General features: G+C 45.2%; 1 protein-coding gene across 1 annotated transcript; it reads right to left on the reverse strand.

Moving 5' to 3' along the window:
* Nucleotides 1-13,056: 13,056 nt before the first annotated feature.
* LOC119434156 (uncharacterized) lies at nucleotides 13,057-18,117 on the reverse strand. The gene is made up of 4 exons (XM_037701483.2): nucleotides 18,065-18,117; nucleotides 17,005-17,044; nucleotides 16,340-16,380; nucleotides 13,057-15,688 (listed from the first exon to the last, which is right to left on the reverse strand). The coding sequence occupies exons 2-4, from the start codon at nucleotides 17,018-17,020 to the stop codon at nucleotides 15,308-15,310; spliced, it is 438 nt and encodes a 145-aa protein (XP_037557411.1). The 5' UTR covers nucleotides 17,021-17,044; nucleotides 18,065-18,117; the 3' UTR covers nucleotides 13,057-15,307.
* Nucleotides 18,118-72,089: the final 53,972 nt, after the last annotated feature.

Consider the following 72,089-nt stretch of genomic DNA (forward strand, 5'->3'; position numbering starts at 1 on the left):
AAGCCGGCCGTAAGTCCGTAACGCGTCGGAAAAAGTGTGGGCCGATGCTTTCGGTAGTGCAGAAAGAGTCCAAGTGCAATGGCACATACCCCTGTGAACTAGCGAAGCTGAGCCTGGTTAAGTCTAGGTAAGCATGGTTGGGACTACTTAAGCTTAGTCAGTCCTACATAGCCAATCAATAGCTTATCGATAATCGATCAATAATCAATAAATTCCGGGAAATGCTGGGGATGACTTGCTAGTGCTTAGCCTATCCCAAATACGCGGCCAATACCTTGCGATAGCCAATCGATAACCAATCAATAGCTAATCCATGATGAACAAATAATCAATTAAGTCCGGGAAATGCAGGGGATGACCTGGTAGTGCTTAGCCTAGCCCAAATACGTGGTCATTACCTTGCAATAGTCAATCCATAGCCAATCAATAGCTAATCGATAATCGATCAATGATCAATGAATTCAGGAAAATGCTGGGGATGACATGGTAGTGCTTAGCCTAGCTCAAAAGCCAGGACTAGCTAGGTGCCCATCAGCTCCGCTTTCTCTTTAGCATTGCAGCTCCAGTGCAAGCTACGCTAATTTTTTTTTGCATCTTGTAGAAAAGGAGGATGTAATATCGCTCCTCACTCGTTTAGGTTGCAACTCGTGCCGAATAGTTTAGCGTCGAACATTCGTAGGTTACTGTGTTACCACCCATTGGGCGGCATGTGCTCACTAGTGAGTGCGCTCATTTCTAATACGTGAGCCACTGAGTGGGCGTGAATGTGAATCTCGGGGAACTTAAGTGAATGGGGGAGGGGGGGGGGGGTGGACGTCAGTGCTAGTGAATACCCGAAAAAAAGAATTGATTAGTTCCGCTACAGCAAAACCTTACATGGTGATTCGACATTTTATTCAAGGTTTGTCATGCAAGGAGACAAGCAGGAAATACACATAACAGTACTGAAGCTATAGTCGGGCAGATTTCGCAATTAAGAGTCATTGACGACTGTTCTTAAGTGGTGCCTCATTTTCTGATGCTTTTCCACTGTGCCACAGTGGTCACATGACCAGCAATTTTGCACATTGCCCCCTTCGGCTATCTGTTGAGCTTAACCGCAGTGTACCAGCGTAACTGAGTGGGCATCGTTTTCCAAAATCATATTTCAAAAGGTCGCCTGACTTTCAACAACTTTTAGTTAGCAACGTCGAGAGGGTGCGCCCTTTTATTAGCATGCGTTTTTAAGGCACCTACTCGTAACGTCTTTGCTGCGTTATTGGCATAATTTTGGTAAGGATAAGACACCGCTTAAACGCAACAGGAAAACGCTATAACGTATCAGAAAAGCAGTGTGTTACATTGTACGTTGCGGTTAAGTTCAACAGATGGCCGCAGGGTCAATGTCAAAAATTTCTGGGTATGGTCCACTAACCAGGAAGCAGCCCTACTCATATAGTATGTAACCCTGTCAGATTTAGAAGACGGCATTTAGCACGTTTTTGTATTTATGATTGACCTTTGACCAAAGATTCGAACTAGTAAGTCCGCTACTATAGGTAAAGGGTAAGGCTGCTACTTCGAAGTGTTCTCTGCACCATGCTAAGGTCAATAATCTGCACCTGTGTTTCAGCTGTATAAACTGATATGATAGAGCGCATTCTAATGACAAACAAGCACTCAATTATGGAGGATTTGCCGAAGGGACAAATATATTGAACAGTTGTCGTGAGCGAGTGGTACTATGTCAGTGCACAAATGAATACACAGTGCAGTTTGGTGTCAGGCAGGAAATTACTAGTAAATCAACCACATTATAGAATTTAATGTCTCAACTCCACATACAGTTACGAGACACGCTGTAGGGCGTGCCTCCGTTCATCTAGACCACTTGGTGTTCTTTACCATGCACCTAAAAAAAAAGTACACAGATGCATTGCTCTAGGAACGCTGCCGCCGCGACCGGGAATCAAGCTACTGCTGAAGCAACACGGTAGGTCTTGAGGTAAGATATGATGATGCTGATTGATTATATTTATTAACATACCCTATGACTCGGCGCGGCCACAAATATTCACATTGCCTGTTTCATCTAACCAGGTTTTACTACATCTATAGCAGTCTATCCTTTTGCCTATCTCTTTCTTCATCAAACATATATCTCTGTATTGTACATTTACCCATGCCTGTATACGACTCCAGTTCAATTAATCTTTTGCTTATCTCGGCTGCTGACCAGTTAATGATTCTATTGGCTTTGAATCCCAGTGCTTCTGAAAGGCGGACGTTCCCTAAACTCTAAGGAAAATTGCACCCTCGATGGTGAATTGGACCCTTTCTGCACCCTTAATGTCTTGAAAATAAATTTTTAAATAAAAAATTTTCAAAATAGTTAAATTCGTTAGCAGAACACCTTTACTGCACCCTTTTATTAATTTCAGGGGGCTGAAAGGGTGGTTTGTGCAAAACACACACCTTGCAGAATTCAAGATTGCTCGGGCACTTCAACATTTCAAGCAAGTAAAAAGCCATAAGTGTGTATTTTCCAGCGGCTTACGTCAAGTCGTTGTTTGAGCACGTCATATGGTCACAGTAGGCTATGGATGTCAACCTGCAATTTCATGTACTTACATGGTGTCTCCGTTGGTAAAGTGGAAAGACTTATCTTTTTCTTTTGTTTCCAACCCTGCCTTTCGGTTTTTACCACTGGCTTCGTTTAGGTTTTTTCACCTCGGTGTTGTTTTATAGATCAGCTGCCAATCGTCAGCAAATCTTAGAGCGTCAGCTAATCATAGTCCTTCAGGTACATTTTTTTTCTGGTGTGCATTAGGGCCGACTCAATATTATGATCATTAAGTCTTGCACTGTTTCATGCAGTATCGCTTAGAATATACGGTTTTTATTATAAACGGTTTTAGATATTATTCATAATATCTAAATTAACAGTTATTAACAAACGGTTTATAAACGCGGTCTTTATTTTCTTAGCTGTATTTTTTATATACGTTTCGGAAAACACTTCGGGATTACTTGCGAGGAATCCTTGCGAGGATTACTTACGCACACCAGTACGTCACTGTGACGCCACGGATTTCAAAGTATTTTTCGTATTTAGGCGCGTTGGCTCAGCAAAAGTTCCCGAAACTCACCGCGTTCAATCTGTGCCTCCTTTAGAACACGGTGTAGTCTATCTTTGCCCCTAAAGTATTAACTAGGCCCTACAAGACGCCGTTAAAATCCCTGACATCACATGGAGCTGATGCGGGAATTTCAAGGAGGCGTCGCCATCCGTCTTTTGTTATTGAGCTTTTTCTGGCTTCCCAAGCGTCTTATCGCAGTAAGAGTGGTGTTTTCATTAATGTGGAAGGGTAATTTACTGATACAGAAGAAATCATTTTTCTCTTTAGTGTCCCTTTAAGAAAGCACCGGTTTGCTTGGCGTAGTCCCTTGTCATGTCTTCGGAGAGCAAGCCACCACTACAGTCGCCGCACAACGGGTTCGCCCTAGGAGCCCTGCACAAGTGCAGACAGCGTTCCTGTGGTATGGCCGCTGAAAATGCGCAACCTCAATTTCAGCGTAGTCTTTTGGTGGTTGTATTCGTATATGTAAGTGTAATTGGGAATGAGGTGGCTGATAGTTACAGCTCGCTTTACTTTAAAACTTCGGGGAAAAAACATTTATGCAGATCCAACGCGCAGGTTGAAATCTATGTGAAGCGAAGCTTTCGGGGAAAGGGTAATGAAATGATATAAATATTCCCATTTTATTCCCGCGTCTTGGGCCTAAAGCAAGCTGGCGCCTGCATGTGGTCTCGCGATGTGGTCACGCAATGTGACAAATCTTATACAGGTTTGTCTTTCTTCATTCTTCTTAATTATTTGTAAGTATACCGGCCACTTCATAGACAGTCCCCCGTTGTGGGTATGTGCCATATAATTGAAATCATAATCACCATCAGCACGCGGCGATCATCTCGAAGCTGATTGTTGGCCCTGGCCCGATATGTACCACGTGCTTCTTGGTCAACCCCCGTGGTGGGTATATGCCATATAGTGTGAAAATCGTCATCATAATCAACACGCGGACACGTTTCCTGGCCGATCCCCCGTTGTGGGTATATGCCATAGTATGGCAGTCATAACCATCAGCGTTCGGCGATCATCGCAAAGGGCTGGTTGTTGTTGGCACGAGAGGAGTGTACGTAAGTAAAAAAAGAATATGTTCTGGTCAAATGGTTCGAGCATCGAGCAGCTGCACTGAGGGGGCCGAGGTTCGAGTCCCGACGTGGGACGCGTTTTTTTTTTTTCTTTTTTTTTTTAAGTTGAGTGCGAGTCTACTTGGCGAGAACTCGACCAGTGACCGACCGACCCACGCGAAGCCATGGAATGGTAGACAAGGAAAGCTTCGCTTAAAAAATAAAAAAAGAGAGAAAAAAATGCACTTAAAAAGGCGCTTATACAGCCTTAATAACTCATACAGCAAGCCGTCATTAGCCGTTTTAAATCCCTGTGGTTTACTATGCACACTAGCCCTGTATGACCAAAGGTACATGCAGTAGTGAAGCTACTCTGCGCCATGCCGAAAAGGGTAAGATTACTATTATTAAACATATCAGCGTTATTCCTCACTGTGTATTCTCTCGGACTTACGGTGACACTAAATATTATATTCTGGGGCACCCTGGACTCGTGACCGAGCGTAACTGATGCTGCGAGGCTCAAGTGTAAAAGCGCGCAGCGTACTAGAGTTTAGTTGATATAGTGTTAATCGTGAAGACACTGCACATAAAGGAGAGAAGCCTCTCATCTCCTCATGAAGTCTTTGAGTGAGGCGGATTTAGCTCAAGAGTAACAATATTCAACTGTGAACGAGAAGAAAGGGAACCGAGGGGCCCGATTTTTATTATTCATATCATAAGAAGCCAACAAACAATGACACCAAGGACAACATAGGGGAAATTACTTGTACTTACTAATTGAATTAAAGAAATGATAAATTAATGGAAATGAAAACGGATGAAAAAAACTACTGTCCGCAGGTGGGGAATGAACCCACGTCTTCGCATTACGCGCGCGATGCTCTCACCATTGGGGTTCGTTCCCCAGCTGCGGACAGTTGTTTTTTTTTTTCATCCGTTTTCATTTCCATTAATTTATCATTTCTTTAATTCAATTAGTAAGTACAAGTAATTTCCCCTATGTTGTCCTTGGTGTCATTGTTTGTTGGCTTCTTATGATATGAATATATTCAGCTGTATAATTTGAGTGTGCGACAGAAAATCCCCGTGTCGCAGAAAATCCTGTGTCAGCGTCGGCGTCCCGTGAGCAAAAATTCCCGTATGTATTTAGGTATATGTATTATATATGCCATGCCATGCTATATGACATGCGGTATATGCGGGTTGTATTGCCACACCATTGTATCACTAAAGTTGCTCATACCTTGTCTTACATTTTTGACAAAGTTAATCCTCGGAATTTTGAGAATAACACCCCACAAAGAAACCTGATGAAACAAAACACCAACAGCGCATGCAGTTTATGTTAAATCTTGTCAGAGTGAAATATTAAAAGCGCAAAACAATCACAGGAATCCTGAAAACGACTTAATTTTTTTCGGCACGGCTGTGCACTAACCTCCGAGGTCGGACCACGCAAGAGCCCGCGCTGCTACCAGAAAGCTCGCTTTCGTGCATAGCGTTCGCCACCAGCGTTCCCCGGTAAACATTACGGTTACATAAGCAGCAGTTTCCGGGAAGCGTGAGAACCAGTCAGGGATCTTTGAATGATATCGCGTTCCCCTCCTAATGGCGAAGCTTAAGCGTCCTCCAATTTTGTGTACGCCGCGTGTGCGCTTTGGCTGCCAGCTTGTGTGCTCGCGCTTTTACAGCGTAAGCTGTTATGGGCTCATTCCAATAGCCGTTTCTGGTCGCGATGATGCCGCCGCCCCGTAGCCGCTATCGCGGGAAATGCGAAAAAAAAAGTACCCGCTCTCGGGATCGAACCCAGGCCCGCTGCGTGGGAGTCTATGGATACTTCACCTCTGAGCCACGCAAGCACTAGCCACCAGGCCGAATAAATATTCCCTTTATAGACCTTTTCACAAACCGACGTTTGAGCAGCGCCATTGGCCGACACGGGCGACGTCTACCGTCAGAACATGTTATGCCGCCATTTTGGACTTTGCGCCTTGCGAGAGCAGGCCGGCCGCATATCGGTTGTGTGATCTTCGCCGCGCATTATTTCGATTGTTTTCTTCCGCTTTGCTTGTCTTGTGCCGCTTGACTTGTTACATGTTTCACGTGTTCGCGTGAGCGCTCAGTGTAGTGTGCCATGGCAACAGCAAGCCCAGCCAGTGGATGTGGTGTTTCGACGTCGGTAGCGGCGGCAGCCGCCTCTGCTTCGTCGAAACCTGGCGTGCTAATCAGCGGTATATTTCATTGTTATTGCTGGGCACATGTGACCGTATCGTTGATTGAATCTGATCACCATTACGTTTCGCGGTTGAGGGTTGCCTCATTTAGCGAAAGCAGGCGCGTACGTAGCTGTCAGGCAATGCTTAGAACCAGGCGCCGGCGGCCCGACGAAGCGTGTCACTGGTTGGTAGATATGCGGTGGTTACTCCATACACTTCCGACGCAACTGAAGAGCTCAATCATGCAAAATTTATTGGATCTGGTGCGGCGCAGGGTGCTTATAACCAAATGTCAAAGCATAAGCTCGGCGATCGAGCAGCGCGGTACCTGCAGCGAACCGACGCGCGACAGTGATCACAGATGCCAGCGCAACTGATACAGCCCAGGTGCTAGATTTTTATTTTTAGTATTTATTTATTTATACATACTGTCAATCCCAATAGGGATTATAACAGGACTTGTTATAAAGATATATTTGTTTACCTAATTTTTACGTTTGTTTACGTAGCTGGAATGGCTTTTCTTTCGAATGTCTGAATTTGGAACAAGCTTCGCTCACGGTGTACATTAACGTAGATCGTGCGCGAAGTTTGTATTGAAGATATCGCGTACGGCAAGAATTCTTCGTGTGCGCTATCTCTGAAGCGAAATAAGCCAATAATGTTGCAGCGTTAGGGCCATATCTGCTCTTTTCCTTGTTTCCCTTGCACCGTCTCACTGTGCTATGTTCAAAGTAATGTCGAGTTTTAACAATTGTCGAATAAATACATATGCATATGACTGTAAACCGCTACTGACCGTGAGTGAAAAGCGCTTAGTGGTCAGCGAAGTGGTCACTGCACGCACGTAAGTAGTTCACTTGATCGACTGCGCGAATAATTTTTTTTTCGTTACTGTTATTCTTGCAAGCATGATGCTATTGTCCGCGTACCCATGCGAATACCGTTTTTTACGTTCTTACTTGCGCGGGCTCATTTAGCGCGTTTCTACGCCGCGCACAGTTAGCGCATTACGGTTCCCGACCTCTAGCAGTGGCGCTAGGCCGCGCTGATGAGGTTGACACGTTCGTTTTTGCATTCTGTTGCTGCCAAAGCACATAGACAACGCTCAAAGATGGGTGAGCTCGATGCAGCACCACACTGTTGAAGTTAATTACCTTTATGGGCAGGGCCGCGCAGGGTGCGTGTGAACGCAGAGACCATGTTTTAGTGGACACAGGGTCTGCGTACATCTTCCATAGGATACGATTTTTCCAGATCGTTGCGAAGTGTATTTACCGACTAGTTCTCGCACAGAGGGCTCCGATTTGTCTTATACCGGTGTCACACGGCCACTTTTGATAGCGATCGAGACTGTTCGACCGCGATTGGCTCCCTTTCGCAGGTTGAGCAAAGAAGCCAATCGCGACGAAGAAATTTGGCCCATATCGGGCTCGATCACGATCAAAAGTGCGCCGTGTGACCCCCGCATTAGGCACTGGAATGAAGTCGTGTTTGAAAGAATAACAAATGTAGCCTCTGCCACTGCATACGAGAAGATATTGCATCGAAGAGCTGACAATTCTCGCAACCTATTGGGAAATGTGCCGAAAAGAGTTTACCAAAATGCGTTATTTTACTGATGTGTGCATTGGTTCACATTAGACTAAAATGCCAAGTCCTCAGGTGATGCAGGAAACCGGCGAAGCGTGAACATACCACATCGCGGCAGTGGTCTCGCGGAGTGCTGTGTTGTGGACACACTTAGTCCCCAAAATCGTTATTTTCCGCTGGTTGTTTGTGCACCCATAAACTGCACAGTGCTGGCCTGTAGCCTTTTGATATATGCCATTATTTACGAGCGTAAGTCATTCGTGACAAAAATAAACGGAAACATCGAAGGAAAGCTACCACTCCGCAATGCAAGCGCAAGGCAAGCTCACAGTCCAGGCCGAACGGGCAACACTGACACATACTCTCCACGCCAGACCATCGGAAGCGCCCTCGTGAAAACGTCTATACGCGCCGTGCGCCTCTGCGCGCCAGGCGCGCAGGCGCAGACGACCCGAGCCTCCGCCAGTATGGTGGCGCCATCCAGTTAACGTGCCTGCAACCGCCGCGAGCGACGAGATGTGATTCAGACGCGATGCGATTCAGACGAGGCACGCAATCAACGCTATCCCGATGTTAGATGTGTGCCACGTATTCTGGGTACCTCTTCAGTATACGTTATGGCGTCTCCTCTCAAGGTACGAACCGCTGCTCAAGAAGCGAATCGTAGAGCTACGTGCGCGACTACAACCAGGCATCATCGGGCTCAACAGGCTGCTGTGCAGAGAGCATTACAACCGCAGCTCGCCGTCGCCGGGCGGACAGTTGAGATCGTTCTCGTCAAAATCGAGGTGAAGACACTTTGCCGCGAAGACCTTGTTGTGCGTGGTGCCGAAATTGGAGCTACTCTTGCGCCGCTCAACCAGCTTACGCTGTGACTGTGCTGCGTGTGCTGCGCAGGCCTGTAACTTTTTTTTTGTTCCACTGTTCACGTATCTTGCGCGCGCTTTAAATTGATGATACCCTCAACGACTTGGTCATAGATTCTAGCTTTAGTTAACCCTCTCAGGTCTAGCAATTGCCTGCGGGCTTCGAAAGGTTAGGCACGCCTGCAATCAGCCACTACCAACACCACCATTTCCTCCTCCTCCTCTTCCTCCAAGAACACAATCGAGCGAATGCCAACGCACGACATGCCTTTCTTCTGACACGCAAAGGCTCCATAGAGTTATCGTGCTTGTATGTCACGCCACAGCTCCATTATCGTAAGCCGGCAACCGCAGGATTCGCAGCGTAGTGTCAGAAAGTCATTCACGCTGCGGTGTCTTTGAAGGATGAAGATGCTGCCATGTGAAGTCCTTAGATACGCACAAAGGTGCGTATCTAGTATACGAACATTTAACACTGTCAACATAATTCACTGGCGTGTTTTCCTTCGCATCTCGTCCTCGTTGGTAAATCTGTGTTACCTCCCGAGCACAAAGCGGTGTTTTTTTTTTTTCTTGGGTTTTATCTTTTAGCGGGCGAGTGGGGGGAGGGGGGTGGCCAGGAAAATACACTGTATTTTGCCGCTTGTATAGTTCTATGCGCAAGTGGGTGAAACTCGCATAAGAAATTAAAAGAATAAACTGCCTATAAAAAAAGGTTAGAATTCTACCTTCATTTATACAGTTTAAGCCATTCGTTGGTATTGCAGAAATAACGCCTGCCATTATTCATGACCATTATTATATTCTGTGCAATCCCATTTCGCCCGCCTGTCCTGATTCACCCAATTGTGCTGCCTGGTTCTCTTGCTTCCCCTTTTACGTTCGACCTGTGCAGGGCAGCAGACCGGATACACTAACGTTGTTAACCTCCCTCCATTTCCCTATCTGTCTCTCTCTCTAGCCACGCGATTACACATAATTAGCTTAATAGCGCGAGGTCGCACCTGTATGACTGAATGACATGGGGGTCGCATTCCGATGGGCAGCAAAAATAAAAAAATGTGGTTGATCCCTCTTATATAGGAATCGGTATAGAACACGAAAGTGAAACGTGTCTTCACAGAAGTAGTGTAATGTTTATTGCACATTGATATATAATGTCTATTGGTGTTTTGTGGCTAAAGCGCCCTTAGGCGTTGATGCACCCACGCTGACGCCTGGTGGCACGTCTCCTCCATCACGACTACCAACGTCGATGACCATGAGCAACCGTCGTGCATATGGAAGCTGCACTACGCTGCACACGCTAGCACAACGCGAAAGACGAAGCACGTAACTGACACACTAATACAACGCGCAAGACAAAGCACGTAACTGAATCGTCACCGAGTCAAATCAGCGCGTACAGCGCGTCGTAATTGCAGCCTCCGCGATCAACTTCAGAAACATTTTCAGAGCTAATTGCGGAGGCCACGCTCCGCTGTGCTGAGTACGGTGAACGCCACCTAGGTGGCGTTGGTAGTGCTTCTTGATGCCAGCGTCCCTTCGAATGCTGGCATCGAGGCGTCGTAGCGCTGAGACCACCGAAGCGTTCACTGTCGGTGCGCGTTAGTGTCATAATGCAGTACTTCTCTTTTCTGCTCGTAGGCGGCGGCACCGCCCCGAGCAAGAGCGCGGGTACACGGAGGAGTGTTAGATATATAAGGCGCGTCTGTGTAGCTCTCTGCAAATGCGTTTGTGGCGCAATGGGTTAAACGCTCGGCGATCTATCGTCGTGGACCGAGAGGTCGTGGGTTCGATTTCCAAATTTTGCATGTTTGTGGAACTTTTTCTTCTGGTTTCTTTCTTTGTATTATGTTCTATGACGTATTTCCGTGACGGAAATACGTCAGTGAAGTCTTGGTGGACCCCGGCATAAAACACTTTCGTGTTAAAATTAAAAAAAGACCTAGTTTATTCAGATATTTTTTTAACGTTAACAGAGCTTTTAAAAGTAAACTGTGGCATATATAGCATAAATCTCCTCATTCATCTGGATTACTCGGAGAGGCGGACATTACTTGATAAATTATTAAAATTCACGAATAATAATTAACCAATCTCAATCATAATTTTTTGAATCAATTATTTTAACGCAAATATCGCAATTTACGAATTGAGCGCAGTGAGATCACAAGGCACACCGACTTGGAAAGAATATTGAAACCAGCGTCCGTTTTTAGATAAGCGCCGTTAAACTCGCGGTACAAAGACACCGTTGCTTAATTTTTTCAGCCAAACGCCTTTCTTATGCATCCAAGCTCAAAAATATCCATCTGAATTACCAACGGATTTTGTTGCACAGTTTTGGAACGCATATCTCGAAACTGGTGTTATTCACAGAATTCGTTCCAAGAGCATGACTTGCCAACTCACCGGCGACAATTCGCAAATTGCAACATGGGCCGTAAAGTAATTAATCTAAAAGGTAATTAGCAACACTCTGGTAAGTAGTCTAATGTGCATTATTTTGATTTCTCGTGAAAAAAAATGTACGATTAGCTCAAAATGTCCTGTTCAAGGAGTAGAACTCTGCTACATGGCACAGGCGATTTTTAACACTTATGTTAATTATGAAACAAAGCACCATATATAGATTTAAACCAGAACACCAGGTCGTAAAAATTGATTCGTATTTTTACTACCATGTCACTCATAGGCAAGGCCCGGCTTTGAAAACTCCAACCAGATCAACCTGTAAATTTTACATTATTTCTTTTATCCGTACCCAGGAATTTTGGAGATTGCTGTTTCAGCAATATGTTGAACTTAACATATGTAACTTTGCAGCAACGGACCAGCGTAACCTCAATCGATAGCACTTTAAAAATTATATTTCAGATGATTGATCTAACTTAAAGGAGTTTTTCGTAGCTACTTTGAGAGAGTACTTCCTTCTAATAGCGTACGAATTTATGACACTTAGTCGACACATAGTGCTGCTTTATAGCGGTGTCTCGGTCCTAACCAAAACACTGCTATAAAACAATTTGGACTAAGTGTCGTAAATGGATATGTTATTAGAAAGAAGTGCCCTCTCGACGTTGCGCTTTGAAACTCGTTGAACCTTTGCCAATTTTTTTAAATATAATATTTTTTTTAAAATCTTGCTCATTCAGCTACGCTGGTGTATTGCGGTGAAGTTCAACAGATTGCCGAAGAGGCAATGTCCAAAATTCTTGAACATCGAAGGTTGTTGACGTGAAATTAACGGTGATTTGGCGCAGCCTTTTGCAACACTTGTTTTCATTTTGAGTTCTGCTCGCCCTTCGTCATTGAGTCACATGAGAGTGCGTTCCTGTTGCCTCCGGGTTGGACCATTGGCAGGGACGGATGATAAGAAAATCGGTGGAAGAAAAATTAAAAAGTACATCCCTTAGTTTGTTTTTCTAGAAGCCCACATTTAATTGTAGCACACCGTTTTTCAGCATTTTATAGCAAACATTTCATTGTAGCAACCCGGCCTAGCTATTTTGGACGTCAGGAGAGTTTCCTAGGGCTTTAGGGATTTAAAATGTCTAACCAAGGACACGTTTGCCCCCCTTACAATGGTGAAAATGCAGTTTGAATAAATTGTCTCAAATGCCCCTTTTGATTACTTTTCGAAAAAAAAACGTGCCTTAAGGCACTGCTTGGCAATGTGAACACATAAGTGAACGCAGCGACGTGTAATGGCAGAAGACACATGTCGGTTTGAATCCAAGTTTATAAAAAAATAAAAAAAGGTTTAGTTGCGTCCAAGCTTCAAAGGACTGTGAGCATGCATATGCTTGAACTTATTGTTTTTTACGTCGCGCTGAAGTGTGACATTGCATTTTGCATTATATTGTTTTTCGTTATTTTCCTTGTCTTTTAGCAGGTGTATATTTTAGATTACTATGTTGTAAATCATAAGCATCGCTCATAGCCTTTTAGCCCATATAGAAGCAAAATACAGTTGCAAGCAGCAAGCTGGGGTTCCGAACTTCTCTACCTGATCCCCCGGTTAACCCTACATAACCTTAATAATTTTCTTAGTTACAGTCAAAGTGTTTTGGCGTCATTTAGATCTTTAAAAAATGCGGGCAAAATACTGTTAAGCACGAAAGTGTGTCAGTTATACGAGGATAAATCGAAATCTAAAGACAATTTTCAAATGACATCTTTATTTCCACACACGAAGAACTGCAGATATCCCTTTTACACACACATATATCTCCTGCACGGCAGTGCACTTTTGGTATCGTGCAATCAGCTTCTGTATGTCATCCGCGAAGAAGGTGTTTGGTTGCTCACGAAGCCACGTCTGCGCCGCTAGCTGAACCTCGTCGTCCGACCTGCACCAACGAGCACCGCCTTCAAAGGACCGAAGATACGGTAATAAGATGGCACCAGATCAGGGCTGTACGGAGGATGGGGAACGCTTACCGCCGACCGTGCGTGTCCGCCGGTTTTACTACCTCCGACCAAAGAAAGCGCACCACGTCGCGCCGTTTCTCAGTGGTGCAATCGTGGAGGGGTGCGTCCGTATACGTGTGCAATTTTTGCTCCGCGACACTCGACTAAATGGGGCAGCGATAGATACTCCTACTTCCACATGACTCGAAATATACACGTGGTGACGTCAGACACACCTAGTCTTCGTTTATTCCCTCGAAAACACAAAACTTCCTTTAGTTTTTCGATTTTTTGTTTTATTCACCCTCGCATTTTGCCATAGTCGAAGTTCTTACTCATTTCTTTAGTCGGAAATTGCCATTTCCGTTACTTTGGTCAAGTCATTTTATTATTTATCCTACCTATGGTCACAATGATGCTGATTGAATGAGACGGAAATCATAATGCGCACAAATTTATTGGCAGTGTTAAAATGCAACTTTTTCTGTATGTCAACTGTACAACAAAAAGCATGCACAGCACGAGAGAAATGGGAGAGCAACCAGTGCGTCTATATACACAGGACAAGACCCACAGCCACGATAGAAGTATAGACAAGAAACCACGTGGAGACGCGAACAACAACGATGGACAAAACCACCACAACGGCGCCACAATGAATGACGTTAGTGCACGAACAAAAATGAGAACAGCGCCACCGAGTATCCCCTGAAGCAATGACTATATGCGTGTGCGCCTGCGTTGCGTGTTGTAGGAAAATAACCCAAGCATTACATCGCATGCGAGCGCTTCAGGCAGCAGTGAAGCTTCATGAAGTTCTCCAAAATAAGTCGCGAGTATACTGGTAAGCGTGTATTATTTTGAGGGAAAGCCAATGAATTTCGCATGTCCAGCCTACAGATTGTGGCCTGCATGTAATACTCGTGGCTATAATAGGTCATTTTCACTGGGACGCTGTCGGAGCGACCCTCAATTTGCACCGGAATATCACAACTCCTGGACCGAAAGTATACTTGCTGCACGAGTTTCGGTACATGCACACTAAGCGCAATCACGTTTCCCATATCCTTCAACAAAATGTCCCCGCAGTACTAAACATGGGTAAAGTTTATACGCTGAAGTACTTGATGACATAGGTATCTAAGGCATAAGCTCTTAGGTACTCATTCTTAGCTTTCGTACATGCATCTGCACTGTAACCAAGTTCTTTCTTTTTTCTTTAGTTTTTCTCAACTGGACTAGCTGCACCACGGTGACAACTATCTGAGGCACAAGCACAAGCCCAGTTTCTCACAAAGCAAAAAAAAAAAAAAAACCACCACATTCCACTCGGACTGTAAGCGCTGTTGATCTTTAGCGTCTTTCCCCGTGATATGTAGCGGCATGCAGTTGCTGCGTGAAGCGTTGCGCACCATATCCCGTTTGCGAAAATACTCGAAGCAACAGTACGACTCGCTGCAGCGCAGGACATTTACGAATTACATGGCGGTCTCGAACAAAAATAACATGCAACATTGGTGCTGGTAGCTGGCACGAAGTTGGATGCCTTCACAAACACTTATTTTTTGCTATTAGGTTGAGCCCAGCGTCGCTCAAGAATAGCGTAGGATAAAATGTTAGGGCTTCGAGCCCCTACTGCCTCCTTAGTGGCAATAACAAAATCCTCCCACTAAAAGCTATTCAGCGAGGTATTCAGCTTAGCAAGCTTGAGCACTGATGCCTATTTAGCTCTACGCGAGACAGAAAAGCAGAGCATCTATATAAACGCTATGAATGTTGTCCCTGTTAACGGTACGAATGCCCACAGTTGCTGCCATGCAACCCAGCGCTTCTGCTTCTCCACTCTAAGTGCCCAGGCGCTCTTGAGTTGCTGCCACCCCGACTGTAGCACGCATGAGCTGGTTCAACCTAACAGCAAAGATGTAACCCCCACGAAGGCATCCCGGCAGTACAAGGCACCGCAGCATGTACAAATGCATGCACTATCCCCGGCTCGTGGCATCAAGCACTCGGCGTTTGGCGATCGGCGGTTTGCGGATTCAAGCCTTGGCTTTGTAAGACGGAATCAACTGCGCCGCCCGCTGGACGTCGTTGTCGGTGAGGAATGGCGCCGTCTCAACCCCGATGTTGTCGTTCACGTAGAAGAAGTCGGGAGCGTTCTGGCACGGGACGGCCTCCTCTGCGAAGGCGCACGTCAGGCTCAGCTGGCTGAACACGGTCTGGTTGCCGCAGAGGAAGCTGTACTGCTGCACCTCGGTGTTTCCATCGGCGTGCGTGACCACGTTGCAGACGTGGAATATCTGGCAGTTGTTGTCGACATCGGCGAAGTAGCCGTTCTTGGCCGGGCACGTGAACGACGTTCGGAACCCACCAACGAGGAATTCGGCGCCGTCCGGCAGCTCATACGCCGCTCGCTTGGACTGCAAAGGAAAATATGTGGAAAGACACAAGGCGTGGTAAATAATCTCAATAAATAACCGGCTTATAACGGAATTTCTTTTCTAGCGTATTTCAATTGTGACAGCGTGTAGGAAATTTACTGTGAGTATTTGCCAGGGCGTGAGAAGCTGGTATACTATTGCTATTCTTCTTTTGAACTTTTCCCACTGCTTGTCAGTTTTTAGTTTCGTGAAATTTAGAAAAATTGCAGCTGCGATATTTGCAAAGCAAATTTTCCCACATGCGCTAACAGCAAATGCAATGCTGTGAGCAAAGGTTACATAACTGTTGGTACTACTGATAACATAATTAGTGGAAAGACAGCTACATGAGTTTTAAGGTGATGAGCTTTGTCAGTGGGTACTTCAGGCAATGGTTCGCAATGTCGCTACCAGTGTTATCGCACTCCTGGCCTGCAATTAGTGAAACAAAATTATTTAGTATTGTCAAGAAAAGATTTTACTTCCTTATAGTTTGCAATTTATCTTTAAAATAAAATAGGCTGATAACAATAAAGATTCAAAGATGCTTCAAAAACGCGTCTAAAATGCTATGTAAGCTGCACACATACTCTTAAAGAACCTAATGCTATCATAATTTCTTGCTACTATGAAGGTTTCCGAGCCACTTACCCTTGGCAAAGCGATGGCAGCTACGGCGACAGCGGCTAGAACTGACAGAAAATTTAATTAGTAAATTTAAATACGGTTACGCATGTGCAAAGGGTTAACTTGGAAATTTTGGAATATTTGAGCAGAAAACAAACACCATGCTAACGGTAGTGCAAGTGCTTTGCAGCAGTTGTAAACCACAGTGATAAGATAATATCGGCGCAATTCTTATCGCGGATATGAACACGTGGTGCAACTTCTGGTGTAAATTTGATAAATCTTCTCGACTGAGCCTGCATGGAGATCAAATCAATATTGGCGTTTGCTTACCGCTAGAAATTTCACCGTTTGTATGCTTTCTTTCTCTTGATACTCGCCATTTTAATTAAGAAGCATAAAAGAAATAAGGCTAATGACAGACGGGAAACTCGACAAGAATTTAAGGTTAGTGCCTACAATGGAGTCAAGGTACGGAACGTATTCTCAGGTTGCTTCAATACACTTAACAGAGCATGACTAGGCGTTCTCAAATTAGACATTTCCAACACCCACCCCCCTTTTGTGACGGCTTATGCTTTCATATATACCGCGTGTGTCGAATGACAAACGATAAGCCCGTTTCAGTTCCATCACATATTTCGGGAACCCCGCCGATATGAGGCTACATAGCACAAATGTATACTTACCAATGAAAGCCTTCATTTTTTTGATGCGAAAGGACGTGTGCTGAAAATAACACCAAACAAAAGTAGATTCAGAAAACGCATATCAGAAACATGTATTTCTCATGATCACACTAAATCTTTTAAAAATTTTCTGACGATCTAGTAAAGCGTTAAACAAAGGTGCGATAATCGGAGCGAGGGCAGCGAAGAACGTTCTTGCCTCCGGTGCTTGTACGCATAGGGATTCTGCGAGTAGTGAGTATGGCGATTCCGCAGTAGTGAGTACGCTGGGGATTCTGCGGGCGCGCTCCGGACACGTGAATGCGACTTTGACCGGTGTCGCCTGCGTCAAGTGATCACGTGACTGTTTGGCCAGCAGAGAAAGTCGGATTTTCCCCTCATGTGTGAACCCAGCTTAACCAGCAAGGGTGGCTAATTATTAGAAAATTAGGAAACTTTAAAACTGTTGCGGCAGTTAATAACGTCAAAATTGGTTCCAGGTCCCGATGTTAAACGTTCGGCAAAAAAAGCTATAGCTTTCGCTGGCCACGCGGTACAGTAGGTTATCGCTTTAGCTATGCAAAATTGTCAGAAGATAAGCCGTCATAACATTTTATCTGGCGCGTTCCATTAATTAAGATGCCTCTAACTGTCGCATCCATTATGAGGATGGCGTACAACTCCACTATCCTTTCGACTCACTCTGCAAATTGCCCAGGGATATATGCTCTTTTGGTACATCGAGACACCGTAGCCAGCGAGAGGACGCTCACAGCCCTGATCCGCGGTTCCAACCGAGTGCGGCGGAATGCCGGGCACAGCCCCACGACGGGAAGAGAGTCAAACACGGAGGCTACGTGTTGGACACTCGCCCGCACGTGGAGTGCCGCTTCCTGCGCAGGAGGTGCTGCACGTGAAATCCGCAGAGAAAGCGCGCAATTATGCCAGCAGGGTCTCGAAGTGGTCTGTCGATCGCGCGCGCTACCGGCGAGACACCGAAGGGGCACGCCCGTCAGGCCGAGACCGGCGCGGGCGCACTTGCGAGGCGTTATTCCGTGGCAGGCGAGGACCGGCGACTCACCGGAGCGGATGCAACGGCCCACGGCGAGATGTCAGTTCTAAGCGGGGACGGGCCGGGCCACGCTTTTATAAGCGCCGTGGCGCCAAGCAGAGCGGAATCGGGCACAACCAGCTTTCACTCGGAAGAAGAGCCGGGGAGAGGAGCTCGGTGGGCGCGGGAGAGGGGTACACTCTTGTTTCAGCCGCGCTCGGGTCTCGGCGCGGTTTATGTTTTGCTTGTAACTCGATTACGGAATAACGGAGCCCCGTCGTAGGTCCGAGAGAAAGGACGGCGATGAGCGGAGGTCATTCACGACCTGGCTGGCCGGCCGACCGGACCTCGGAAGGCCCGCTGACCTTCTGGTAACCCCGAGGAATCCGTGTCGTGGGAGGAGGGGGCCGGGCCGAAGAAAGTGCGCACGCACGTGCAGTTCCGATATATCTGCTCTGCGAGCCAGAAAAGAAAAGAAAAAAAAGAAAAGAATGTGGATTGGTCCTTCGATGAGCACCAAATTCACCGCGGGCTTCAGCTGGAGAGTCACCCTGCGGTCGCAACTGGCGTTGCCGAGCATGAATCCAGCCCAGTAAACAAGGCCGGCTACAGAACGCGGTGAATGCGTTCATTCCGAGCCTGCTATATGTTGCACTACGAGGAGGCCGCTGAGATATAGTCCCTTTCTTTCCAAGTAGTTGAGCATGGGAAAGCATCGCTGTGCACATGATGCCCTGCATGCGGAGACTCGCGCGCAATGCTTGAGGGTGAGCACACTGCGTATCATTTAAAACCTGGCTATGTCCTTTCGGTGTACATTTATTCACCACTTACGTATTTATTTTAATGATGATGAATGCTGATGAAAAGTCTTCCCACGTGTCTGTTATCTGCCCCACACTTCATGTGCAGAAAAAGGTACATATATTGAACATCAGTCCCAGTGAACGCGTGAAACGACGGAACGTCTCCCATGTCAGAAAGATTAATACAGACTATAGCTGGGTAAGGCGACTGCAGCTATCAGTGGCCCCAGGACAAATTTCAATTTAGTTACGCACATAACGGCTTTAACCAATATACAGTAACCCGTGCAGACGATACCAAATGGGAGCGTTTCCTGGCGCACTCGAGCGCCAGTGTTTTTCACATCAGAGCGACGGAAAGGTGCTGTTCACTGCATCAACCATTTCGTTCCATACAATTGTGTCACACAATTATACGAGAGTCAGATAACGGGGTGGGAGCTGGCGTCGAACACCGTGGCGGAGGCCACAATAAAATTCCGGTAGTCCTGTGGCATTGGAGTGATAACTGTAGTGGTAACTTCACTCAGACTAAATATAGTATAGACATCCTCTTCCTGGTTTCGCCGCCAGCAGTTCTGTTGTACACCGCCGCTGTCTGCAAGATCGTCATGCCAAGGGAGGTAAAATTCCTTATTTTACGGGCATTTTTTTTAAGGCTTTGTAGTGCAAAAATAATTTTATCGCCGCTTTTTACGGGGACCATGCCTTACAACGTCATTAGCCGCTAAGGCACCGAAAGCTTGATGAATAAGAACTGGCTTCAACTGCGATGGTAAAATAACCGGAGCCATGTAAGCACATCATAAGCGTCGTGGTGCCAACAGGGAGGCTTCGGCCCCGGCTAGTTTTCATTCGGGAAGAGACGACTAGCGATGAGCTATCATCCGACATGCGAATAATTCGTGTTTGATAAAAGAAAGAGTGGCACAGAAGAAACAAGATAACATGAGGTTATTATAACAAAACGGTGTCGCAGGGAATTCTTTCCATGTGCACTGCCAGAATAATTTTAGGGGATGACTTGGTAGTACCTACAACTGTCTACTTGCAAGCATAAAGGCATTCCCAAGTCGAGACGATCTACAAAACAGCTTGATATTAGAGCTGAGCCTCCGGTGTGTTTCTTGGTTTTGATAAAATCAAAATTTGCGATGAAGTTTGAAAGAGTGGCGGTCCAGCCAAAGGTTTGTAGGCAACGATGCTTACGTTTTCGTTTTAGTGACATTTGACTACAGGTTTAGAGCGCAGGATCTGTTACTTACTTCGTGTATGATCCGTTTTTGATGTTGCTCTTGAAGACGTTGTTAAACGCCAAGGCTATTAAGCGTTGGAGTTACCGTGTTCGTACCTCCCGCACTGCATGTCAATGTGGATTTGACGATATTGCTAAACAGAAGCAAGCCAGCGGTACAGCATGTGTCGCGACTACTCTCTCGTTGTCGCCGTCGCGGGTGCCCGAACAGAAGAAATTTCATGTGGGGATGAACTGCGCTGGACACTCGTCCACGACGCTCGCCGAGCGCCCTGGTTCTCGTGCCACTGCCACCGCCGAATCGTCAGCGCTCACGCGAAGACTGATGCGCTCGGAGTCGGCTTGTTATGACGCGCGGCGACGTGACAGAACGCTGTTTCGACAGCTTGAATTGCAAGGAGGCTCGATTGTGCCGGGACCATTTCAACAGGCGTCGCTTTCCAAGAACGCTTGCATATAATACGTGACAACCAGACGACGTCTATCCTCTTTTGCAGCCATTTTTCGTATCTCCATATTTTTGTCCAAAATGTTGTGCAATCAGTGAACAAGTTATGGTTCGTCTTCCACGCGAGATTTTTTTCTTGTCTGAAGACTCACTGCGATGTATACGGCGTTGGCAGCAGTTTTCTACGCAGTACTCAGTTGAGGAAAAGCTGACTATACTGCGTTGCGAAAAGAGGAAAGTGAGTTATCAGAAATTTAATACGCGTCTGTGTCGTGCTTGAGGTCATCAGATCAAATACATTCAGCTGCGTCAGCAACCCCTTGTGGCAGACCACGTTGTACGGGGAAAGCGAAATGGTAAGGCAACAAGGCAGGCAAGTTTCGCGTCAGGCCACTCCTACGTCTTTAAAAGGGTTCTTAAAAGAGCAAAGTTATACGTATTCCAGATTTGCACACTATTTTAATGGCGTATACATTTTACGACTTTCTATGAACTTCGGCAAGAGTCCAATGCGAAGTCCGCATATGCCTGGTCTAGTGATACATGAAAATGCAGTAATTCTTACTTGAATAAATTGTCTTAGTGAAAAAGAGGAAAAAAGGAAATATTTGCTCAACAAAATAATATGAGGCCACGTCGAATAGTAAATCAATAAAGTTGGTGGCACTGCGTGATTTCGACCCGGACTTTCCTCGTTGGAAGGAAAGTACTTCGATCAGTTTGCCAAAGTGGCGACATATTTCGTATTGAAAATAGTCGGCCTTTGTAATTCATAAGACACAATCCGAAGGTTTATATCTCACGAATTATGGCGCTGGTTGCAAGTAAAAGCTTTATGCGAAGAAGAAAAAGCACCCTCATGCATTATCACGAGATAACGTAGTAACCTTTCTTAGGCGATAATGAAGTAGGAGGGAGAAGCCCAATGCCGTGAACAATTCAATAGAAAGAAAGACACAAAACCAGCTGCGGCCGTTGCAACACCTAAAAGCCATCAGCTTTATTGTGACAACGTCGTAGTCACTCGCTTATGCAAACCCAAGTGCCTGTCGACGGCAAGGCGACACCAGGCGCTTGACTTAGACTGCACTTCGTCTTCGCGCATTACACAGCCCGACTGACTACGGTGGAGCCTCTCCAACAGTGAGTCGGGTAGACAACTAATCAAACAACTACATTAGACGCATTATTGATAATTTAGCAGATTTCGTGCTAAATTTGACTTTCGAGCTTGTTTAGCATGAAGAAGTTTGGGTGTGTGCAAACAGCCTTTTTCTTTCTTTTTATTTTTGAAGTACATCCGGAATGAAAAATTTTTGGTACTGAACCTTATGGTAATTACAAAAATATCTCGAAGGATTAGAGTGGACTTAAATGGTTTTTTTTTTCTTTTTTCATTTTTTTTTTTCAGAACTCTGGGCTAGGGAAGAAAGCCAGCACTAATTTTCCAGGTACTTCAACGTATTTTTCTTTTAATAGAGATGTTATGAGGAGTTAGCTGGTCGCAATTTTCCTTCGCACTTTGTTTCTTCAAGCGTAGATATTTTTATTGCAAAGACGTTAAACAAGCACTTCCCTACACCCGCAAATGACATAATGTTATACATCATAGAGTTTCTTTTCCAGTGCTTGCGGCATTGCTGTCATAATGCTTATCTAGTGATATTTCAATAGTGCTTTTATGTATTTAACCCTATTTTAGTTGAATAATGACTCTGCACATTATTAATGAATGAAAAGTATACTCTAGAGGTTTTTAAATGTTAACAAAATAATCTAGAGAAAAAAAATGTGACCTACAGGTTGAACATACGTGAGCGTGCATACCGTGAAGCCACTTGTGTGTATCAACATAGCCATCATTTATTCACAACTGCCCCGCAATGTACTCATTCGTGCCATTGTTGATCTGTTCTGCATTTTTTTTTTGTATGTAAGCACCTGCGCCCCGTGAAAAATTATCCTCCGTAAGAGCCGTTTGGAGATTTACCATCGGCGCGCCGATCATATCGTCATTAATTCCGTTTGCTATGATGAGTTGCGGAAAACTGAACGCCTGCAATGAACCACATTGATGATCGTTGTTTCAGTATAGAAATATTTCTTGATCCATAGAGTAAATCATCAATAAAGCGATCTGCTCTAACAGTCTTAATAACCTTTTTTAATGGCAGTGATATTGTATTGCATCTATATAATAACACTTGGCATGCATCATATTGTGTGCGTGCTTTAATTATTCATTTTGCAATAATATAATAAATTGATGATTGAAATGTGTTCAATTGAACAAACTGCAGAACGTGATGTTTTCTTGGTCTTTGTTTTATTGTTATTTTGCAATATTCAGCGTTTTAGAAGTGTGCTGTACTTGCCTGAACGTTTTTCATATCGCCTCATGTTATCATTGTTTGATCATTGAATAATTTATTGTTTGGGGAGGAATCAAGTACGCAATAACTGCCAGCATTTCCTGTTTCATCTAAATAAATCACTCCCACCGTCCCATTAGTAAAGGCCCGTACGTATGTTCATGCTCATTTCCGCCTCTGCACGCTGCAATGCTATACCATTTGTTGATTACGGTTTTCATCGCAAAACTGAACCAGTCGCTTGGGTTTCAACAGATTCCCGTTACATTAAGCCAAATTGTCATGGTCGCGGTCAGCCGTTCCATTAAGAAGACGATACGAGGAATACGTCTCGTTAACGCTCGGGCGTCGTTCATTTATGCCCTCAGCAGGAAATGCTGTGAGTTGCTGTGCAGAGTTAGAGAAAGGCGTGGGAAGGTACTCCTGCATTGCTGAATGCACAGCCCCCACTCACGCAAAAGAAAAATAAAATACCTCAGTAGTAACCCACGTACCATGGGTCCAAGGCCGGTGACTCAAGAACAAATAATGAAGCCACTACCGAAAGCAGCACCGCAGGAGCGTGCGCCAAGCCCGCTAAATGTTTCATAAAATGACATGGTATCGAACCGATATTACCTCTGTACATATTTAGATACATCTATCAGCAGAATGTAGGCCTAGGGCTTTATTTTTTTAATTTTTTTTATTTGTATCATGTCCGTTATCCCCCCATAGGGCTGTCCGTTGAAACTGAACGTGCAAAGGAGTATCCGACGTTTTCCGAAGGATGCCAGTTTCTCCTGCCGCGTACACATTTTGTGAACTCAAGTCAGATGCGCTGGTACATTACGGCGAGTACACATTCTCGCGGGGGCAAAACGATAATAACGCGTGTCGTGCGGCATTTGGCCAGTGTGTCTCCAGCTCCGCGCCGCGCACGTAAGCTCGTCTATTATATATAGGTCGTCTGCCGTCCCATGTTTTCATTTGAGTCCGTGTTGCTCTTGCGCTGCAAAACGTTTCCTATTTGATGCCATTTTCTCTTCTGCTGCCTTTCTCTCGTGCAGCTCGAGACAGTTCCGAACAGCAAGAGCCAGCGTTCGTCGATAAGGAAAGTGTTACGTAAGACGGCGTCCGCGCCGCAGGACGAAGAAAGTGGGCGTCAGGGCAGACCGCCGGTGGATGCCGAGGCCCGCGCGGCGCTCGGCAGAGGCGGAGGAGGCGACCGCGCTATCAGCGGGATGAGACGCCGCGGCAATCTTGCTCGGCCCGCCGAGCACGACGGTGGCGTCGGCGCCGCCACGGCAAGGGCACATCGCGGCCCGCTCGGATAATTGGAAACTTTCTCGATGCTCGCGAACGGAACGCGATGAGCTAGCGTGGGATAACGCCGCTACCTCTTCTCAATAAGGCGCCGGGTCGCTCTGGCGCGCATTCAACGGCATGCCGAGATAAGCGATGACCGCGAGCGTGCGGGGCACTCCTGGCACGCAGAGTCGCCCGCCATGTTTCTCTCGCTCTCAGCTGCTGCTGCACGTTTGTTTTCGATTCTTTTCGTTCCTGGCCTACTATCTACGTGCTTAGCACTCACAGCGGAAGCATTCCGATTAGGTTTGCCTTTGTTTTTTTTTTAGTTTTTTTTTAGCGGAATCATGACACGGCAGAACGCACTGCTAAAAACAGGGTCCTCTAATTTTTTGGCTGATGGAGGGGGGAGGGGGGAGAAGGGCTGTCAATAAAATGATTAGTTGAAGTATACAGTAAAGTCCACACACAACATGTATGCATGTAGAAAATCAATCTAACCTAGCAAACATTAAGTGCACGCTTTTACGGTTGACTCACTGCCTTGACGAGTAGAGTTTTCAAAAAATAAATATAAGGCCTGCTTACTACCATTTTGAGGATGAGTGTTCGTATTGCCGAATTGAGTACAGTGGTCAATGAAGGCTGTCTAAAGTCCATAATGAGCGCGAACTTTGAGATATTCGTCTAGAACGTATCCACGGTTTGCTGAGCTTGTTTCAGTACTTTTTATGTTACTCATTATATTAATATTCTTTTTCTTATGAAGCAAGCACTCAGGTAACGTGCGACCTCATTTCATTTCAGATAACTCAGGAACACAATTTGGCAGTTGTATTTTGCTTTCCTGCGTGACAGCAACGCCGAAGCGCAGAACGCAATTCCTTCATGATTCTGGCGCGCATGTAGAAACAAAACGTGTTCAAAAAAAAAAAAAAAATGTTGACATAAACACTTTGCACGGACCGGCTGCGTAGACATGATATTGGTTTATCTGATTAAATGCTGCCATATACTTTCATGAAAGGCAGCAATGATATTTATCTTCCTTGGTGAAAGAAGTTTTCCTCTGTAAGATTGTGAATGGCTTTTTTTATTAAGGAAATTTAACATTATGGTGATACCATTCAAAATAAAGCCTACGATCAACAAATAGGTTTAACACTAAAGTATACCTTACAGGAACTGGTGCAGTAGATGTGTAGTTAGTCGAGCTATAACGAGATGCTTCGAGAAGTCTTATCTGCGGTCAACTGCAGTGAGTGGGCGAATATCAGCACAGAATCAACATAAAAATGAAAACAAATGATTTATATTGCTGTGCAGAAATGACAAAGCAGAAATGTTGCCTATATACGTTTGCCGCGTGTCCCAGCTCATGTGCTGGGACACGCGAAGCTAATTTAAAAAAGAACACACACGCACACACGCACACACACGCACACGCACACGCACACGCACACGCACACGCACACGCACGCACGCACGCACGCGCGCACGCACGCACGCACGCGCGCGCGCGCGGTGGGAAATTACTGTGTTCGGTCATCAGAGCTCTGGCGACTCATCGCCGTAGGTTTTAAAATTGTATCGTGCACCGTTCTTTTTTATTATAAAATTTTCTTAGAATTTTTTTTGTTCTTGCTATTTTTTAACAGCTTGGCTAACGTTAGCTGCGGCACCATATATATAGGTACGTATTATTGGTTACATCGCCCGAAGAACACCACTCCCCCCCCCCCCCCTTTTTTTTTTCCTCTGAACCCCATTGAAACCTCGCACCAACTACAAAGGTGGTTCAGTGGTGAAGGCGTTCTGCCATTGTGCCCTTGGTCATAAGTTCCAATTCCGGTGGCGGCGGTGCCCATATTTCGATGGGAGCTGTATTCGGCAAACGTTTTTCTTGGACAAACTCGCTTTTATGCACAGGGACAGGACTGGACGGTGCATACAGCACACGGAGTAATCTGGGGTGTGTGCTCAGTCCAGTCCTGCTCCTGTGCATAAGAGCGTATTTTCCCAAGATAATGTTCAATCAACTGGCCCCATATGTAGCTCTACTTGCGAAAACGCTTGTGCGCCACACACAGAATACACGGTAATTAGATCACTGGTGGTCAAAATATAGCCCGAGTTTTCCATTGAGGCGTCTCTCATAGCCTATGTGTCTTTGGGACGTTACACCCCAGCAAGCGTAATAATCATCACCAAAACTCACACTGAACAGTAAAATTTACTACGATCTCTCCCAGCCCAATACATTATATCTGATCATATTCGGTAAGTGGGTCTCGATACGATTTCCCAATTTTTACGTTTGACTCGCCATAAGCACCGAGGAGTGTGACTGGATTGGTAGTTTCTTCCTTTGGGAAAGCTTTAATACGGACAATTAAAGCTTATAATTCCACCTCCTCCTACCCAGTGTAGGGTAGCAGACTGAATTTTTTGTTCTGGTTAACCTCCCTGCTTGTAATCTTTATTTTGTCTCTCTTTCTTTCCCTCTCACTGTCGGCACAGTTCTGTCAAATTTTGCCGAGCTGGTCCATCCGTAGCTACTCTAGTTACTTTCCTGGTCTTTATTTTTTTCCCTTTATTATCGCACCCGATGAGCAGCTAGTTAACCTCTGCTCCGGCAGTTTTGTAGTTGTTGCTATCACTAAATGAAGCGAATGAGAGCATTGTGTAGCGTTTCACGTGACTTTCATTCACCTCCGAATATCATGCGGTCATCTCACTTGGTCATCAGTGACGGCTGACACAACGAGTTTGATGCGGTCTGTGGTGAAACCCAAGTCGTTTGGCCGTTTGAGTAATGGTTGGACAATTATTGCGCTGTATTTTTTCCTTTGTTCTCCTAAGCAACGTTTACCGAGTTTATTGCGCTTTATGTATATGTTATTTCTTGAGTAATGTGTATTTACTACTGTACTCTTTCTCGTTGACAGAGCAGCCAAGCAAATTAGAAGACACGAGATGCGTTGTTTAAGTAGCTGCTCTATGTATACGCTTTCTGTACAATTTCCAAGTTGCTTATTCACACAGGACTCCATGCTCAAGCATTACTCGTTGCTTTATTGTAGTTTTAAAAGGACAAAGTAATAAATTAAGACACATTTCGGACGTTCCATAACGCACCTCTATTAATCGCCTCGCGCTTCGTGTGACGGCTGCAGCCAGCACGTATTACTTCAGCATTGGTTGTTTAACGCTACTGTTTTAAAAGCATTCTTCCATTCCCTAAGAGATTCTCCGCAAAAGCACCCTAGCGAACGTAATAATTTAAAAAATTGATCATAAGATTAATAAATTTTCCGTCGGTGCCTGAGTTGATGCGCCTTCGAATTTGCCCGAAGAAATAAATATAAAGAAAGAAGGATCCCCGTGTTTATGGCCCAGCAACGCACGCCAATAGAGGGTGTCATTCGATAGCTTGAACGACGGCGCCCGACAGCAGCGGCCGCTTTGGCGGCGCGCATACACGCACAGCCCTTGACGCTGTCACCGACGCGGTCCTTGGACGGCTGAACGTCACGAGGCCTGCCGTGCAGCTCGTTCGACAGGGCCAGCAGCGCCCATCCTAGCGGTCAGTGCAGGCGTAAGCCGCGCGCTGGGCCGCGGAGTCTCCTCCTTGTCTCCCCAGCAAACAGGTACCCCACATCAACTGACCTCAGCCCGACGAAAAATCGCGGTTGCGTAGAAGTAGGCAACGCACGAACGCTGCTCCCTCCAGATATGAGATAGTATTAGGTTAGGCGACGCAAGTCGTCTATGTTCCTTGCAGCCCTCAGACAACTCTGAGTGCCCTGCTGACAGATTAGGTAGCGCCATATTGGTTGCACAGAAGCGCCCCATGTAGTAACAGACGCATCACCCGTCATCGTTGTGACAAATGCGCTGGGATTGCTCCCGCGGCAGCGCGCCAGTTGGCGCTGAGCGTAGTGAATGGAGCAGGGGCGACTGACCACGGCACGGCGAGAAAGCGCACCGCGGAGGCACCGATGGGCACACTGCGAATCGCTCTCCCCTCGACAATCGTCTCTCCGTGGGAGCAGGCGATGACCGCTTATGGTGAAGTTCCTACACATGCGGACAGCCACAGTGCCCTGAGGGGTATTTCTGCGCACTCCTGCCGCGGACACATGGTGCGAATGTGACCACGGGGGTTCATTAATTCAACCCCTGAACTGTGGCGCCTGCTCTTTCTTTCCGTCTTTTTCTTTCTTTTTTCTTTCTTTCTTTCTCTTTCTTTATTGACTGCGCCAATCTTGTCACAATAACTAACCTTCAACGAAAATGATACCAGTGATGGCCAGAGCGAACAAGGGGAAGCACTTATTACATTTGTAGACACCGCTTGGCCTTTCACTTTCTTCCAAACACTTCCACAAAACCTCACTACACGAACGTTAGTGCAAGCTGTGCACCAAATTTAACAACGTGATGAATCTTAATTTTATGCAAATCTGAAATCGTGGATATGTAATGTATATGTCTTCTTCTGAACAGTGGCGCTCAGGTGAAGCGGTGCCAGCACGCGCTCACCGCCAGGCTAACACGGCGTGAAGCAACAGCGCTAATACTGTCACCAATCAGTGTGTGCTCAAGGGCAACCACTTACGAACGGGAATTATCATCGATGCTATTGAAACAAAAGAAGAAACCAGGAACAACGAATGAAATGTGGCGTATATTTTCGAACGATGTCACTCTTGGCAATTCTATAATGCCCCTGGCGTACACCCTGCAGCTGTACTCCAGTAATCACGTATTCTGGCGCCCACTTACAACGGCGTACTTCCGCGACTCGACACATGCGTGGCCTGCGCCACATGGAGAGTTCCATGGGAAATAGCGTGCTCTCCCTCAGCTTGGGGTCCAAACAATGGGACCAGTTCTGGGTGAAATGTAGAGTCTGGCTCCCCTTCGACTCTCTAGCCACTCTTCGTAAATGATCCACACATGCAAATGGCAGCGATAGCCCCCTAAGAGGTGATAGTAAGTGCTGAATGACATCGGACTCAACATTTAAGCTTTTCATGAAAAATTTGAAAGTGCCGTCAGAACGACCTTAATATTTCAGGCTATTCATATTGAGCCCGATGCCTTTCCCTTCCTAGCGTATACAACTCTTTCCTTCTTTCAGTCTGCAGCAAAGAAAGTAATGAAGCTCGCAAAAAGAAACATTTTAAGACAAGCGCTTGAAAGATCGAGTTTAACCCGGTCTGCGCAGGGACGGTAGGTGCACGCGTTGCCAAATAGGCAGGCCAAATACGACACGAAGATAGCTGCGAAACGGACGTGAAAACGGCGCCTGTCACCAGGCTGACGCATCGACCCCACAGTACCGAGCTCCACTTCCCGCTGCTCCCAACCTAGTTGTTGAAACGAGGGCGATTGCTCACGTCATTCACAAACCATATGTATGTTGAACTTTGTTCCCCTTCAGAGAACAACGAATTAAGCGTTGCGCAAACATTTTAAAGAGGTATTCACTCCTTTCAGAGGGACATTTAAACGGGGACGACAGCGACGGTGCAGGTCTGCTTAACAGGAACTGCGCGGAGGGAAAGAAATAGACTGTGGTGACCTATGCGCAGGAAACATTTTCTAAGTTTTAGTTTAAGGTAATTTCATCGGTAATAACATTACAGCGCATCTAAACCTCTATACAAATTAATTGAAACGTTCACTTGTAAAGACGCAAGAAGGATGTTGAAAAAACTTTTTTTTTGCCCTGTTTAAATGCATACGGAGCTGTAATTGCCTCGTTAAGAATCTCAATATAAAGATGACGTTTCCCTGTTTCTTCTCTATGAAATTAAATCAAAGCAATGCAATTCTTTTATGGCGATTGTACTTTTCTGTACAGCTGCGACCTTCGGTTTTGTAGGCAGGACAAAAACAAGAAAGACAACAGTAGTAATGTCTTGCGTTGCTTCCTGCGTACTAGTCCCAACGCTGTGGGACAAACAAAACCCACAAACTCGCCCGACAGTCTTACGAAGAAAGAAATACTCTAAACTCCCCGCGAATACTAAGCAAAACTGCAGCGAGTTGCTAAGCTCTGCTCTGCAAAGTTTTCGTTACTTGCCGAGACCGGCAACTATGCGAACGCGCGACATATTCGTGCGCTCGCATTTCGTTCGTGAGCCGTGATTTCGTCCAGTGTGGCGCTCAGCGGAGGAATCTAGCGAGAGACGGATTACAATTTCCGCATGTGCTACGCTTGGCACGTGCGGACACGCAGTGCCGAAGTCTTTCCTGGAAGACGCATGACAGTCCGGATTTCGACGCTTTCGGAAGCATGCGCCCAGACGCGTTGTAGGGAAAGCGCTTTGCAGCCGGTCCGCACGCTTACGGGCAGACGACACGATGATGGCGTCACGCCAACGGGTGGCGGACGTAGCGTGGCTGACAGCCAAGTGGCGCCCGCTCATAAGCATCCCAGGCGGAATTCAGGTGCTCGCTCTTCGCCCTCTGGTTAACTACACTGATTAATGAACGCTTATGCTGCTTTTATTGCCTGCATTGTAAGCGCTTGCGCGCGTTATGATGAGCAACACGCGAAATGTCAGCGACTTCAGCGCTGTACGGCGAGCATCTTTTAAAGGTGTACTTTGTGCGGTATTTGACCGATGACTACCACAATTTAGTGCAAAACTGATGAGTCTTTCTGGATATTGCAAAGCCGTATACCGGGTGTTTCAGCGAACACTTTCAAACATTGTTAAAGGTTCGCTAAAATTCTAATTCATGAGCTGGTCTGCTCGAAGAGGCGAACATTAATTACTTGCAGAAAAAATTAAAATGCATAATCGACTAGTTAACAAGAATTCACTAATTACGTTTTTAACTAATTACCTTGTGGCCCATATTGCAATTCGCAAATTCTAGCCGTGGAGTTCGCAAGGCGGATTCACTTGGAACGAATCCTCAGTTAACAACTTAATTTGTGAATTCTGTCAAGTAGTCGCTTACACATTTCAATTTTTTGTGAAGTAATGTCTGCCTCTGAGTAGACCAGCTCATGAACTAGAATTGTGGTATCTGACACAGGCAACTTTAAAATTTTTTTTGAAAGTGTTAGCTGAAACACCCTGTATATTCCTTCAGACCCGCGCTTTCTGAAATCCCCACTATACGTAGAGTTCAGTTGAGTTCAGTTCAGTGTTATTTCATTAAAGGCCCCAATTTCAGGGGGTGTTACATAAGGGATTGGATTACACGGAGCTATGTGTACTGCCTGGATATACAGTATAACGCGGTGCGACAGGCAGTATCAAACTCGCGCGTGTCGCCTCACTGAGTCGCTGCTGCCAATACCGTTTTTCATTTTGCCGAGCAGTTTAGATGCGGTCATTGTGCCACAATGGTGCTATACATTAAAGTTTATTTCTTTTTTTTATTTACACTGCTACACGAGTGTAGGTACTGCAGGAAGTCGCCATTTTTTACTTGGTGTAGGAAGAGTGTAGCTCCGCCCACCTACACGAGGCCGTTGTTTATAGCTTTAGTGTGTTTTACGATCGGTGTAAAACTTAGACGGCTGCGCTGGCATATTTAAAACTGCAACTGAGGTAAAATTTTGCGAATATAAGGGGAACAATACGCGAAGTTTATGTGCGATGGTAAATGCGTGTTGATCAAATACAGGTTTAAAAAATGTAACCAATTGTTCGAAAGTATCACGTTGCTACTAGGTTTCCCAATGTCCCAAGAGAACTCCGCGTTTCAGATATTCTATACTTTGAAGGAATAGGCAGATTTTAAGTGCAATGTGTCGCGTAGTTTTAACGTTTCTGGCTTATTTAGAAGCATTGCAAATAGTTATTGAACCCTCATATTTTATATATTTTTACTTTTTCATGCATAATATACTAGGTTCGCCTGGCGTCCTCACCGAACTAAAGGAGGCAGCTTCGTTTTGTTTGGTGACTGTAAGGGCAAGTTAATAGGTGATGTGTAGACGAAGTTCAGAGTAGATGGATAATTGAGGCTTTCGCAATAAATTACGTATGCAAGCACTCTAGAATGTTATGAGCGTGTCTAACGAGTGAGGAAGAATTGATCCCACTGCCATGGCAGAACTGTAAAAGCCACCAAGACTAAATTTAGCAAAAATTGGTGGTATGCTATGAAAACTCTCTGTGCGAAGTTAAATGCGGCTGGATCATACACAGCCTTTGTAAAAAGATTCTTATTCAAGTGTTAAAGCGTGTGATATGGCATCTATCAGCTATGCTTCCCAGTGTCCCGACATAGCTGTAGGTAACAGCAGGTTTATATTTTCTAGAAAGGGGAGGGGGATATGGTAACTGCAATGTGTGACAAAATTTTGTAGGTTCCTAATACAGCTAGAAGTGTTGCAAATAATTATTGAGCCGTCATTTTTCTGTCCCTATTTTCAGGCGTCATAACACGTTCAGACTTTGTTTCAGCGATGTCCTCGGTGAACTAAGCAAGACATTTTGTTTATATTTGTCGGAAATAAAAGGATCGTTACGGTCAATATGTAGGTTAACTTTAAAGACAGGGGACTAATAATGAAATTTGCCGTATATTACGCATGCAAGGGATCCGGAGCTTTATTAATGTGTTTTGCGAACAAATGATTTATCACGTTGCTCTGGCAGAACTGTGAACTCAACCGATATCAAATCTAGCAGAAATTGAATAAGGAGGGCGAGGGGTAGGGAAGGAAGGAGATAGGCAGGACACCATGGTAAATGTTCTGGCGAAGTAACATGTGTGTTAATGAATTACTTGCTTTTTAAAAATTCCCAAAAAGAAGTGCTCCAAAGGATTACATGCGGGCAAAGTTTCAAATGGTACATTCATATATGGGCAATTTTTTAATGTATGCGATATAATTACACAAAATTGAAAGCTTTATTGCAACTGTTTGAAAGAAACACCTTCGCTGGAAATCAGGTTGTTGCACACATCTGCTGTCATTTTTTCTAGTGAATATTGCAAGTAATATATGTTGATTGTACTTCGTCGCGTAGAACCTAGACAATACTATTACCTAAACTAGTGATACATTTAGGCTGTAGACTTAAATAACAAGTACAATTATTTGTTTTATTATTAATATTTTTTGTGTGCGCTGTAGTTCTGCTACTGGGCGGGATCCAAAACCTCCGTGAGACACTCATTGCCTTTTGTTCCTGCATCACCATGACATTTTATGTAGGTGTAATAAATAAATGCAAATTCAAATAATTTTTCGTACCGCCATGGTTACCCATGTGTGTTATTGATAAATAGGTCGATAACTGACAGACGCATTTCCAGTCTCTTTCACCTATTGCAATAGTAATTCGCAATATATATATATATATATATATATATATATATATATATGAAGAGAGCGAGAGATAGAGTGAGAGGGAGAGAGGTCAGATTTTTGCAGTATGCCCCCCCCCCCCCCCCCCCCCCCTCGAGACATGGTTGGTACGCCACTGGGAAGGTGGGCTAATCTTCCCAGAAGGTAAAGTTACTTTACTCACTGATGGTGCTGGCTTTTTCAGACTCCGTGCTGTAATATATATACATAGAGAAGTTTTATTCGTGCACTGCGCATTCGCGGTGTATTGAACGGCAGTTTGTCTAGATGTGTTGATGAAACGAAACTAGTACGTGGGCTTTTAGTGCACAGGCAAGAAAATATACGCAGCCAGTGGGTGCGAAGTCAGGCGAAGTGCAATGTCAGACCATTTTCGTCTGCTGATGCAGAAGACGACGCGCAGTCAGTTCTGATTGGCTCTATATATATATATATATATATATATAGTGAATGAGTTTCCAGCACTCCATTTGCTCCTAAATCGTGTGAATACGGTGTAGGAAAAGCAAGTTGGCTGCCCGACAAGGACAATTTTAAGATTTCTGTGTAATGTAAGCTTATGTTGGTTTATTAACTTCCATGTCCGAAACGTCGTGCAGACATTGGTTTCCAGGCCACCAGCGCGTCCCGCGGCACCGCCGGTGTGCCTCCCGGCGCCTTTGTCTTCCGCCGCAGCGTCGTAATGAAACGCGCCGCGTTCGGCGCGCATTCCGCGCGACGGTGGCACCGTCCCAGCGATGTCCACGGAGCTGGTCGCCGGGACCAGGCCATTGTGAGCTGATCGTTTTCGCCACACGCGCTCAGCCCTGGTTGAGAAACCTGTTCGTTACTTAGCCGCCTTTGCCTGATACGGACGTGTTGCAAGCAGCGCCCGTCGCCCGGGGCCTACCTACTGTCCTTGATTTAATTGCGTTACAGGAGGCTCGGAGAACTCTCGTCTGCCAGTGGTCAGTGCTAGTCAGAGCACCACGTTCTTTTCTGGCTTCCCTTGCGATGAATTCGCTGGCCGAGCCGAGCTCCCCTCCATGTGTAATCAATCCGGACTTGGGCTATATTGAAGACAGGTGTTTTCAAGGGTATATAGCAAGGGTTGTTGTGAACTGTTAGTATAGGATCACAGTGTGTTATATGTCGTTAGAAATGATACATATCGTTACATATATACATATGTATATATATATATATAACGATATATATATATGTAACGATATGTATCATCCTATATATATATATAAATTGGTCTCCAATCCACGCTGTGGAGGTGCTTGAACAGCGAAGCTGTAAACGACAACTATAACAATGACCCATTGCGACGTAGCTTGAAATTATTCCCATGGCGACATTCACCTGCACTTTACCTAAGATGTTTCACCGGCCTGCGACTTGGCTTGCGCGGCTACTTCGTGCACCTACAAAGCAAAATACAAGAAAGAAAAACAAGCATATCAATTACTCATCTCCAAGAAACGCAATTTCGTGTGAAAGCTGCCGCGATAAGGAAAATGACAGCGTTCTGCCATCCACTTCTTGCGGTCTCTATTAGTGTTGGTTTTGTGGTTTCGCTGTAATCACCAAAAATACAAGATAAGTTTATTGCCGTCGTAGTTTTGGTAGGTGTTGCGGTCAGATCACCTTCGCTGGCTTTCGTAAATAACTTGGGTCTAGCTGTCGCAGACGAATTCGGTGAGCTTACTCCACGGCAGAGATGTTTATTTATTTAGAAATACTGCCAATCTCCCATGAGATCAAGGAAGGAAAGGGGTTACACCAAGTACTTCTAAAGAATAAACCTCAAGGATATCTTACCAATGTACATAGAATACTGGTTTGAATAATGATATGTGGATTCTAGAAATGAAAGTAGAAACCAGAGGTTATATATACCGCGATGCAATAATATATGAACAACCATAAATAGGAGAATCGCGGTATATATATATATATAAAAATATAAGATCAATAGGCTTAAATAAGTACAATAGAGGGGGAACGAAATACAAGATATGCTACACATGGCATTAAAACAGAATAAATAACGGAACAAAATAAATAATTATTTATCAGGTGTTCCGACTTCAGAAATTCTAATAATGTCGCGCAGTGCAAGTAGCGTTTCCTCGAGTATCGTTGTGAACTGGTTTAGCGGATATGTGTTAGCAGTTAATGGGTTAAGCTTATTACAATTCCTTATTGCTGTCGGAAGGTACGAATATTTCGGGCAGTTAGAACGACACGTTTGCTCAGTTAGCGTCCATGAGTGATTGTTGCGTGTACGTCTTTCTGACGTTATAAAAATGTGACTAATAACGCCTTTATAACGTTTTATAACGTCGGATAACGTCTAATAACGTGGTTGTGAAGAACTTTGTACATTAATTTTTATCGCGCTACTTTCGCCCTGTTTTCAAAAGCTAAGAATGCCAGCCCTTTTTAGTAATTCAGTGGGTGAGCCTGAAAGTTGCAATATTTGTTAATAATAAACCTAACCACTTTTCTTTCGATGCCTTCTAGTTTATTAATGTTATGTTTCATGCGTGGGAACCATGCAATGTTACCATATTCGAGAACTATTCTAACGAATGTTTTGAAAGCTAGGAGTTCGGTTTCAGGTGGCGCAAGATGAAGGTGTCTTCTGAGAAGGAAGAGTTGTTTTAGGGCGGTTGATGAGCTGTTAATGTGAGAGTCCCACCTAAGATCATGGGATAATAGTGAATCAAGAAATTTATGCTCTAAAACTCAGTTAGTTGGACGTTATGTGCAGTGTACTGAAACTCAGACCCCTGTTTTTTCTTGTAATTGTTAGGGCAGCGGATTTATTAACATTAAGGGTCATTTGCCAATCAGTGCATCATTTATAAATGGATTCCAATGCCTTATTTAATGTTACGTGGTCCTCAGGTGAATATTTTTTTCTTCGTAGAGTACACAATCGTCTGCGAACAACGTGCTTTTTACGTGTATATTAGATGATAAATCATTGATAAAAACAAAAAAAAAAAAAGAACATGAGCCAACGCATGCACACCCCTGAGGCACACACCAGATGTGACGTGAGGTAATGTCGAGGCCTGACGGTGAATTCCTACGAATTGTAATCGGTTAGTTAGGTAATCTCTAATCCAGGTAATGAATGTTGATTTGATTTTAGTAAAGAACTCTTTGTGCGAGACACTGTCAAAAGCTTTCGAAAAATCTAGTAAAATTATGTCTATTTGTTTTTGATTATGGATACTGGATGACAAATCATGGATTAGTTCTAGCAGCTGAGCGACAGTTGGCAGTCCTCTACGGAGGCCATGTTGACAAGGTGATAGGATGCGTTCTTCTTTGAAGCACGTGGTTATATGTTTGAGGACTATGTGTTCTAGAAGTTTACTGACTATGCTGGTTGGAGCAATGGGCCTGTAATTGAAGACTTCCGCTGTCTTTCCTGATTTGTGTAGTGGAATAATTTTCGCGGTTTTCCCGTCCTGTGGTAATCTTCATGTTGCTATTTATTTATAAAAGATTAAACATAGGTATCTCGCTAACCATTCTGCGTATCTTTTTAGAGATATTTTAGGTATGTCATCTGGTCCGACTTTCTTTTTAGTGTCAATATCTAATAAAAGATATGGATAGGAATATTCTTACGAATCTATTCCAAAACTATTCCTTTTCGAGCTTCGTCAGTGGTGCGAGTAGTACTCCGCCTATGTTATCACCAGGATCGGCAGGTCATGAATGATGCCTGATAAGAAACGAATGGAATCAGCTGAAAGGAACTTTTGCATGTTGTTGTTGTGGCTGCTGTTTATACCAGCCATGATTGGATGTGAATGTTTGCTTGCTTGCTTGCTTGCTTGCTTGCTTGCTTGCTTGCTTGCTTGCTTGCTTGCTTGCTTGCTTGCTTGCTTGCTTGCTTGCTTGCTTACTCACTACGGGGATTGGCCAAGAAGCCGGCGGTTAAACGGGGGAGAAGTAAAACTTAAAAAAGAAGGTAAGGCACGTTAGGTGTACATTGCGCAAGTAATATTTAGATTGACTAATTTTAGTGAGACAGATTTTTTTTTTGTGTGTGAAAACGTTTGATTTACAAAAGGACAGCGAGTTTGGAGGTATTAAAATGATTTATACAATCAGCAATATTGTGAGGGATCCAACCAATAGTTCAGGACGTTAACGTGGTATCCTTCTTATGTAACAAAAGTATTACCAAATGACAATGCAGCCGATCCTGTGGCTATAGCCGAATTCCATGTTGAGACCATGTTGGGCTAGCCCATTGCGATATTGTCGAGGCCATGAATGATGACGGTGATGATGATAATGATAATGATGGTTGCTTATTTATTGGCACAAACCCACTATGAGGGATAGGCCACGAACCGGGTGCTAATGAAATAAACGAACAAAAAGAAATGTAAACGAAAATATAAAAGAAACAGATAATAAATCAAATAAAACTGTGTATCTTCCTTGTTCTTGTTATCAAACAACAGCACTTTCCCGCTACGGGGCATTGACCAAGAAGCAGATGGTTTTAGTACTATTTTTAAATGTGTAATGTCTTATCAATGAAATTAAAGTTTAGGATAATATAAGCTGGATTCGCATAGTTTCCAGTGAAAGAAGAATATTAGAACCAGAAGATTATTAAGGTAAATAATACATTTTTAGAAAATCAAGTAAGAAAAAGAAGCAAGCGATAATTTTGAAAACTGAACGTGGTGTTTATTTTGTGTTGCGAAGGAAGTTATATCAATACAAGCCTTACCGTGGTAGAAGCCCGGTGAAGCTGCTCCAAGAATGAGAATTACTGGTAGACTTAGCGAAAGCCCAATCTGCCGAAAGAGAACTTCTAGCCTCAGTATTCAGAAATGCATCTTAACTTGAAGCTCATGCTTCACTTGATCTAAATGATGCCAGGCGTGAACATGCCTAGGACGCTCATTGCTCAAGATTATTCAATCACGACGCACATCGCCGTCGAGACAATGCGTGCACATGTCAGGCACATTGCCCGGACCCCTTGCCACCACCTCGCCGCACTCACCGTGGAACGACCCCGCACGTCATATAGAACTACTGTCAGTGCATATCGTGTCTCGCTTACATCGGGGTACGCACCTGCGGCCAGGCCGGTGCCTCCTACATGGTGTTTGGGCCGTCCTGAAGTACAGCTCAGAATTTCAGGACTTCAGAAAAAGTCATATCTATCACAGTCTGCACTAAAACAATTGAGCTTACTCCTGTTATACGAGATGCAGTAGCCACGTACACGTCTGTACCGACGAATCGACTACATCGACCAGTTCTGACGATGCTGTGTTTATACCCACGAAAGGAATAACACTGAGATTCAAGACGTCACATGTCACGATGTCCGCGGCTGCAGAACTCGCGGATCTGCGCAGTGCACTTTAATTTATGGACGCAGAGAGTCCTGGTATACATGGGCCGTGTTTACCGACTCGAGACCGGCTTTACACAGTGTGCAGTCAGTTCTCCGACGTGGAGCTCACGAACAGCTAACGTATGAAATTGCCAAACTTCACCACGACGTCAAACAGAAAGGCCACGAAATTATTTTTCAGTGGCTCCCTGGCCATTGCGGGATCAGTGGAAACAATCACGCAGACAAAGCTGCCCGAGAGTCACATCAAGAGCAACACAGCGTTCCCATTCCTCTTTCCAGGACAGGCTCTGCAAGGCAGCTTCGTCACCTGGCACGCAAGCTATCTTAAACTGAGTGGAACAACCCAAATATAAGGCGCACCAGGCTACACGAACTGAACCCTTCGCTCCAACTCCGAACTCCACCCGGGATTCACCGACGTGAGGCATCGCTTCTATATATACCGACTGTGGTTGGGAGTGGCTTTCACGAAGGCGTACTGTGCTTTGAATGGAATGACCGAAAGTGCTACGTGCGACGTCTGCGGCGGCGAAGAGAACATCGAACATTTATTGTGTCAGTGCGATCGATTTCAGTCGCGAAGACAAGCATTATCGAACGCATTGCGACGACTGGACGATCGCCCGTTGTCCGTGCAGGTGCTACTTGAAGACCGTCCCCATCGCTCGTCGGCCCACAAAGCTGTGTAGGCACTGCTGTCTTTCTTGAGAGTGACTGGCCTACGCGTATATGAATGCCTTTGACTAGCTGAATCCCTCCGCGCGCGTGCGCGAGCTCACCGTGTCCTCCCCCCCCTCCCTCCTCTCTCTATCTCATCTCTTTATTCTCTCTTTCCCGTCCCCAGAGTAGGGTAACCAATCAGACGAATTTCTGGTTAACAACCCTGCCTTCTCCCTTTCTTTCCTCCTCCTTCCCTTCGACGCGTTCGCGACAGGCGTCATTTAGATCAAGTCAAGCATGGGCTTCAAATCAGGATGCATTGCTGAATACTTCTCTGTTTTTTATTTTCGTTGAAAATTGTCGACATACTAGAAAATAATGCTCAACGAACTCACGTTCATTGCAGAAAAAACGTAAAGGGGATACCACAAGACCAGATCGGAATAAATAGTCATTTAACGCGTAACACGGCAGCGCAGCTTTGTAAGAGAAACTTCAAATTGTCTTAATTAAGCGACTTCAATGATTATTCAGAGAGAAATACGCATGATGAAAGTCAGGAGACGACGAGACTCTATTTCTCGAGAGAAGGAGAAACTCATATATCCGTTGTGACACAAAGCTATACACTATATAACTTTGTACTTTATAGTTATGTTAACTAGCTTTTGCTTGTTATTTTATAATCGCGTTAGCTACTATAGCATGTATACAATGCTTGCTTTTGTCGTTTAATGTCATATGCGTATATTACCTGAAGTACGCTGCTTTCCTAGTATTTGGTTTGTTTGTTTCTAGAATTCTCTTCATTCTGTATATTGCTTCTATAGCTTTGTTGTACCACTTAGGCTTTACCTCTGCTTTATCGGAACTCCAACCAGACTTTGACTACAGGTCCGGCAAGTGTTTGTTTACGTGCTAGGTGGAAATAAATAATGACGCGTAAACAAAGGAGCTCTGACTAGGATTTGACTACTTATTTTAATATGTAAATAAACCTTCTTCTCTCACTCTTTCTTCCGGAAATATATTCTGGAGTTTTACGGGCCAAAACAGCGCTTTGATTATGAGGCACACCGTTGTAAGGGACTCCGGATTAATGCTGTCTACCTGGGGTTCTTTAATGTGCACCCGGCACGGTACACGGGCGTCCTTGCATTTCACTCCCATCGAAATGCGGCCGCCGCGGCCGGGATTCGGTCCCGCGACCTCGGGCTTAGTAGCGCGACGCCAGAGCCACTAAGCCACCCCGGCGGGTTAAATACTACTCCCGGACGTACTCACCCCTGGATTACTGGCCTAAACGCTACCCCGCGGCGCAACACCATATACTTATGGGCAAGCTGCAAAACATGATGCCTTGAAGACGCGGCGGCGCTGCCTTTAGTGTGACGGTGACACGCGAATAAATGAGCTTGCTGGTGTATTAACCGCGATTACAACAAACCCACCTGACGCGAGTTTTGTCGAAAGCAAAAATTTGCACTCGGAGTCAGGTGTTAATACTTCCCTGCCAATTAACATTATTCAAAGCGGTTGGGAGCGAAGAAGGAGCGGAAGGTCAGCGCATTCATCCATTTTATTTGCACACACTTCTTATACACCTTAAGTATACGGCGCTCTTCGTCACTTTTCTTCTCAGTGCCCTCTTTGTATGAAAACATCCGGCAGAGGAATGTAAATGCGGGGCGAGTAGCTCGCAAGTGAATAGTAATGGTTGCAAAAATTACGCGCCATAAGCATATAGGGGTTAAAATGTGTCAGTACGCGACGGGCACGAACACGCGAGATATATCCATACCTACAGTGTGTATGTGTGCGTTTGGCCTAAGTTATAGCCGCAGGTATTTGATATACGCGTTACTGTGCGGAAGAAAAACGCACCTATATACAGTTGGCGACGTGCGGGAGCGTTCAACATGTAACCATTACGTGGTCGCTCTTCTTTAAGATTACAACCCACATTTGCATAATCCGATCCCTCGGCGTTACCTCTGATAATTGCCTGCTTTGAATGCGCTCCTTCTTACTACTTGGACGTGCACTCGACTGCTGAGAGAGGTGCGGATTGTGACGAGGCGCCACTCGAGCTACGAGGTGAGGGGAGTGGGAAAAGGTAAAGCGCAGTGGCTAAGGTCATGGGTTGCGTCTGGGGCCGCCTTCGCCGCCTCTGTACTTATGGTTGTTCGACGGGCGCTAGGTTATACAGGCCGCCATCATGGTTGCCGCACTCTCATCGCACCTTACATTGCTTCCACTACATTATTAGAAGCTGCAAAGAAAGAAAGTCAAACCAGCCCTTTGTTTGGAGCTTGCTGACGCACCTATAGGAAGTGCCTGCAGGCGATCCTGCACATTGGGCTTCATCGCATAATCATGGATATCACGTTTCTCTGCATGCGAATCGAAAGCATCATGCCATAGCCGTCAGCGCATCTATTCGAAATGGCTACTGCCTGCCTTTGTATGCGTTAGCATGCAAATCTGGTTTCTGCTATCGATGTGCTGTGCTAGCGCCGATGTGCTACGTGGCGCATAATTGTAGGGGTCTAGTGATGAAGATGAGATATCACTTTTCGGTCATATTGGTTTTAAAGGTAAAAGCGATCAATAAATTCAGCAACAGTGACATTCAGTGACATTTTATCCCGTCTTCGTCACCACACCTCGCACATGCCCTGTGCTTGTCGTGGGAAATAAACTCAAACTCACACTCAAGAGAGTTTCCAAGCTAGTAAGATTATGTTACTAGAGCAAGCACAGTGCCAGCCGAGTGGAGCATACTTTTCTCGCGGACAAGGGTGGAGGCTGGAGCAGGTGGGTCATTGGGCACAATGCGGAAGTCAACAACACGAAAGAAGAAAACACAGTCACGGCGCTGACTTCCAACAATGCTTACTGCATGGTGAAGTGCAGGTCATATACATACAGACATGCGTGAAACAAGAAAAATGTAAAAAAAAAATCAAAGGTATCATTTCAAATCAGTTGACGGGTATGTCACTGTGGAAATACGAGCTTTCTTTCTACAAGGTGTCACTAAAAAAATCGTAATCCAGAGATTTATGCACTCTCAGGAAACGAAAGCGCAATTGAAGAAGCAGTAATGCAAAAAACTACGTAGCTTTTGAATGTCATCTGCCTCAAAAATTTCTATTTTCAACGTCAGGTTGTGTTAAGCCAACACTACGCGACTGTCAAAGAGGAGCACGCAGCCGCAGTGACGACATTGAATTCACCGGTGGCCTTGCGCCGTATTTTATGTCCATTACTGCGGTTTTCTTTCACGTCGAGCAGACAGGCAGGTGCTTTAACGAGCGTTTAAACCGGATTTTCTTTTCTGGTTGACCTCCCTTCCTTTAGCCTTTCTTTCGTCTTTTTCTCTCTGACGACGCGACTGTTCTCGATAGACCCGCCGCGCGAGGTGTCTTAGTGGCTATGGCGTTCTTCTGCTGAGCCCGAGGTCAAGGGTTCGGTTCTCGGCTTCCGCATTCCAATGGGGGTGAAATGCAAAAACGCTTATACTTATATTCACGTGTGGGTTAAAAAAATCCAGCTGCTCTAAACTCATCCGTAGTCCTGCTCTAGGCGTCTCCCATAACTCTTGTGTTACTTTGGGATGGTAAACTAAATTCTGGGGTTTTACGTGCCAAAACCAGGATATGATTATGAGGCTCGCAGTAGTTGGGGGGCTCCGGATTAATTTTGACCACCTGGGATTCTTTAAGGTACATCCAATGCACGGTACATGGGCGTTCGTGCATTTCGTCCCCATCGAAATGCCGCCGCCACGGCCGGGATTCCACCCCGCGCCCTCCAGCTTAGCAGAGCAACGGCAAAGCCACTACGCCACCACAGCCAGTCGGGAAGCTTGGGACGGTAACTTAAATTTCAATTTGCATTTTTTTTTGTTAGATATTTGCTTAGATATTTTGGGTGATACGACGCTTTCTTTTTTTTAAGTCCCGGTTCAGTGTAGTCATGGAACGATTCTTTTATCCCATGAATTTCCGGGTCGTGCGAATAACACGCAACGATCATCGTCCGATTTTGTATTTCTTCCTCGTGTTTCCCTGCTCTCAGCTACCATTTAGTCAACATGTACCAACAAGCCCACATCACCACCCTTGCCGATTTCTCGTTGTAGTAGCAAATAGCGTATATAATTTGCAGTGAGATTTGCAGTGAGATTTGCAGTGAGAAGCAGTGCTTAGGCACTGTTTCTACAAGCCTTTCTCCGTCAGCGCCATTCAACTTCGCAAACGAGGTGAGGGCACTACATTTCGTGGTACTCAAGAACTGTCATCCCCTTTCCCGGCAGGATGACGTTGCCCACACATGGAGCTGGGGTGCCGCACGTCCCTTTCCCGTGACGGTGCCCGCGACGTGTCTCCCTCGCGCAGCTGTGCGCAGAGTCTGGCTCTCCCACCAATGGCGCTCTCTCACCCTGAATAGCCTCACGGGAACATGACGTGCGGCCCGTCGCCGGCGCAACCCTCGCCACTCACGACCTCGAGATCGTCTTCAGCGACTGTCCACGGCAGCAGACGGCATTCCTGTAAGGCCGCGCGCGCGAGAGAATGCCCCTTTGTCTGGAGCGGAGCCCCCTTTATTTCCGGCCTGGGGCCAGCCAGGCTACGGCCTCGTGGCTTGCGTCGTGTTAAACGCTCTCTTACCGATCCCCTAATGACGCTGCCCACCAGAGCACGGCCGGTTTTGTTCCGGGACTGATAGCTCCCAACGGATCGGTATCAGTTCAGCGGTGATAAGGCCTTGTGCCGCAGACTCGCTTGCCCAAAACAATTCGCGCTTGCGGGCCGATAACTTCGCGTTCTCCTAACCCGCGCGCGGGGCGCCCCAGTAAGAAACCGCCCGGACCACTCTGCCGCGTGAAGAGCGGTAGTGAGAATGACGCAACATCTGCGGTTAACGGCAGCACTTACCTTGCAACAAAAAACGGGTTAGAATTATACCCGTTACATCACTACGTTTGCTTCATCTCGAAAGGTGTAGAAAATTAAGATCTAGGAGTAAGATAGATGAAAGCAGGCGCGCAAAGCAAGCAAGTCAAAACAAAGCACGTGTTGCGTAACTAGGCGGCCTGGTAACTCATCGGTTCACTCGCATAACTGATAAAACGCATTATGTCGTGATGAAATTTGCGTAGGTGCATGAACGTATAGCGAGAAAGCGGAGGAGACCGAGAAGTAGTATCATACGCAGACTCGTGCAGGCCATACGATCCTCAAGGACAAGGGAGCAATACCTACACCAAATTCACTGCAGAATCCGGCTTGACATCGCTATCTTTGGCAGCTTGAGCGTCTTCCTACGTGCATCTAATTGTGGCGATTGGAAGACTCGCACTGTAAGTACGTGCAGGAAGATGGTGCCGCTTGTTTTATATCTTAAACACTTGAAATCTGAAAGGGAGAAGGAGAGAAATAAATGGGCTCCCTTAGGCTATGCTTTATCAAGTGGAAATGTCACAAAACACCGATGCAATTATAAAAAGCAATAGAAAATTTATCTGTGCCCTCTATGTTGCATATACTTATTCTTCCAGGGAGTCCATGTAGGGCAGCTTGGAGTGGAAAGGATTACACCCCTAATGACTTTGCACAACTGTACTAGGTTATTTGTTTCCCTCTAGTGGATACTATAGGCTATTATAAATCATGATAGGCCACTATAGACCTTTTCATCGGGCGAAGAGGAAAGGTCTGGCAACTAGCCTTTCCTCCTTTCTGGCTTGTGCGAGTCGGTGTGGTGCTGCTTGAATGCGTGGCCGTCGCGTGGTGTGGGATGATTTGGAGATGCTTTAGTTTAATTGTTCTCTGACTATGTTATGCAATGTCAGCTCATAGAAGGACGTTGAGGAATCACTGTGGTACTGAACGGCCACAGCAATAACTATAGCAAAAGGGTATTCTTGGCTGCGCAAACATGCGACGTGCATCATCAGCCGCGGTGTGTGTGTGGCTGTGGACTAGTTTGGCTGCATCGGTTCCCACTCGACGAAGAACAGCGGCGTGTACATTTATTATTATTATTATTATTATTATTATTATTATTATTATTATTATTATTATTATTATTATTATTATTATTATTATTATTATTATTATTGTTATTATTTGATTTGAAAGCATACATACATTAGACAGGAAAGGTAAAGCGAGGAGCAGGCTGGCAACTGCCACCGGAAGGGGCACAACGCCTGCCTACTCTTCAGGAAGACATTTAGCGGGAACCTAAAAGCGGGGATCTAAAAGCAAAAAAAAAAAAAAAACTTTTCACAATTCCATCGCATCCCGAGGGAACTGAAACATACGTGCGCTCATGTACGGCCAACTCAATGCTACTCCGAAACATCTAAGCGCCATCTTAGAGCCATGCTTGTGTAAGCCACCGGTATCGTTCTCACGCATTCCAAATCTATACTAGGCCATGTCTACGTTGGGCATCCTGCGTGAGGCAGATAGCGTGGCTCAACACAGCGATCACTGCTGTTGGTAAACCAACATGCAATATAAACTTTGTGCTTCAGAACTGGCTTCTTTCCCTGTAAAGCAAGTATAAAATATTCCGGAAGAAAAAAGTATGAAATGTTGAATGTGGGGAAATTAAGGAAAAAATTTAATATCCTTCTCTAGAGGGAAATCGAAATATACTCAGATGACGGTGTGAAGGCTTCATTTTTGTCAATAATTTCCAATTCTCTTGAAATCCGAATAATGAAAGAAAGAACCGAAATAGGCATTGAAAGAACTTCGAAGCCTGAAAAAATAAACTCTAGAAACTCAACTAGAAATGTCTCAATTACAATACAGTGGTAAGTTAAACTTAAAACAGGCTACAAAATGTCATTACAGTTTATAAATGCGGTTACAGATACATAAAACGTTTGCTAGGTGTCAGAACTATACTGGAAAAAAAAAACATTGACATGGATGTCACCGAAGCAATATGAAATATTATCTCTATTTTATTAAATTATAGACTTCATTATAATGAGTAAATTACGATAAAGATCACTATCATAATGAAGTAAGATAGTTCTGCTGAGGTTGGATGTTGGACTTCCACAGGTGGGAAGTTGTCTTTTCTTCCATTTCCATTTTCTTTTATTAAGGTTATGAATTTTATCATAAATTTAACCCCCATAAATAATTAATCCTAGAGTTCAAATTAAAAAAACAAGTTAACGTTCCCATTATTTTCCGGGCTTCATTGTCCATGATCTTCACATGACTGTTACAACAAATCGACAGTCACCTAAGTATCCTTCCGTGATTTAAATGCGAAAGCGTGACGACTTGTCTAAGTTATCACCGGAAATTAAAACTCCCCCTTAATTCACCATAATCCACCTTGCTCTAATTTGTACCAACCTTAATTCACCTTAATACACCTTAATCAACTTTAATTCACCTTAATCCAATTTTGGGGGAGGATGGAGTTGACCTGGTCTGACACCGTGGATGTTCACCGTGAGATTACGCACTGCGAGCCGCAGCAGGTCTAGCGCCGGGAACGTGACGTCATCAATTGGTCACGTGGTTTGGTTACCATCGGATGATAACAACGGACGGCGGATTTTCCACTTCGTGGGGCATATAAGGCTTTCGCATTAAAAGTATGAACCTCTAAATTTCCCCGTTTGTTCTCGTGCATTCGTAGGAAACAGGCAGCTTTCCTCGAACGGATATTGGCTCCATGTATGGGAGCCAAATGTAGGGCTTCCATACGTGTATCGGAGCTCGTTGATTGAACCGATTGGAAGGCGGATTTTATCAGGTAAATGGTTAGGTTTCAAGGCTTAAAATTTGAAGAGTCTAGGTAGAAAAGCAGAACAAAAAAGCGCATACAGTATACAAAAAGCATACAGTATGTTTGGATATGCAGAACTAGACGGAATTGAGTTGGTTCTGATTCACTGACAGAAGAGAGAGACGGACAAAAGCGCTGTGGCCGTCTCTTCTGTCTGTCTTCCGTCCGCTGGTGCGCTGTTGCTATAATGGCTTACCAAATAGCCCAGTGACATGGGTTGCAGCGTGAAGGTGCTCCTGGAAAGGGCTCGGTCAGGTAGCACTGCTGTGGGTTGCGCTGTACAGTTAAAAAATACACAGATTTATGCGGTGGGCATGACGGAAACCTGCATGCCGAAGGATTGACACGCAGGTTGACACGCAGGTGACACACAGCCAGCCTGTCAACAGTACAGAAGACAACCAAGCTTCTTTCCGGCTACTTTGTTACGAAGTTTACCCTTTACACCGGTTAATTAGATGCTTTCGCCGTTTCTATGTTTCATCGAAGCTTTGATATTTGGTATTGGGGATTAGCTTTGTTATATGTATCATATTCGACACACTCTTACCAACAATGACTCGTGTATTTGGTAGGCGGTGCAGGCGCGAACATGCTTAAAAAAGTTTAATTAAGTTACGCGGTTTTACGTGCCAAAGCCACGATCTTATTATAATACACGCCGTAGTGGGGGACTCCGGAATAATTTGGACTACCTGGGGTTCTTTAACGTGCGCCTAAATATAAGCACACGGGTGTTTTCGCATCTCGCCCCCATCGAATTGCGGCCGCCGTGGCAGGGATTTAAACCCGCGACCTCGTGCTTAGCAGCCCAACACAACAACCACTAAGCCACCACGGTGGGGGCGAACGTATTTTCGCACAAACTTATGCATCTCGATCCAAAAGTCCTGGAGGCGAAGCCGCTTGTACGTTTTCAGTACACTGGCATGATCGCTTTGTTGGTAGGTTTATATAATTTAAGCCCATGGCTCGTAGTACAAGGGGCGAAGGATAACGAGCAACAACGTTCTATCATCAGACTAGCTAACGTTAGCAGAGCCGTTCAAAAAAAAAAAAAAAACACCACGATGCAAGATACGATTTTAAGCCCTACGGTGTTTGGTCATCAGACCTCTGACAATCGAAGTCCGTAGGTCTTCGATTGGGAGCGGCCCAGACATCACGTTTTTTCCGTGCTCACGTTGGTTTCGACGGGAATTCAGGGCGCAGGCTCCTTTCCCAAGCGTATCACCCCTGAAAGAAGCCGAACGCGAGGCCGGGGAACACTTGTACCCATTTGAACTAGTGGGTGCCCGGTGGCGATGGGAATCGAACCCACAGCCTCCCGCAGCCGAGGTGGGCGTTCTACCATTGCATTTTTCACCGCGTTGTCTTAATCTTTTCTTCTTCTTTGAACAGCTTCGTTATAGCTCGGCTGACATTAGCTGGGACTCGTGGTATTCTGGTAATGTAATTTTGCATGACTGCGGCCAGCTAAATGCCCGGTGGAAGTGCGACTTCACTTTACGCCCGGACTCTCGCGCAATGAAGGTAATTCACTGCGCTTCGCGTGACTGGGGGTATAAAGTAATGAGGATGTGTGCACTCAATTGTTATACTAAAAGCAATGTATTTTTAACGAGTTACACCCACTTTTCTGTATCTGCTATGTGTGTTCCTTGCCTCTTTCGTGCGCTGATTCCGAAGAAAGAGCAGTCTAAGAATGTGGACCGATCCCAACGGTGGTAGTCTAAAAATTTGGGCCGATCTTGAAGAAAGTGCAGTCCAAAAATTTAAGCAGTCCGACGCTCCCCCTACTCCCCTCACACGAGGAGTGGTGTGATAGAGTGCCGCCACGCAGTAATTCCACCCAATTCTCAGCCCCATTCACTCAGGAAGGCATGGAATTTCATCGAATTCCACTAAACGTTGAATTGCCTTCAAACTTCGTCTTTTCCCCCGTTTTTGCATTATTCCTTTCTCTTCTATACACCATTTGTACCTCTCCCAGTGCAGAGAAGCCAATTCAGTGAGACCTTGGTTTCCTTCCTGCAATCCACGCCTATTTATTTCTCTTAATCATTTCTTGACATCATGGCTGGCCGGTCCACGTGACGCGCTTGTGATTGCGGCAAAACTAGAGAACGTATTGTAGTCGCTGTAATCCTAGACTATCAAGGATTTCTACGTGTAGCACGCTAAGCAAACCAGGCGCACTTTTTCAATTCAGGTTAAGCTCCCTGTCTTTCTCCTCCTTTCTCTCTATTTATCTCTTACCAACATCGCTCATATATCTCGTTAAACAGCTGCACTTGGAAGAGAGCTATACAGCACATTCGGTCACTTCCGTTTCCTTCGACGAATAATAACTTCCCCTTTGCGATGTAACAAACCGGGTGCAATGATTATCCCTGAGGGGCTTAATACCAGGTCATAACCAAAGCGGTGTGAGCTGCGGCGCTGTCATGATGGAGAAGCAAATTACCCGCTTTCCACAATTTTGCGCGTTTACTTTACATATTGTTTCTTAATCGCCTTAATACCTCCAAGTGAAATTGCTGATCGACTGTCTGCCTGGGATGAACTAATTCGCGTGGCACAATCCCACAAACGTCGAAAAAAATTGAGGATCATTGTTTTCACACGAGCTCACTTGTCGCATTTTTTCTATCTTGGTAGAGAAGGCGCCTACAGCTGGCTTGACATTTGCTTGGTCTAGAGTTCATACCCATAGCGCCAGCTTTTGCCACTCGTTATGATCATCTAAAGAAGGTCTGGGTCACTTGCGATGAAATTTTTGAAATCCTGGCACAAAATCAAACAAGCGTACTTTCTATTTTATTTTGTTCCTTTTTTTTCCCCTATCTGAGCAGAAGGGAAACGTGGTAACGCGACACATGCCTAACTCCACATTAAATATGCCCTCGCAGCAGCTCCAACTTATGCCAGCATCTCCTGAAGGCTTTTCAATTGTACTGCAATGACTCTCGTTTTTTTTTTTTTTTGAAACTTTTTGGGACAATCTCGTAAGTTCGACTGGTTGAAGGTCCGCCGAAATGAAGAGGGTCTTTACCGCTCATTTCAATTCTTGGAACCGCCCAAACCACTCATAAACTCGTGTACCACTCTGTGCGTTTTCGATCAACGTTGTTTGAAGTATTTCAACTGTTTCGTTGGTCGTTTTTTTTTTTTTTTAAGGAGGAATCAAAATCTCAAGAATATTCGCTGTCAGTTACGAATATACGTCATGATTTCGCAAGAGTAGCATGACAACAATTGGGAAAACTGTCACCACAAGCCCGTAAAGCATTTAACGGGGACGTCGGCTTGGCTACTGACTTGTGCAGTATTCACCTACACCCACCTAGCATGAGAACACAACAATACAATGATGAGCTTCATAAAGCCAGTTCGTTCCGACTTTTTTTTTTTTTTTTTTGAGGAGTGGGGGGTGGGGAGGGGGGCTTCGTCGTCGCATACACCCACAGTCTGTCTCCGTAGTAAAATAATATATTATTATCCGAGTTCTTGAAATAGTAAAATTTTCCGAACCGAATCAAATATAAATTTTTAAGGAAAATGACCTTCAAATATGAAATCGAAAGCCGAATATTTTCTAATTTCTAAGCAAAGTGAAACGAGGTCAGTTTGGGGAAAAACAGAGCTCATTCATAATATTTTATACATGGGTGTAATTTTTTAAAATTTGGGACTTGCCGCCGAGGCGTATGCACCAAAATTAACAAACGGCATCCAATAAATGCATGGAGCCTTGTTTGGTGCATGTACTGCAGCATGTGAAATAGCCCACTTGCTGTCTGTTATCCAACGGGCAAAGTGATTTGCCACATTCGGTACAAGTTTGGCCTCCCTGAGCATCTTGTGCCTAATGTCTTAAGTACCAGGTCGCAGCCAAAAAAGGAAGCGAATGTCCGCCGTAGACGCAGGTGCCGGGCACTTAGGACGCATTGTAGGGATGCAATGCCGTTCACAGACTTTGGTCCGGTCAGCTGTGGAGCTTCGAAATTATTTTAAAAAATTCAGTTATCTGATGCATTATAACAATGACAGCAATGAAACAACAGAACAGCACGTCACCAGGTACACGTATAGAGCTGGGCTCGCTGAGGGAGATGAGTATAATAATATAGCACCGCACATTGCTTTGAAGGGATACGAACATCTGAGACTGGCCAAAAAGATATTGCTCCGCCTAAATCGAGAGAAAAAATTTGTAGGCTGTCTAAAGAGCGGCATGGTTAGTAAGTGATTACTTAATTATTGTGAAGTTACTTGCCCCTTGCGTTCTATCACGAACATAGCAGTGGCGGACATCAGCATTTGCGCGATCAATCTGCACTACATCTATTATTTAACAAAATATTATTAATTAGAATCGAATACGTATCAATTAGCACAAAATATTCAATACGTATTCGATATTTAGAATATTCGCCCACCCCGAATTATTATGTGAAATATGCTATTATGAATCACCAACAAGCTCCATCACACCCCTTGCTTTGAAGCGAAAATAAAATAGGCCGTTCGTACTTCCTTTCCTTGGCACACCGCTTCGAATATACTAATGCTACTGCGGTCACCACTTATGAGATGTATGAGAACACTGCAGGTGATCTCTCAACGACAAAGCTGAGCATCTTCAGCCCAGCGTCTTCAGCATGGCATTCCGACCAGCTGCGCAACCTTCGGGTCAACCAGGTTTCGTGGCTATAATGGCTGCTGGCAGCCTGCCACGACCCTTTGGGCAGCCATTAACAGGCGCGCCTGAGATAGATTAGGCGATAGAAACTCGCGCGCATTTCACCGTGCTCCGCCGCCGGAAGGCGCCTGCGAGAGCGATTCGCGCGCCACGAACCACGCTAACCTTGGTAGTATTAGGCAGGCGCGCGAGCAGGGTAAGGCTCGGTATTCTCACGTTCAAATTCAATTCTTTGTTTCCTCGCAACGCAACCGAGGTGGGGGGGCAACGGGGGCTTCCTTCTCGATAGCCGGAGAGCGGGCGAGCTTCACTTCTCTCGCAGGGGTCAAACGGGGGGGTCAGCGAGCGTCGTGAGTATCGGCGAAACTACGTTCGCGTTTCCGCCTCCACGGTATTGTCTCGTTTAGAGGGACACAAAAAGCGCCGTCAGGGAAGCAGTCGGCGCGAAGCGTAGAGCGCGAGCAAACAGCGCAACGAGGCATGCAGGCAACCACGAGGACAGCATACACCGCGTTGTTGCGTGCACGACGAGAGGCCCGAAGAAGGGCGCCATGCATGATGTCATGATTGTAGACCTGCGTCCAATCCGCAAGGCTATAAGCGGCGCCAGCCGGCGGTCGGAACCAAAGCGCACGTGGTGTTTCATGAACTACTTCGGAGCAATTATGCATACCGTTGCCTCCAAAGAGGAGCTATTGTTTGCGCAACTCGTAAATCACCCTCCGCACATTCAATCGCCTTTGAAAAATTGCACTATCTCGATGGCGGTTACAGGTGACATGTCATATAGTTTTATATGTTGAAGCCACGTAATGGCATTTGCTATCCTGCATGAAAACAAAAAAAGGGGGGGGGGGGGGTCCAAACGCAAGCGGGAAGAAGCTGTTGCCAGTACAGTTCATAAAGAGTTTTGCCTTGATAGGATGTCCAGTAATGCTACTGATAAAGCTTTATAGCGAGAATTGATCGCGGCTTGTCGCAACTGAAAGCGAATCGTGCTATTATTTAACTCCTGTGTACCTGTATTATCTTGTGGCACCGTTTCAATTCGGGTCCCTTCTCTCATGGATAAGTTATTCATTGAGAAAGAGCATGAACAACAGCGAAGAGAAAATAAAACGACAGACTGTGGCCTTGTCTATAAGCTCTTTACGTAGTGACGTCTGACTCTGAGGAAGTTTATACGTTATGCTTGGCTTTTAGCTTACAGCATAGAAAACGCGGCATGGACAAACAGTGCTTCATGTCTCTCTTATGTTTTCTCATTTCGTAATTCTTCTTTCTGGGGTTTTACGTGCCAAAACCAGTTCTGATTATGAGGCACGCCATAGTGGAGGGCTCCGGATTAATTTTGGCCACCTGGGGTTCTTTAACGTGCACTACAACGCAAGCACACGGGCGTTTTTGCATTTCGCCTCCATCAAAATTTGTCCGCAGCGGCCGGGATTCGATCCCGCGACCTCGTGCTCAGCAGCGCATGCAACGCCTTAGTTAACTGAGCCACCTCGGCGGGGTTTCGTAATTAAAACTTCATAAACTCGAGATATTTTTAAAGGTTATATATAGCATGTGTTTGTTTCGCTTCTAGCTAATCATGTCAACAGAGAAAAGAAAATATATTTAATCCTGTTCGCTAATATTGAGAGGTACATGGTTTGGTATCTAGGATGAGCGACTGTCATCAGTCCAGCGCTTATTATTCCATACGCAGAGAGAGAGGGAGAAATAAAAACGAAGAGGGAACGGTAGGGAGGTTAACCAAGGACGTGCCCGGTTGGCTACCCTGCACTTGGGGAGGGGGGACAGATTCAACACGCACACTAACCGAAATGTGAGCGCCGAGCTGAGGCTCAGAGGGGAATATTGTTGATATAAAGCTACACCATGTACTGTGTTATCATTTTCAGTTTAGTCGCTCCTTGTCTACTGTTATGGTTTCTGCTCACTTCCTCGTGTATTTGACAGATAAAGGTGCAGCACAAGTTAAGGCCTTGCCGCAGTGTCTCCATGTAGCTGTAAAAAAATAGTTGCGGGCTTAACGTTTTATTTGTAGGAATAGTCTTCAACAATGCCGAGCCACCTAAGGGACTTATGGAGAAGGGCATCAAGAGGCCGCGCAAGGCCTGTTTGGTGTCGAGTAAAGAAACGTGCAGCCAGGGATTGCTCAAGAGCTTTTCACCTTGATTTGGTTGAATTAGACTGGTGTCCCATCAAAAAAAAAAAAAAAACTCGCCAAGACAGATCTTACAGATTAAAGATGGACAAAACTTTGCAGAACGATGTTGATAAGCGCAACTGGTTTACCTGGCCTATAGTGGCTGAGCGGCTACAATTTCTGGTCATGTACACAACTTATTTCCAAATTCTAATGAAGGCAAACTTCCAAAAACGGCCGTGAGCTCATGCGTTCGTGCACAAACCCAAACTAGTCAAAATTAATGCTCATCTCTCAAATATAGCCCCCCCCCCCCCCCCCTTATAACCCTGGTGGTGTAGCTTACAAAAGCCTCATCACTCAATCGAAATTCTGACTGGCTTCATATGAAGTCAATGATGCCGTTGCGTTTCCTAAGATTATAACTTCTCCGAGAGCATGCCTGCGGTTGTTGAATGCTCAAGTGTGTGTCATCGGCCATTATATGCCTGTTTTCTCTGCGGCATGTATTTTAATCACTTCCTGTCGACCAATATAGGCTGGTCAAAAGCGTCGAGTTCAGTTCAAGGCCCATCAACCCTTGATTCTAGATCTAATTAACCCTTGATCTAATTTACTCGATGAGGCGGCTATTACTTCCACGAGAAATAAAAATGCTTAATTGAATAATTATCATAGTTATGATAATTAACTTTTTTCATAAATTACATTACGGCACATACTTCATTCTACGAATGGTAGCTAGCGAGTATGCTAGGCATATCGACTTAGAACGAATTCTCAGGACTAGGCTTGTTTCGAGATGATAATTTTTAATGCGTCCGACGAAATGCATTGGCGTTCCGGTTACTTTTGTGCTGAACTGCATAAAATAGCGTTTTCTTAAAACAGTAAGCGGAACAACAGTGCATTTTATCGCAAGTTTGACGGCGCATATCTCGAAACCGGTGTGGTTTTCAGAATTCGTTCTATGCTTTGCCTGCTCACTAGCTACAATTCGTTTACTGAAGTAAGTGCCGTAATGTGAATAATTAAAAAGTTGATTAGCGTAATTACGGTAAATAATCAATTAAGCAATTTGATTTTTCGTAGAAATAATGGCCGCCTCAACGAGTAATTAACATCAAGTGCTCAAATTGTGCTATCTGCCACAGACATTTAAAAAAAATTAGTACAGCTAAAAAAAAAACACTGTGTTTGCCTTTGTGAACGCTACGTCGTCCAGTCCGCCTAAAGCAACACGCAGAGTGTCGTTAATGTTAAAAAAAAGGGCTTTGTAATAAAGCCACAAAAAATGTCACAGTTTCGCCCTAAGGGCGAAGCAATGAATGCGATAGCAACACAGCAATGTCATACGAAGTAAGGTGAGCGGCTTTGGTAGCAATATGAATTGTAGTAAACACGAGCTGATTAAGTAAGCAGGTGTGCTGCGGCGTAAGTAGACCGACATGAAGAGAGACTCGATGACCACGAGAAGGCGCGTGTGAAACGGTGGTGTTGATGAGAAGCGCTTACCGTGGGCAGCGCGTGCGAAGGGACACACCTGTAGTGCTGCACTGCCGATCTGGGCAGCATTGCATGTGTAGCGTGCGTTGGAAAATGTGGCCCGACTATTACTAACTAAATGAACAAGCGTGGTGTGAGCGCGCACAAACAAACATGAATAGATCACACTGAATGACTGCAGCCAACGACTGTCAAAACGCTGGCAGCGAGCGCATACGCCGCGCAGCGGGCGAAGGTACGTGCGGTCTATCGCTTCAACGGAAACTGAGCGGCGAATGCACGGCGCATAAAGGTCAGAGCCGTGTGGAGATAAGAGACTGTGCGGGCGACCGAGCGACGAGCGCGGTTGCTGGCAGAGTAGAAGTGTGCCCCCCCCCCCCCCCCCCCCCGCGCTCCCTCCTGTGCTGGCTTCCCGCTTCCTTGCTTGCGCGTGGGTGATTGAGTGCGTTCGCTCTCCGTGATAGCGCGCGTCCCCGCACGCTTCCGCTCGGGCATACGGTGCGCGGCGAAGATTTTATCTATAGGGAACCTCACGGCGACGGCGACGACGACGGCGACGGCAGAAATCCGGTTGAAGTGTCCATATAATTGCTATCGCAATAAAAGTGCATGAGGCACACGTGCTGATACGAAAACAGTAAGCGTTTGTAAAAAGCAGCCACAAGCGTTACAGTAAAGTTGCCACGCATCGAGATATAGACCAGGTGGTAGGCGACGCGGCAGAGAAGTTCCAAGGGAATGCCGCCATGTGTTGTCATATTCCGAGGAATTCCAATCTTCTAATGCACTGCGACGAGCAAGTGGGGCAAAGTTGCCGCACTGCATAAGGCCTTGGCACAGGCTCACGCAGGACTTGGTGGGCGGAGCGCGCTGCTTTGTCGGTGGCGCTTTTGTTGCCGATGATGCCGCAATGAGCAGTGACTGCAATGTGATTGTGTGCTCATTTTCAACAGCGTGATGGTAAGATTGTCGGATTTCGCCTGCTGTTCATAAGGGACGTGATGTAGGCTTGACTGCAGAGTTCGGAGGGTCGTCTTGGAATCACAAAATATCGCCAACCACTTAGGTGTCTGTTCGTATATGTACCAAACCGCGCCTCTGAGAGCCCAAAATGCAAGAACGCCCCTGTCCCGTGCAGTGGGGGCACGTTAAAGATCCCCTGGTGGTCAAAATTTATTCGGAGTCTCCCACTACGGCGTGCCTTTAATCAAATCGCGGTTGTGCCACGTAAAACCTCAGAATTCATTTGAACCTTATCGACACCGATATTGATGGGGTGACGACCGCAGCAGTCGAGCTGCTTGCAGTGACCGAGCCATCTGTATATACACATGCAGACAATCATAGTGTGTCTCACATAACGGTTGCAAAGCGACTTATTTCAGATTTACCTGCAGCGAATCGGCCTACTTCCGAATGCCAGGAACATAAAACATTACGGGGGCAGCCAGATGCACTACAAAGTAGTGGATGGGCGTCGGCGTGACGCGTGACTTAAATAATGCATGCTGAGCAGCTAAAATACTGAAAATGCAGCGCGTGCACATGGTCGTGGCGTTAGCAGAGAGGCTAAGTGGCGAGGCTGAACACTGGATAAGTGAAGCATGAAAATTCAGAGCGGTTCGATGGCCATGTGTGTAGATACCGGATGATCTTCGGCAATGGCAGTCCTTGCGACTGCAGAAGCACATCGGGGAAGCCGAGACAAAACCTGAGTGTTTGGGTTTGTGCTCTTTGTTGTCCGCGGAGATTAGTCCTGCATGTATTGGGCAACGCCGGGAGCTGAGAAATCCCCCAAAAATGGCTTTGTACAGCTCCGACATAGAAGTCACTGGTGATCCCCATCTTTTCACAGCGATTAACTTGAAAAGCTACACAATACAATACTTTTCATGTGAGCGACGTGAGGGCTGCAGGAAAGGTGACGATCGACGATAACGCCCATAAATTTGTGCCTTCTTACAAGAGATCGTATCATCATTAGACAAGCTGTAGGGTGTCATAGGTTTGTTTCGTGAACGCGAATAATACGCAATTTGGCACTGATACTTGCAGTCCTTTGATAGCTTTAAACGCCGACTTAAGGACTAGTCCTAATATCGCGAGGTATGCACATGTCACTGATGGGGCGTTCTAGTCCTGCATGCACTTGGAGACGTGCCTTACCTGATGCCTAAATGCATGTATCATTTACGTGAATTGAGATGGTAACCAACTGTGACAGCAATTGATCTAGTCCTACAAAGACGAGGTTGAAAACATGTTGAAAACTCCACCTTGTAAGACTCCATGACAAGCATAATGCTCATTGGTAGGGCAATCTTCAACAAGAACGAAGGCAAAAACATTATTATAAGTTAGCTTCGTACCCATGTAAAAACGCGACCTCAAAGTTCTGCGATTTCTAGCGTATCTACCAAATGTTTGATGGGTGACATTGTTATAAGCGCCCTTCACGTCAAGAGGAGACGCTTCTTCGATGTATCTTGCTGAACAAACGGTACAAGATCGATGGGATTGTCGACTGATGAGCGACCATGTCTGAAGCCGGTCATGGCGTCAGGATATTTGTTGTGAAGTTCGGAGTACTATTCTACCCATGTAAGTGTCATGAACTTACCGACACAATTGGGAAATGCGATAGGTCGATCTCAAACAATAAAGTTGACAGTCGCTTTAGCATACGCTAAAGAGGATGAAGGCGAAAGCAACACCAAAGAACTCCTACCAATGGTCGTGGCTTCGACTCCCACCAGAGATCGTGAGTTCGAGCGCCTTAATTATCTTCATGTTAATTAAGGTAGAGTTAATTAAAGCACTCGAACCCACGACCTTTTTGGTGGCCCCATGGTGGCACCAACACATGGTGGCACCATGAATCATTCGAATGCGTTGTTACTTCCTAATACTTGCTTTTTCCCACTAAAGGTGGTTCGACTCCCACCAAAGGTCCAGGGTGCGACTCGATATTAATTAACTGTGCCTTAATTAACTTTGTCTTAAGTAATACCAACGGCCGTAGGTGCGACTCCCACCAATGATCGTGGGTTCGAGCGCGTTAACTCTACCTTAATTAGGATAGAGTAAACTAGGGCACTCGAACCCACGACCTTGGTGGCACCATGGTGGCACCATGGTGTCACCAACACATGGCGGCACCATAAGTTTTGGTGCCATAATGCCGGACGATGGATTTTTCGACCCATGAGCCATCTAAGCATTCGCCTTAATAAGATTGTCCGCTTACTTATGCGCATGGTCAAATTCATGGCGTTTAACGTCCCAAAGGAAAACTTGGACTATGAGAGACACCACAGTGAACGTTTCTGGGTTAATTTTGACCACCTGGGGTTTCTTCAACCTGCCCCTAAATCTAATTACACGAGCGATTTTGCATTCCGCCTCTACCAGAATGGCGGTCACCATGGCAGCGAATCGACCCCGAGATCTTGTGCCCACCAGTAGAACGCCATAACCACTGAACCACCGTGGCAGGTAACTGCGCAAAGTCAGAATACGACAAAAAAAATCATATTGCTTTGCCACAAAGCTAGCGATGACATGTCGCCGTCATCCTTAATTCTACCGCATACGATTACTGGCTGATGTAGCAACTGCACCGACAAGTTGTGGACAACGTGATGTCGAAAGCGTGACACACGTTGCAACAATTTCGATTCTGTCCGACGAAAGACAATTATACCCCATTTGATACAGGAAAAGGTTATAGGAAGAATTTTTTACGTGAAGCCTCTCCAAATAAAATAAAATAATAATAACTAAAAAAACATTTGAAGCTACTTTGTCAGTAACAATTTCTGCCGTTGGCTTTGTGCGTTGCTCCTGTAGCGCGTCTGGCGCTCCAAAGCTAAAGGGCTGTGAGGAGGGTACGTCTCAATCTTTGGTGCTTCGTAGCAATGAAAGTCCTCTAGGTCTTCGGTAAATGGCTCGACGACAGGTCTATTCCCGCGTGCAGTGACTTCAGAATTGTTCGCATAAACTGTAGACTGTGTACACGTATGCAGCGCTTCACTGATAAAAAAATTCAAGAGCCATCCCCATGAATGTTACATGTACGATGACCTCTGTCCTGTCACTATAGCAGAACGAGAAGGCACTGGCTCTTCCGCTTGAAAATAATTATGGTAACAACAAGCCGCATCCAAATGGACAAGGACCCATGCTCAGAAAACTTCTCTTAGGTTAAGAGTGTCTCCTCATTGTGAGAATATTGGGGCACCCGCCATTCATGATAGCGATTGTAATTACAAGAGTACGACCAATGCAGTGGCCACTCGCGGGTGGCACTTACGTAAGAAACTTTTCCGGAAAATGGGCCCTGGGGCTGTATTCACAAAGCTTTTTGTTCGTAGGGGCTCTTTGCCATTCGCCGGCCGCCTTTGCAGTAATATATGCGTTTATAACAGTTTTAGCGTAAGAAAGTTTTTATTGTGAATACGGATCCTGAACTTCGCAACAATACGTCCGGAATTTTGAATGTAATTCTACCGGATTTGTCATGAGTGAAGATTTGAAGCCCGAATTCATGAAATACAAGAAGAAGAAACCACAGCATGACTGAGTGCTGAGTAGTTATCACCGGCACGACTGAACTTTATTTAGGGCTTTAGTGTGACAGCAGGCAATAACTCGAGAAAGATTTTGGCGCGTTAGCTCGTCCGGCCTTTTCGCTACGACAGCGTATCATGCCGCTACGGCCTTCTTCGCGTCGTCACCGTTATCATGTCGTCATCGTCAGGGCCCCTCCACGCTTTGCCGCCTCCTCAGCTTCCGTCTACGCATGTGGCAAAAAAAAAAAACTTCGCCCACCACTACCATTCAGCTGGGGCTGAAGAACATAGCCCAAAGCTGCGCTATTGAGCAACTTGCGAAGACAGTGTTATGCCTAAAGCGAAAAGTTGGTCTTGAGAAGATGGCGGTGTCCACTGCGACAGCGGTCCACCTGTTAAATGTTAAATTAACCTAATAATTTCCTTCATGCGTAAAACATGAAACGCCTCTTTTCCTCATCATGAGTGCGCTGCGAGTGCGAATTAATAATTGGATACGATTCATTTGAAATATAAAGAAAGTAATAGAAATAATTTGACGGCATACGTAATTTATTCATTTTTCAAACTAGAGCGCAAAACAATAATTTGCTGGCTTGCTGGTAGACGGCACTGTCGAGATCTATCCCGGAGCCTCTGTCATGGGTGCCGCTGATCACCCAGCGTGCTAACCACCGAAACCGAGTACATTCAACGACATACATAAAAAACTTTTATTTAACATAGAAAACGTGCGACGCAGCTTTAAAGAGGTTTATTGCTCACATACCCGCCCACTCGTCTGGCCAATTCACATGCACTGAAAGTGAAATTGGCGAATGCGATCAATCGAGACTACGGCGCTTTAATGTAATCATGATGTAGGTGGAGGTGCTAATATGATGCGCATGTTGATCTTGGCATAAAAAGCAAATATAATGCAGCCAGTAGCACCGAGAACATAAAAAAAAAACATAAAATAGATTTGGACTCCTGTGAGCGAGCCTTGTTCCCAATCTTTTAGTTTCTTTTATTCAGAAAAAGCCCTTCAGTAATTCTTTTTTGTTATTTTCCCTGTAGTCGGCGCCTATGCTTTACTGGCAATAGCCAATCGTGGCTTCATTCAGTGCCGATCTCCTAACACGACTGTGGGCTCGTACTTACTACTAGAAAGTATGCTACCTTATGCTACATCCATGACATTGCAGTTTCTATCCTGCCCCATTATACAGTCCGGCTATTCGCGGATGATTGCTTAATATACTCGGTTATCTAAATGAAAGAAGACCAGTTCACACTGAATCTGGATTGAACACTTTTTATCAATGGTGCACAGAATACACAATGAAATATAATTATGCGAAAACTTCATGTATTACAATTACAAACAAAACCAAAAATGCTTTATCCTTGCATTATGAAAGGAACGGACAGTTTTTAACACGAGTCAACCATTTCAAATATTTAGGCGTTACTATATCTTCAAATCTAAACTGACATACACACATCAATAACATATGCTCAGAAGCCGAATCGAAGTTGTGGTTCATCACAAGGAAAACTAAAGCTTGCTTCCACAAAAGCAAAAGTAACTGCCTATCTTGCGCTGGTACGTCCAACATTGAGATATGCGAGCGTCGTATGGGATCCGCATCAGACAAACCAAGTTGATAAGATTGAAAAAGTTCAGAGAAGGGCGGCTAGGTTCATTCTATCTTGATATAAATTTACAGATTCAGTGACTGACATGCTCCGTGAGCTAAACTTACCTTCCCTTTGAAACCGAAGAAAGGTCACCAGGCTAAAGTTTCTTCCTCTGTTGCGCAAAAATCACTTCAACCGGAACACAAGCCCCTACTTGAAGCAGCGTTCCTCGCGAGCTGTGCGAACTTCTTACAAAGATCAAATTACACCCATGACGGCCCGAATTAACTCCTTTAAGTACTCTTTCCTTCCAAGAACAATAGCCGAATGGAATGCCCTGCCTCAGGACCTTTTCCAAGCAGATAATCTTCTCAATTTCGAACATTGTTTGTCCCGTTATTTATCCGAATAGAAATTCTTGTCATTTTCTTGTCTTTCTTGTGATGTCTTTCGCGGAGGCTCCGAGCTTTTCGATCTGAAACCCAGCCTACTTTCGTGAGTGTTGGTCGGTAAATCTGTTGTATTTGAGGCCTGTATCCACATTGCCGCTAGATGATCGTGTTTTGATGGTTGGTTTCTGGTTGATTGAACTAGGTTTGTATAAACGTTTGTACTTGTGGCTGTGTACATCTGTTGAGTTGTATTGTCTGCATTCACCCTGTAATGGCCATACGGCTGACAATATAAATAAATAAATAAATAAATAAATAAATAAATAAATAAATAAATAAATAAATAAATAAATAAATAAATAAAACAGGCGAAATCCCTAACAAGTATTTATGTAAAATGTATTTATTATATCGTACAATATACGATATAATAAATACAAGGTGTTTTCACCGATTCCATGTTATTACATCTTTTGTGTATTTTCGTCAAAAGGTGCTTAGGCCCGAGTTTTCTTTCGGGAACTAAAGATCGTTACCGTTCTTACTGTTCTTCAACGCGCCTTTATAATTTGTAGCAACGCAGGGGGGGGCTGTTTCGGTGAGAAACTGTGCCGGTGCAGTGGCCGTGAAACGCAGCGAGATACCCGAGCGATAACACGCTCGAAAAGCCATGACATCACGCATGTTAAGCATTTAAGCCACGAAAAAGTGCGAACCGATCAGTCTTTATTCAACTCTTCAGTGCTCGGGAATAAGCAATGTCAAAAATAATTTTCGAAGGCTGTGGCGGCCTTCATTGAGCCTTGTAAGCAACTTGGGCATTAGTCGTGATCTATCATTTCGGCCAGCGTTTTCTTCCTTTTCCGTTTCTTTTAAATGATTAGCCTCAAATGGCCAGACATTTAGGAGCGCAAGCGAGCGTAAACGAGCTTTAAAGAGACAGGCTCGGAAACCAGACAACGATGTGTAAGGGCGTGCGACGAAGTTCCGAAGCGCTAAAGTCATGCCAGCGGGGGTTCGATATTTGCGCACTTTGCAAAGCGGCAGCGATGATGCCGGCACGTACGTGTCTTCTGGTTCAGCGCCGATAGAGGGGGGTCCTTGAAGCAACGCGGCCCTTGGAAGCCGAACGAACGCCCCAGCCACCGATCAGAGATCAAGCGGTCAGGTTAATGCGCACTTTCCGTGCGTCGGCCGCCGAAGGGAGACGGAAAGCGCGGAACCCGTTCCCGCAATCGGAAGAACGCCTCTTGGAGGACCGGGGCAAATTGGCCCGCTTTCGCCTTGGCCTTTTTCGAAGGAGGGCCGGCCGATGCGAAGTCGTCCATCATCCGGGCTTGTTGGGGTCAGTCTGCTTCCGAGCCCCGGTTGAATATTCATTCAGGGGCGCGCGAGTCGTGGTTCTGTCCGCGATCGCTGCCGCATGTCGCCTCCAATAATAGCTTTGACACGCGGACGCTGCCCTGACGCGCTGGGCCGCGGAAGTGCCGGCACACGACCACTGCTGAGGCTCATGGCTGCCGCCGCGCGGGTGGCACATGAGCACAGGACCTCTTCGCCTCTGCGTGATCGCTTCGCAGTAGCCTCGCCGACCTGCTTGCAGGGCAAGCAAAGGGATCGCGGGCATGCTGCGCGCTCATACCCACTAATGACTAATTTGGTTACGTCAACTGGCTACCTGTTCGGCTACTCTTCAGAATGTACTCGGCTAAATACTGTGCGTGTCTTGCGGAGAGTAAGTCAAAGAAGCTAATGGAGTAACGCTGCGACCATCTTAACGTAATACATGCAGCGTTCGCGAAAGGGGCAATTAGCAACACGGCGCCTCGTGAAAAATTCCACGTCCGACTAGCAGCGCGCTCTATGCGCAATCATTCTCATCGCCAGTGAACGGTGCACCTGTCGCAAAAGCTCGCTGTAAAGGCTGATTATTAGGGATGGCGACTGTATTGTGTCCCCATTTAGATTTAACATTTTTGGCTTGCTGAACGGTCAGTTTTGTTGGATTTACTTGCGCTCGCAGTAGCCTTGCAAGGGTACAATAGGAAACATGCAGGGCACCACTGGGAAGCTGTCCAAAAAACGAGCGTGTATATATATATATATATATATATATATATATATATATATATATATATATATATATATATATATATATATATATATGATAACATCGGCGTGCTTGTCCCGATTACACACGCCAACCCCGGTGAGTGCACGAGACTGCTAGTTCATAGATACGTTGGTAGCATTTTCCCCGTCTTGTTCATTTTTTTAAGCAGAGGCCACTCCCTTGAGCGTTGTCTTGCCCTTGTTCCACACAGCGTACTAAAGGAGCAGCGCTTGTTTCACTCAACACTTTGTAATTATAATGCCACATGATTTCTCTAAAACGGTTTCTCCCTTGCATCCATCTAGGCAAAATGCCGTGATAGGAGCCTGTCTGCGTACATTATTTTTTAGTGCAATAGAGACTAATACAATTTATAATTTTTAATGTTCCCATGTATACCACAGTGGCCAAGTTCTGCACCGCAGGTTCAATCTTCGCAGCGGTGAGAGCATCTAAGCATAAAATTTATAATGGGCGAGGTCAGGGACGGTTCGGCCAAACTTTCGCAGTCTTGGCATTCTCGCTCAGTCTCGTGAAGTTCTGACGTTAAGCGGTCACCATATATCCCGTGAAGGATCCCCTGTTTCGCTGATCACTGGGGGTAGAACCTCGAGACCCTCACGACTCGATAGTTCTGCGATGGCTAAGCCATTCGCACACGAGATCTAACGCAGAATGAGCTACTTCTACCTGAAAAAAAACTTTCGGTTGATGTCAACGAAGAATAAGGCTCCAACCGCGCAGGCGGTCGCTAATTGGTGATTAGTTATCATGATTAGTCATCACCAGAAGTGCTAAAATACTGTGGGCAGTTTGCACTATTGGTGCAAGGCTGGGTCAAAGCGGAGGTAGTTGCGGCTTTTTGTAAGTGTTGCAAGGTTTTTCTAAGTTTTGCGAGGTTATACAAGGCTCGACTAGGTTCGGCAGGATCGGCTCTGCTTCGTCGATTGTAGTACCGCTGAGTCGCGTGCCGAGCTTCCTTGTAGGCGGCTTCTTCCTCGGGAATCTTGCCTTTCTTCGGTCGCCCTATGGTAGTTGTGCACGCGTGTTCACTAGACGAGAGAGGCGACACGTCTGTCGGCTCGCCGGCTGCTCAGAGCTTTCTAGAATATCAGTGACGTCACGGCTAAGCGAACACTTGCTTGTCCTCGGCTGGCAAGAGGTTCGGAGAAGCGCACGCATGCCGCGGCGAGAGAGAGAGATTATAGTTGGAAAGGGTGAAAGATTGGGTTAAAGTGCAGCGCGATAACTGTCTCTCAATAGAGGACACCTCAACCGCGCTGCACAGGGGGATGGGGACTCCGCCCTATACGCACATGTGTGATGCGAGGAGGTTGCGTGGCGCGGCGACGCACAGCTGGGCCGAGTTTTCTGTCGGCACGAAACGGACTTGCGAAAAGCTTAGCAGCTCCACTGTAAAATGTCTCAGTGTTTGTTTTTCGCTTGCTCAGTGCAGAACAGGCTTAAAAAAAATGAACCTCAACATCAGGGCGGGAACAGAGGATGAAAACGATAGCCCGTGTGCAGATGCGCTCTCGATTGCGATACGAAATAGTTACCGGGCACGGACAATGGCCACTCTACCCTGTTTCTAAGGGCTGATAATAGGCAACGCAGAGGACGGTATTTTAAGGCAGGACTCTGCACGAGCGCTGAACTAGCAAATAAACGACACAGACAAGCCCACGAAACTTTTACACTTTTTTTAGCTCGCCTACTCCATGCCAAACATTGGGGGCCGAAATTATACAGCTTTATGTTAGTTAGCGCTGTTTCTCATTGTCCAGCCAGCCGCCCTCGGTTATAATATGTCCAACATCACGATTGGCTGGTACCTGATTTTACGAACATTATTAGCGTAAGAACTTATTTATGAATATGTACCCAGGAATCTTCAGACCTTGACCTCAGCTATGATGAAGAAAATGACCTAATGCTTGGCCCTCCTTCGTTTCACTCCAAGAATGTGAGGATTGTAAATTCAACGCATGTGATTACAGATTGTTTGCATGTTGAAGACTCTTGTTTAGTTGATTTTTTGTTTGCAGATTTGCTCAGTAAAGAATAACTCAACCATTGCTTGGACATTCGCTGAGCCCTCTGATGGCAGTGATGTTTCTATCAGCCAGCCATTTGGGACGTACCCAATCCAGTTGATGCCTGACTTTAATGAAAGAAAGCTGGAGGCCGAGTGAATATTTCTCATGGTTTGTGGGAGGGGGGGTGGGGGGGGGTTACCGAATGACCGCACTAGACGTGTGTCCTAGCTAGCGCGGGCCAGCCTGTAAAAAAAAATGGTTACAAAATATGACAATGGGACCAAAGGTGTTTTGTTAGCAGTCAACTTGCGCACATTGGTGATTTTTTCTATTATAATTGATTAGCTAATGGGTTAAGTTTATTTGTCAATATTTATCAATTCTTGCATAATTGCGTAAAATTAAATGTCAAATTGTGCATCGCATTTGAAAAGATACAGTTGCCTTAGAGTTGCCGGAAACTCTTGTCTTTTAACTATACACAATATATCATTTACAGCTTTTTTGTCGCTTGAGAAAAATGGCACTCTTTTATTTTATATTTAATGAAAAATTGAGAAACTACACATTTTAATCAGTTCGTAATGATGCCCTACGTACGGGGATACCTATGCCTAATAATAAGGTCAGAGGATCTTTATACATAATGCTAACTAGCTGTGAAAGAGTCCGAATACGACAAACCTCTAGTTGGTTAGAAATTTTAATCCCTGATTGGCCGCATCTACACATGATATGTTCCTATCTCTTTCCACCTTCTCCCGCACAAAACATAGGGCAGGCTAGAATGCCTTAGATGAGGTCCACTTTTCTTCCTTTCTCTTAATAAGTTCTCTCTTCCTCTATGTTCCTATCAGCATGCTTTTATGAACTATTCAAGCATACAAACATTTTGTGAGTACGGGCCGACATGCTCTATAGGCAAAGTGATTCGCTGATTACTTTTGCTTAATCTTCATAGTTTCGATTTGCTGCACACACCTCCCCGAATAACAGTAAATAAAAAGAAGTAATTCTTCCCCTTTAATGAACTATATTGCTTCCTCTTCCTCATCATCCGTGGGGAAGCGCGTTCGTCTTTCGGCATCGCACAACTTACTCGGTTCGAGCTGCGCGCGCCGCACAGTGGAGCATCCGCCAGTCTTTTTCCGTGGCCACAAGAGAGCGCGAAATGGCGAGAGCATCGAGTAGCGGATTGCGGCCACCGCGGTTACACTAAAGAAAGACCTCCGAGGCGCTTACCTGACTCACGGTTTCTTTGGGATCCGCCTGATTGCGTTACACCGCTGGGCGTGACGACAGGGTTCGCCCGCGCAAGTACTCCGACGGATTGGCAAGGATTAGAACCGAACGGCCGCAGGATTGACGGCTCCAGGAGTGTCCCCGTGTGCCGTGAGCGATTAGTGCGGCAGCGGACGCTACGCATGCCCGTGCCGGGACCCCACCCATGCACATCGGATTAAAAGCCTCAGCGCCGAGCGTCTATTACTCACCGACGGAACGGTAACAGTTAGCGGTGTTAAGAGTTTGAGAAGTGCCTTTCGCGGGATATCTTTTGTTGAGTGATTGCTCTCTACGTTTAACTTTCTAAGAAAAAAAAATGTTGCCTGAACAAAGCGCTCACTCCATCTTTTTCGCCAGGTGCAAGAGAAGTCTTGTCGGACGTCATTATGGAAATTTTTAGCACGCAGGTGTTCTATAAAGATCAGAGCAAGCGTCTTATTTTCCAGTCCATATCAGCCATATTGCACGGTCATGGTGTCAAGAAGCAGTTTCCTTGAAGCGAATGCGGAAGTGAGGCGGCGAAAATATGCCAACGAAAAGAAAACATGTACTACAGTACATAAAAAAGACGACAAAACACTCAGCGCGGACATTTCCTATAGCAGCGTGCTCTTCTTTTCAGTTAGCCGTCTGAAGCAAGCTAACAAGTTCTATTCTGATGCCTATGGCCAGCATGTGTCAGTATAACGCCCACTGACACAGGCTGCTTATGACTAGCTGGGTACTGAGGGCTTGTGAACGCGTAAGTGGCAGTTGCCGCCGCTGCCGCAAGTGGGTTGGGCCAGGCATTATTACTCTCACATGGTTGACCGTCTTTCCACCTACAAGTCCAAGGATTATATCATTGATTGCAAAATCGGTATTACTTAACGTGCCATTCATTACGTAAGAACTAAAGTTTCTCTGTAACGCGAGTTCATTCGCTAAAGTTATGAAGGCGCTAAGCATTTGAAATAATAATGAAAATAATACGGAGAACAAGCACTTGCAAGAACGTCGAGAAACACGGGCGCTTATGTTCGCTTCCTTCTTTGTTTTTAACACGTGACATTTAGGAAACACTCCTTTCTACATTGATTTAATAGATAATACAAAATGGAAACCGCAAGTCGGCGTAGAACAAGAGAAAAACCAGACGAACGATAATTCAATAATGGAACAAAAAGTAACACAAGGACATGCAAGCGTAAAGGCAGGTCACGTAAGCACGCTGATGTCTGATCACAAAATGCACTGTGTGTATTTATTGCGCGCGCCTACGTTTTGTTTTATTTGGGCCCTTCTTTGGAGCTTATACCCTTTATATCCCACTAATTTTTCCCACAATGGCTGTCGCTGATTCGACGAAGACAATGTCAACACGCTTGTATGCTTCTGCTCGCTACCAGTATTCACGCCGTTTGGGGGCATTTAGTTGGACGCTCTGATTATTGCACACGATCAGCAAGCAGTGGCAAATGATTCTAAGTCCGCGCTAAGGCCAGCTCCGTTCAGAATAGGAAATTGGGGGGCTAGTTGGTGATTGTGCGAACGAGAGCGCTAAAGTGGTACGGAATGAAACAGAGAACATGAACAGCAATGGCGCTCTTGACAGGAGCGTCTTTCTTGTCAAGTTCTTTGCCAGCTTTCCGTGCCAATTTAGCACTCCCTTTTGCATAACAATAAATAAATAAATAAATAAATAAATAAATAAATAAATAAATAAATAAATAAATAAATAAATAAATAAATAAATAAATAAACCATATATTTACTGTACCCTAGAACAACCATAAGGTCTGACTGCTGGATCACGCATACACTAAGAAAAAAAATCAATAAAAAAACAATTTTGAAAAGAGTGTGCATACAACAAGGCTCGACGTGAATACTAAAGAAAAAGGAAGAGAAGGGCAGTTGAACAGTGTGTGAAACTATGACGCAGCAACGCAAAGCTCGGAAAAGAACAATGACAGCGATCTATGAAAAATATCGAGATCATGAAGATAAGCGTTACAAAGACTCAGTATTCGGTGGACGGTTGTGTGTTGGTTTTGACAGGCAGGAACACTGAAAGGTCTGTGTTCTCTGGTAGTCTTGTGCGGAATACGAAACATGATACAACTGAGGAGTTCGGGTCACATGAGACTACCGTGAAGAAGTTTGAAAAGAAACAGAAGGTCAGCGCGATACGTCGGCGCCGAAGTAAGGGCAATGACAATAATCCAACGGCGTTAGCGCGAGGTCCAGTGTCCGTGCTTGCAAAGCGGCGATGTTATATGTTTAAAAACGTTTTCTGGACCCTATCTACGTATAATAGTACTGTTTCATCTCGAAATGCCATTCCCAACAACCGACACGTATTCGAGTAGAGGAAGACAGATTGTTGTGTACAATTTGCGGAACGGTGTAGGAGAATTGAATTCTCTCGATAGTCTGCAAATAGAGCCAAGAAAGCGCATACCCTGCATTGCAACGCATTTAGTGTGAGCAGAAAAGTGTAAGGTTGTATCATAAAGCGCAAAGAGATTATTGATCTCACGGACCTTACGCACTGGTACAGAATCTACAGAATAAGAAAAAGAAATGCTTGCTGTTTTGCGTGTAGAATTCGTGAGTTTGGGCTTAGCAGCATTCAAGGTGAGGTTAATATCTTTGCACCATTCAGAAAAAGAAAACAGTTCAGACTGCCGTTTGCGACAGTCATCAACAGTATGAATTTGCCTAAAATCTTGATGTCATCCGCATATAGAAAGAAGGACGAAATCGGAATAGCGGAATGAACGTAAATAAAAAAAATTTAAAAAAATAGTGGTCCTACTACTGATCCCTGAAGGACGCTCCTAGTTGTCACGTAAAAAGAAGTTTGACCATTGACGTTAACATATCATGTTCTATCAAAATAATAATAATAATAATAATATAATAATAATAATAATAATAATAATAATAATAATAATATAATAAAGTTCAGTTAATTTTTGTCGTATACAGAAAGAGGAGCTAGGGCTAAACGCTGTGTGGCTTGACAAAGGCTCCCTATATTGCTCCTGCTGACGTTCGACATGCAAGTACACATACATTTGATTAAGTCCACTTTATATACCATTTTGAAGATATTTCATGGCATGCTTTTTGTATGCACGTTGAACAGTAGTTTCGTATGTTTTCTTTCGAGCATCACACGATGCTGCCCTGTCCCTCTTTCGGTAATAGAACCAGCCATTAAATTTGAGGCAATCAGCAAAAGTTAAATTTAAGGAGAACGCGTTGCACTTTACATTCATGTCACCTAAAGGGCAATTCCACAGCTGCACAGTGATGGTGCGAAACAGTGATCAGTGGATTTACTACAACAGTGAAGTGCGCTGAAAGCGTCTTTTTCTCTTTGGCTGTTGCCTGCGCACGCGCTACACAGAACGCCAGAAAGTAAGCGGCGTGAACCTTCCGCCATCTTATGACCGTAAAACATGTAATAACCCTACACCACATAATTATCCAGGATAGTCCTGCCGGCATCAGGCGAGCCAATACACTTTTTTTCTTTCCACCCCAGCATACATTGGTGAGTGGCTCCTTTGCCGCACGAGGACAAACGTGCGGAAGCTGGTCGTGAAAAACGCTGGACTGATTGATATGTGGGAATGCGGGCCTACGCACTCCGGAATCTGGGACACGCTAGTGAGGCAACGCCGCGCCATCTCTCGGCGGTTGGCTGCACTGCACCGTCGAGATCGGTGGGCGGTTGAAAACAAAATCTTGGTCTTTTACTCTGAATTCTCAGCCGCATCTCCAACGTATAGATGAACATGTGATAATGCAAGTCGAAGGTTGTACCTTTGGTTTCACTAAAGCAAACATCTTCAGCTGTTCGAATGTTCTACTACATTGCATGTAACATAACCATTGGCTCGAATTGTCGCGCTCGTATCGTTATTTATTTCTTTTTTTTTTTGGGGGGGGGGGGGGAGGCCCGTTGATACCAATGTTTGATTTAGATTATCGTACTTTACCTCCTAAAAATGTTTAATTTTTCGCGTTTGTACACCTCATAGTCCTATGCGATGCGGTAGAACTCAAGCGTATCTTCATATTGATCGTGCTGAATATGTGAATGTTCAGTGTGTGTAGAGAATTCAAGTCTCCTGCACCGTTCCGCAAGTGACATTATAGATCGGGTCCAGAAAAAGTTTCGAAGCTATATGATCACCGCTTTGCTAACACGTGCACTGGATCTTGTTGTAGCATTGTTGGATTATTGTCATTGCCCTTACTTC

The sequence above is a fragment of the Dermacentor silvarum genome, chromosome 1 (genome assembly GCF_013339745.2).
Source record: "Dermacentor silvarum isolate Dsil-2018 chromosome 1, BIME_Dsil_1.4, whole genome shotgun sequence".
In the NCBI taxonomy this organism is placed as follows: domain Eukaryota; kingdom Metazoa; phylum Arthropoda; class Arachnida; order Ixodida; family Ixodidae; genus Dermacentor; species Dermacentor silvarum.

Coding starts and splice junctions, on each gene's coding strand:
- LOC119434156 (XM_037701483.2), bottom strand. Junction 15,689..16,339: donor CTGCCATCGCTTTGCCAAGG/GTAAGTGGCTCG, acceptor TTTCCTTTGCAG/TCCAAGCGAGCGGCGTATGA.